General features: G+C 37.3%; 6 protein-coding genes, 1 non-coding gene and 2 pseudogenes across 7 annotated transcripts in view; 6 read left to right on the forward strand and 3 right to left on the reverse strand.

The window, feature by feature from the left end:
- The first annotated feature begins 372 nt into the window (after positions 1–372).
- On the forward strand, positions 373–1,430 carry LOC103445677 (endoglucanase 8-like; annotated as a pseudogene).
- Positions 1,431–11,119: 9,689 nt separating this feature from the next.
- On the forward strand, positions 11,120–12,061 carry LOC103445679 (1-aminocyclopropane-1-carboxylate oxidase homolog 10-like; annotated as a pseudogene).
- A 658-nt stretch (positions 12,062–12,719) lies between these two features.
- Positions 12,720–13,391, reverse strand: LOC103445680 (pentatricopeptide repeat-containing protein At1g06143-like). The gene has a single exon (XM_070806332.1). The coding sequence runs from the start codon at positions 13,389–13,391 to the stop codon at positions 12,720–12,722; it is 672 nt and encodes a 223-aa protein (XP_070662433.1).
- Positions 13,392–16,342: 2,951 nt separating this feature from the next.
- On the forward strand, positions 16,343–17,284 carry LOC103445681 (uncharacterized). The gene is made up of 2 exons (XM_008384694.4): positions 16,343–16,563; positions 16,800–17,284. Exons 1-2 carry the CDS (start codon positions 16,389–16,391, stop codon positions 17,057–17,059), a joined length of 435 nt encoding a protein of 144 aa, XP_008382916.1. The 5' UTR covers positions 16,343–16,388; the 3' UTR covers positions 17,060–17,284.
- Positions 17,285–24,282: 6,998 nt separating this feature from the next.
- Positions 24,283–26,125, reverse strand: LOC103445646 (1-aminocyclopropane-1-carboxylate oxidase homolog 1-like). Its single transcript, XM_008384662.4, has 3 exons — positions 25,341–26,125; positions 24,908–25,226; positions 24,283–24,758 (listed from the first exon to the last, which is right to left on the reverse strand). The coding sequence occupies exons 1-3, from the start codon at positions 25,850–25,852 to the stop codon at positions 24,549–24,551; spliced, it is 1,041 nt and encodes a 346-aa protein (XP_008382884.1). The 5' UTR covers positions 25,853–26,125; the 3' UTR covers positions 24,283–24,548.
- Positions 26,126–63,361: 37,236 nt separating this feature from the next.
- Positions 63,362–63,457, reverse strand: LOC114819366 (small nucleolar RNA Z102/R77). Its single transcript, XR_003766422.1, has one exon. It is a non-coding gene; the product is annotated as a small nucleolar RNA Z102/R77 (small nucleolar RNA).
- A 3,883-nt stretch (positions 63,458–67,340) lies between these two features.
- LOC139188673 (uncharacterized) lies at positions 67,341–68,327 on the forward strand. Its single transcript, XM_070806334.1, has 2 exons — positions 67,341–67,986; positions 68,125–68,327. The coding sequence occupies exons 1-2, from the start codon at positions 67,341–67,343 to the stop codon at positions 68,325–68,327; spliced, it is 849 nt and encodes a 282-aa protein (XP_070662435.1).
- A 1,835-nt stretch (positions 68,328–70,162) lies between these two features.
- Positions 70,163–71,023, forward strand: LOC114827443 (uncharacterized mitochondrial protein AtMg00810-like). Its single transcript, XM_029109250.1, has one exon. The coding sequence runs from the start codon at positions 70,163–70,165 to the stop codon at positions 71,021–71,023; it is 861 nt and encodes a 286-aa protein (XP_028965083.1).
- Positions 71,024–71,340: 317 nt separating this feature from the next.
- Positions 71,341–72,089, forward strand: part of LOC114827690 (uncharacterized) — a 2,805-nt gene continuing 2,056 nt past the window's right edge. The window contains exons 1-2 of the mRNA XM_070806335.1: positions 71,341–71,344; positions 71,699–72,012. Of these exons, the coding sequence (XP_070662436.1) occupies positions 71,341–71,344; positions 71,699–72,012 (318 nt within the window). The remainder of the gene's footprint in view (positions 71,345–71,698; positions 72,013–72,089) is intronic.

Below are 72,089 nucleotides of genomic sequence, written 5' to 3' on the forward strand. Positions count from 1 at the left end.
AAAATCTGCAGATGCACATGAGACGCCACCAAGCCACCTCAACCTAACGTCAAGCCCTGGATCATCTCTTTCTCTCTCTCTCTCTCTCTCTCTCTCCAGAAACCTAGAAATGGGTAAGCAGAAAATCCTACAAGTTCTCATTCTTGCTCTCTCTCTCCTTTTCCTGGTCGGCACCACCCCTACCGCCGCTGATGACTCCGACGTCATGTCAAATCTCGCAGCAGGCCTCAGCCCCGCACCCAAAGGCTGGTCAACAAGCATCGCCTACTACAGCTAGGACGGTGTCAACTGCGACACTTCAAAGAGAGTCATCTCCATCAACTTAGCCTCTAAAGGTCTCTCTGGCTCCGCTCCCCTCCACCACCAACAAAAATGGTGCGAAACCTCCTCTGCCTCCCTGGGAATGTTTCCGCATTTCGCGCCCCTTTCGTAGCCTTCTTCCTCATTTCTCTCCTTTTCCATTCAAGCAGCGCCGCCACCCACGACTACCACGACGCTCTCCGCAAGAGCATCATTTTCTTCGTAGGCCAACACTCTGGCAAGCTCCCCCTAGATCAACGCCTAAAATGGCGCCACAACTCCACATTGCACGACGGGTCCGCCGTTAGAGTGGACTTATCGGGCGGCTACTAAGACGCTGGGGACAACGTAAAGTTCAGATTTCCAATGGCATTCACGACGACGTTGCTGGCGTGGAACGTCATCGATTTTGGGAGAACTATGGGTCCGGAGCTGAAGAATGAGGTTCGGGCTGTGAAATGGGGCTCCAACTACTTCCTCAAGGTGACGGCGGTGCCCGACGTCGTTTTTGTCCAGGTCGACGACCCGTACTCAGACCACAATTGCTAGGAGCGGCCGGAGGATATGGGCACGTCACGCACCGTGTACAAGATCGATAAGAACCATCCGGGGTCTGACGTGGCAGGCGAAACAGCCACTGCTCTCGCCGTTGCTTCTATCGTGTTCAGATCACTTGACCCAGCTTACTTTAGATTCCTCCTCAATCGAGCCGTTAGGGTGTTCGAGTTTGCTGACAGGCACCGGGGTGCGTACAGCGTCAGCCTGCACCATGTCGTGTGCCCTTTTTACTGCGACGTGAACGGCTTCCAGCATGAGTTACTGTGGGGAGCAGTGTGGCTGCACAAGGCATCGAAGAGGCGTGTATACAGAAAATATATAGTGAAGAACGAGGTGGTGTTGCGAGCAGGTGATACGATTAATGAGTTTGGTTGGGACAACAAACATGCTTGGATTAACGTCCTCATTTCCACGGGCCTCCGTATTTGGGAGCGGTGGGGGTCAGAGTTCTTTGAACTATCTTTTTAGGAGTGGAGAGGCTCCGAAATCGGCTGCCAATAATGCTCAAGCTGCGCCAGTTCCAAATGAAGTGAGGGCTGCGAGCAATGAGCCTGCTTCCAAGCCTACTGCTCATGCTCTTCCTCCTGACCCAGCTGACCTTACCCGACTCCGACGTCCTCCTCCTGCCCATTCTCAACCATGCATTTATTCTCCAGGTTGTCGCACTTATCCAACAAAAGAAAAAGAAAGGCCCTCAAACAGCTCAACCACTCCCACAAAAGAAAAGGAAAAAGGGAAGAAAACGAATACAGAAAGGAAAAAGCCAGGATTGTACTTTTGCTTTTGTTGACCACCAAAGAAGATGCCCACATTTTCATCATGCATGTTCCCATTTTGAAAAACCCACCCGGAGAACATGCAAAAGCATCAAAGTATGAGAGACCATGCCTGCTGACCAAACCTTGACCATGTGATTTATTTCTCTTATCTTTTGGAGACATCTGTATAACCCCACCAGAGGGTAATAAAAAAATTAAAAAATTAAAAAAAATGTCGGCAAACCCATAATAGTGGGCTGGAATGTTATGTGGGCTTCAAACTCCAACCTCCATCCTTCCACTTAAAGTTCACCCTCTATTATCACCAACCAGGTGATCAAAAGTACGTCCAATACTCAAAAATTATTCGACAGCCTGCCGCTATTATCACCAACCAGGTGATCAAAAGTACGTCCAGTACTCCAAAAAATCATACTCTAAAATTATTCGGCAGCCTGCCGTTATTATCACTAACCAGGTGATCAAAAGTACGTCCAGTACTCCAAAAAATCATACATGAGCATCACTCATGTCAATCATACATAAACATTCATGAGTATCACTCATGTCAATCATACATAAACATTTATGAGCATCCCTCTTCACAACATTCACGAGCATCACTCATGTCAACATCCATGAGCATCACTCATGTCAATCAACATAAACATTCATGAGCATCACTCATGTCAATCAGCTTCGAAAGCTTCATTTACAAAGCTTTAGCTTTGAAAGCTTCATTTACAAAAACTCCGACTTCAAAACTTCATTTACAAAAGCTCCAGATTCAAAGCTTCACTTACAAAAGCTCCAGCTTCAAAGCTTCACCTACAAAGCTTCAGTGCATGGTATACAAAGACCGCATTCGATCAACTGCCACTTCGGCCCATACATGGATTGGATTTGAAGTCTTCAGCCAACATACTCTATTGACTGAAGACTTAAGGGACTACACTATGTACCATATATTGGGCTTCCGCAACTGGGCCTCATGAAAAATATTTGGGGGACTTAGCCCATTATTTATGTACAGAGGAGCGAACCTTTATTCTATAAAAGGGACTCCCTCACTTTCATTAGAGAGCGCCATTTTGAGAAGCGAACCCTTATTTTATAAAAAGGACTCCCTCATCTTCATTAGAGAGAGACGCTTAACCCATCACTTATGTATTGAGGAGCGAGCCCTTATTCTATAACAGGGACTTCCTCATCATCATTAAAGATCATCGCTGCCTACTGAGCAACCGCCTCGCCGCGAGCATCAACTCTAGCCCATCACTTATGTATTGAGGAACGAGCCCTTATTTTATAAAAGGGACTCTCTCACCATCATTAGAGAGCATCGCTGCCAGCTGAGCAACCACCTCGTCGCAAGCATCGCTGTTAGCCCATCACTTATGTATTGAGGAGCGAGCCCTTATTCTATAAAAGGGACTCCCTCACCATCATTAGAGAGCATCGCCGCGTGCTAAGCAACCACGCATATCGAGTATTAGTTCTAGACAACATCTAGTTACTTCGGCCCCCACATGGACTGAATTTCAAGTCTCCAGCCAAAAGACTCTCTTGACTGAAGACTTGGGGGACTACTGTTTGTACCATACTTAGGGCCTCCGTATTTAGACCTCGTATAAATACTTGGGGGACTCAAATGTAATTATGTAATAAATTAAGGGGCAAATATGTAATAAGTGAGGAGCCCTTATTTTATAAAAGGACTCCTCACTCTCCTCATTAGGGGAGGTCAAGTTTGAGGCCATGGGAAGAGAGCACACAGAAAATAGGCTAGAGAGCACACTGCCTCTAGCCTTCTTGTATATTCACCATTCAGAGTGAAACAATATCAACATCAGTGTGGACGTAGCCCAAACATTGGGGTGAACCACGATACATCTTGTGTTCTTTACTTTCTTGCAGATTCATGGTCGGATTTACGTTGTTCCAAGACCTTCAGTTTTGTGCATCAACACAGATCAAATCTAAACATGCATGATTTATTAAGTTTTGTGAAACCTTTTGAAAAACCATACAACCCTTAAGATGTGGTATTCATCTTAAGTGAACTTGCACATATTAACCACAAGAAGCCTTCGTCAATTTCAGGGACCGACCTCCGACCAAAATTGCATCAATTTACTTTTCTAAAGATCCTAATGGTAGCTAAGCATTAAGACAATTGGATAGTTTAAACCGGTGATTAATAATTCAAACATGCAAGCATAATATCATAAGCAAATTGAAAAGAAACTACATATTCTTGCTAGGGTAATTTTATTTGAACCCATATAACCTCTTTCTACACCCAACTTACTCTTTACACCCATATTATTTTTAATGAAATTGTTAATATCTCTTTAAACCCAAATTTACTACCTAAACCACCCCCACAAGCTTAGTTCAACAGGTTTACATTTATCTTTACACCCATTCAAAAAAAAAATTATAAATTAAAAACCACATAAATTCATTAAACTTTTAAACTTAGCAAGCTAACAATATGTAATTGCCGACAAAGATTCATCTGCCAAATAGATTAAAAGAACAAAACTAGAAAGTACATGAAATTTCATGCCAAGAGTGAACAATTTCATTAAAATGAAAACAGAACTATTTCAAGAAAAAAAAAAATTGATTATGTCAGCCTATCCCCAAACTTTGACAAATGCTTTCTCCATCACTTTGGAATCGTCGATATGATTCTTGAGCACACATCAAGAACTTTCTACAATCACAAGATGCCACCACAGCTACCTTGAGGACTTTAAATCTTGCATCATGCATTGCGGCTCTCAGACTGAAAAAAATGAGAGTTCTTGCAAAATGTATCACGAGTTTGTCCAACTCCCTTGTGAATATGAGCTTGGGAAGGGAGATTGAATAAGTCAATTCTTACTGCATTAAATTTGTTATCTTTCACCACAAAATATGTGTTATGGGATAGAGTTCATAACAGCTCGACTGTTGAGATCGAACTAAAGTTATCTGCATTTGCTGGTAACCAGCTTACGTCGAATGACATAAAAAAAAGTCTATGTTGCTACTTACCTTTCCCTTCAATTCTTCATCTATTCTTTTGGTACCTTTCCCTTCAGTTCTTCAGCTGTTCTTTTGGTCTTGATACAGGAATATAGGCAACCATTGCAATTCCAAGTTTGTTGGGTATGTTGGTGGAGAGGGGTGCGGACAATACCTTTATTTATGAGAGCGTCTTAGGGTTTAGCCGTCATGAATACCCTTAGCGTCTTAGAATTCTATACATCCATCTTTTCTCAAGGCATTTCTTTAGACAAAGACCTCGTTTTTTCCTCTTTTCGGATAGTAAATATTTCTCAAAACATGGAGTGTGAATCAAACTCATGTGCCTAGGATAAGGATTGTGTGATGGGTGTGAGTTTATTGATAAATTTTAGATTTATTATTAATTTCATCTTGTACTTGGTGGTAATTATGCAATGGGGTAAAAAAGACAATTCATATTTAAAGTTTAAGTTGGGTGTAGAGAGAGGTTATATGGGTTCAAATAAAATTTCCCTTCTTGCTAAGGCTCATGGTCTCGCCCTAGCAAACGGAGATTAGTTATTAACAATCATAAACAAAATATTATTAAAAACAAAGATAGAAAACACCTTGAAAATAAACTTCAAAACTCTCTAAAGTGTGCGTGCGTGACCTCTCCCCCTGTCTTCTCTCCCTAATGGCTAAAAATCATTATTTATACTACCAGAAAATAAAACCCTACTTAGAAAAGGTCTTAGAATAATAGTAGGAAATCAAATAAATTAAAATAAATTAGGAAACATAATCCTAAATTGACTATATAAATTCGCCCAAAATCTGCACAGCCTCAAAACAGCCATGTTTCTGGATCTTGAGGGCTCTAAAACAGGCCCAAAACAGCTAGAATTGAAGCTTGAGATGTTCCGAACATAATTGCAGAAGGTCTAGAACCCAAAAGACATCATCTTGGACGCCAAAAAGCCCAAAGAAGCCCAAAACGTCAGTTTGACAGCACTGCATGCTGCTCCTTTATTTCTTCACCATAAATAAACCACTAGGTATAAAAGTATGAAACTTTGATACGATCAAGTCAACAGACTTACGAACATCTTCCAATTGGAATCACTCCAAAATTCATCCATTTGGCTACTTTTCACTCTAGAGGAAGTTGAATGTCCTACATTGAAATTACATAACAAGGTATCAAATTTCTGCCAAAATAACCAATAAACTAATACTAAGATTAAGGTAAAATATATAGTATATTATGGATTCATCAATCACATTGCTCGAGAAATTACAAGCTAGACTAATTGGTCCTTATTAATTTCCTTTACGATTACAATTAATTAGTGGACATTTTTACGAAGTCTTTGGAAAGAGATAATTTTAGTTCTTTCAAGAGCAAGTTGGGATTTCATGACGCTTACTCTCGATCTTGAAAGAGAGTGATGGAGATTAACACAATCAAATCCCATGATACTAGCCAACAAAATTAAAAGCCATGATTCTCAAGCTGCTTCTACCAAGTTGATAATTTTAAGGGCCAGGGCCAGTCAAACTCGATCCACCACTACTCTTACGTGGTCTTGCCACGATTGAGAATCGATTGGTCACAAAATCAAGTTTTAATTTTGAATTTCAAATAAAAATTAAAATAAAATAAGGAGTAAATATTTGTTAAGGATTTGCAGATTAGCCAGTAAGTAGATGCTTTGTTTGGATAAGGAATATAGAAAGAGGCAAGCTGTTTTCTTTTTAACAGGTTCGTTTAGTGTGTTAAATTGTTAAATGGTAAGGAGGAAATTTTTTTGGGGGTGATGGGAACACACACCTCAGCAAGGCAGGTGATGTTCCCAACCGATTAAATTTTGACAGCTAGATTTTGTCATTTGCTCACTTAATTATACCTGAAGAAGCTAAAAAGTCAAAAACAAAAGGATGCCCTTTTAATTCTATTACATTCTCCGTTATACCGTTGTCCATATCTCGAAAATTGAGGGAAGTTGCACAGACTCAAGTAAGTCCCTCTTTTCTTTCTTTGAAAAATAAAAAGAATTCCCTCATTTTCTTTGTTTCTTAAAGTAAAAACATTAAAAGTTGAAGTTGTTTTCTCACACTTCTTTGCCGTTAGCCTCATCGGAACAGAGCTATTGCCATTTTCTTCCCTCAAATTATGGATGAAGATTCAAATTTAGACCAAGGTATTATGGATGGAGACTCAAAATCAGACCAAGGTATTTGATTTTCCTTTTAATAAGTTGTATCTGTGAACTCTTAAACATTTTGCATGATTATAGGACACTGCTTTTTTGCTCTTGGCCATGATATTATTTTTTATAAAATTTGATTATTGTTGGTCGATGTTCTATGAAATTTTTGGTTTATAGTATAGTAAAAATGATTTCTCAATGAATAATGCAGTCATTGATGTCGAAAGCAATAAAGAAAATATTGAAAGCAATGCTCGAGAAAAAAACTCCGCCTATCGTAAACCCCACCAAACTTTACCTTCACCAGTACGCTTCAAAGACAAAATTGTATGACACATTTGAATCAGGTATTGTGTTTTCCCTTCTACCCTTTGCTTTGAATTAGGTATCTGATTACATTCATTGTTGAAGTTAAATTATATGTAATGCAGGGTGCCTTTACTTGTGGCTTTGAGGAACATTAAGATGCTTGTAACTCCTAATTCTGATTATTTTAGACTTCACATCAAGATTCCAGTGGCTTTGACAAGCATCAAGTTCATGAGAGAATGTTTTCTTGTTGTACTATGTCATAATGTAGTCATAAATCTGAAGCTCCATAATTTGACATTAGAATATGTAGATTGGAAGTTTGGAATTTGACATTAGAATACATGTGACTTGAAAATGGTTAAATTTGATTTTGGATTAAAATGTGATGGTACAAGGAAGTTTGGATTAAAAATGTGATTGAGATGTTTATCCAAATACCAACAGTGCACTAGTTTTTTTCTTTTTCCTTTAATTTTGCAACTGAAATTTAGACCAAATTTATATAACCTGCAGCTCTATAGCATATATCATTTAGCAAGCAACCAATGTTTTCTTTGAACCAAATTTATATATGCTTAAGAACTCCATTACCTCGCACAAACTCAATTAAAGACCAAGATAATGACAACTCCCAAACAAAACATTTTAACAAAAAAAAAAACTTTTCAAATCATCCGGAAGAGAAATTACTTCATCAATGGAATCTATATATTGCACGGCTCCTCCATATAGGGATAATAAAAAACAACTGAAATTTTCAATTAAAACCCAAATTCTACATCTAGACAAGGAAATTGAAAACCCCAAAACCTAAAACTAAAGTAATCAAGGTACAAAGGCTTCCATGGGTTAAGGAGCGAAGAAGAATATGAAATTGTGAAAAGCCTCGAGCTTTGGTTTTCCTGACGAAAATTGTTCTGATGGGTCAAGCTTTGCTTTCGCCATGGCACCACCGGTCCTTGGGGTTGTGGGTTGCGGGAGCACTGTGATTCAGCAGATGAGATGGAAGGGCTATTTTTCCCTTTCTTTTTTTCCCTTCTTTTTTTCCCTTTTCCAGCAAAGCAATTTTCCTTTCTTTTTCTCTCCTCCATACGATAAGGATGAGGAAGAAGATGAACTTCAGATTGGCAGCCCTATGGTTAGGCATGTCAATTCATGATACGACTCGATAATCCGACACGACACGACATGAAATTAACAGGTGTTCGGGTCGACACGATAACGAATCGGGTTGTTATCGGGTAAACCGATAAGCACCTGTTAAGATAACGGGTTGATTCGGGTATACACATGGATAACACGATATACGATAAGCAGAATATTAATTTAATAATTTTATAACCCTAAAAAATACTATAATTATATATATATTAAATTAATTATAATAATTATACCCCCAAAATATTAACTAAAACAATTATATATATAATTTTAAATTAAATTTTATACCCCTAAAAACTATAATAATTATACGTACAAAATAAATAGATTTAAATCTACTTAATAAATATATATATACCATTGAACTTGATGCGATACGAATTATACGAAACTAATTTCAACGATCAAACTATCAAACTTATTTGTATATGCTTCGAGATCGCATCATTAAAAAATCACAAAAACAAACATTCAGATATCAAGTAACCGAACAAAACTTTTCGACGGTTATAAAACTAAAAATCATGATTTAACGGTTATTTTAACTCCGATTTTTATGATTTTTTACAGCTACTCTCCTTGACCCTATATGAATACAATGAATGAATTTGATCTTCAATTTAAAATATTTACACTAGTGGATTTTATGTTATACTTAATGAAAATATGAATAAACTTTTAAGCGTTAGTGAATCTATTGTTTTGATGGGATACGCATTTTACGAAACTAGTTTCAACGATCCAACCGTCAAACATGTTTGTATATACTTCGAGATCGCATACGCCAAAAATTGTAAAAAATAAATATTCAGAGATTAAGTAACTGAACAAAACTTTTCGACGGTTACAAAACGAAAAATCACTATTTAACGGTTATTTTAACTCCGATTTTGATGATTTTTTTACAGCTATAGTCCTTGACCCTATATGAATACAATGAAAGAATTCGATCTTCAATTTAAAATATTTACACTAGTGGATACTACAAAATCTTATGTTATACTTAATGAAAGTATGAATAAACTCTTAAGCGTTAGTGAATTGTTTTGATGGGATAAGCATTCTATGAAACTAGTTTCAACGATCCAACCGTCAAACATGTTTTTATATACTTCGAGATCGCATATGCCAAAAATTGCAAAAAACAAACATATAAAGATCAAGTAATAGGACAAAACCTTTCGACGGTTATAAAAACAAAAATCATGATTTAACGGTTGTTTTAACTCCGATTTTGATGATTTTTTACAACTACACTCCTTAACCCCATATGAATACAATGAATAAATTCGATCTTCAATTTAAAATATTTACACTGGTGGATACCACAAAATCTTATGTTATACTTAATGAAAGTATGAATAAACTCTTAAGTGTTAGTGAATTTATTGTTTTGATGAGATACGTATTCTACGAAACTAGTTTCAATGATCCAACCGTCAAATATGTTTGTATATACTTCAAGATCGCATACGCCAAAAATTGTAAAAAATAAACATTCAGAGATTAAGTAAAGAGACAAAACTTTTCGACGGTTATAAAACGAAAATCACGATTTAACGGTTATTTTAACTCCGATTTTGATGATTTTTTACGGCTACACTCCTTGACCTTATATGAATACAATGAATGAATTCGATCTTCAATTTAAAAAATTACGCTAGTGGATAGCACAAAATCTTATGTTATACTTAATGAAAGTATGAATAAACTATAATAATTATATATATTAATTTAACAATTTTATACCCCTAAAAACTAAAATATATATATATATATATATGTATATTAAATTATGTGTTTGAATGTTTTGAAGTAATATTTATGTGGCAAAGTGTGGTATGTGCAAATTTAAGAAAAAAATATATTTTTCTTAACGGGTCATAATGGGTCGGGTCACTTTACCCGTCGGGTAAAGTGACCCGACCTGTTAAGGACCTGTTAAGATAACATGTGTGATACGACACGACCCGTTAAGATAACAGGTGTTACACGAAAACGACACGAACACGACAGACACGACCCGTTTGCCAGGCCTACCTATGGTGATGAGGCTAAGTTTCCATCCAAAATTTGGAAAAACAAAAAAAATTGGCAGTAGCCTTGTGTGATCGTCCGACGACAAGCAAAGTGTGAAAAAGCTTTCAATTGTTTGAGACTTCTCCAAAATGTGCCTAAGCGAAGGAAAAGGCGCAAGAGCTTTTCAATTGGGTGGAAGGAAAAGGTGTGATTAATTAGTGGAATAGTGGCGAAAAATGGTAGTATAACGGAAGTTGGAAGATATAACAGAGTTAAAAGGACATCCTTTTGTTTTTGAATTTCAACTTCTCCAAGTGTGATTAAGTGAGCAAATGATAAAATCTAACTGTCAAAATTTAATAGGTTGGGAACACCACTTGCCTTGCTGAGGTATATGTTTTTATCACTCCCAAAAATTTCTCATAAGGGAGGGGGAATCGGACCCGCACTAGGATACATAAGCACTTTTGCTTTCCCCCACTACGGTAAAATGCCATTTGCAAAGAGCAAAACGGTTTAATTAGTATTATTCTACATAGGGAGACCCTCCCTCCATTTTATATATGAATTTTTGCCAATGATTTAGTCCAATAATTTGCTTCTTTAAAATACAGGACATCACAACCCTTTAACCAGCAAACTAAGTTCAGATGGCAGCTCGGGATTACAATGCCGAAAAGGAGTTGTACGCGTTCGATGACCTGAAAATCGGCGTCAAAGGGCTCGCGGACTCTGGGGTGACCAAGATTCCCAGGATCTTCTTCCACCCACCGGAGAGCCCGAAGAACTCTCAGCCAGAAAATGGCGTTCACCTTCGAATCCCGGTCATTTGTCTCAAAGGCTTTAATGAATGCTATTAAAGATGCGTGTGAAACGTGGGTTTTCTTTCAGATAGTTAACCATGGCGTTCCACTTGCTGTAATGGAGGAGATGCTGGAAGGTATAAGAAAATTTCACGGGCAGCCCCCCGAGGCCAAGAGGGAGTTGTTACTTGTACTCACGTGACTATATGCGGCATGTGAAGTATTATTGCAGTGGAGATCTGAAAGCGCGTGCGAAATCAGCAGCAGTCCGGAGAGACACTTTGCCCTTCAAAGCCGTAGATGATCACTGGGACTTTGAAGCACTTCCTCAAGTCTGCTGGTACTTCAGTTTCCGCAGCAGCTCTAAGAATATTTTGTCCCCGTTTGGAAATGCTTCTAAAATTGTTAAAAGCATTTTCTGACAGCCTAAAGCGCGCTTTCTGGAGAAGCACCTGCCATATGCTTCTTCAGGAATTGCTTATAGGCAGAGGTGCTTTCTAGAGAAGCAATTCCAAACAGGCGCCATTTCCTATTCATCAGTCATATATATGTACATACATGTAACATATTATAAACTTGACCTTTATCAAATTCAGCACTTTCTGTGTTGCAGAAATGAAGTGAGTGAGTACGTCAAAAACTTGATTAAACTGCAGGATGTGCTATCTGAACTACTGTCAGAAGCGTTAGGGCTCACCGCAGATCACCTAGCGCAGATGGGTGCTTGAAATCTTTCTCGTTATCATGCCACTACTACCCTGTTTGCCCGGAGCCCGATTTGACTCTTGGCACAATCAAACACTCAGACCCCTCCTTTCTCACCTTACTCCTGCAAGATAAGATTGGGGGCCTCCAAGTTCTCCATAAAAACCAATGGGTCGATGTGCCGCCAGTGGATGGAACTTTAGTAGCAAACCTCGGTGACTTTATGCAGGCATGATAATCTGTTGTTAAACATTTTCTTCAATACCCTATTATATTATAAGACAAAGAAATAGATACAGATCTCTAATATTTCATGTGATTGTATGTATCTGCAGCTCGTTACTAATGACAAGTTCAAGAGTGTGGAGCACAGAGTACTCGCCACTCCGCTTGTCAAGCCTCGAATATCAGTTTCATCTTTTCTCGTTCCTAGTGCCAAGGACAAACTCAACCCCTACAAGCCAATCAAGGAGCTTCTGTCTGAAACCAATCCACCCAAATACAGAGATACGCTTCACGGAGAATATACTGCGTATTACAGAGTCAATGGACAAAATGGTGGCTCTGCCCTGCCTCATTTTCAACTGCATTGAGTTGAGCCTAGTGACCGTGCAGAGGAAAACACGCCGTTCTGTTCCAAATATCACTTTTGGAATTATGAAAAATGGAACTCCCACAATACAATGCACCAATTACCAAGTTAATAACATGTTATTCCAGCTGCAATGTTTGCCGGAAGAGCATTTTACGCTCATTTCCTACACAAGTTTAATGTTCTAGCAATGTGTATGTGTGACTTAATAAAGATTTGAAATTGAAATAAAAAAAGATGAAAAGGACCCGAGTATTACATATTTGAATTACCATATTTTCCTGTGGATGTCAATTTCGTTTTAAAAACTGCACCACCATAACTCAGAGTCAAGTTCAGGAACATAAACGTCAAGTTTCAGCTGCACATATAATTCCACCAGCAATAAGTAAATTACATCAGAAGCTGAATGAGATTCATCAGACGCTGCAAGCTGATGAACTTTCCTCTCCATTTCAATCCAACTGGACACAGGACATCCCTTTTCAACTCCAAGTTCCTTCATGGTTGCTCGAATATCCGCAACTTCTCCCCATCGTTTTGCATCCACACACATGTTCACCAAAAGGTTGAAACACCCACAATTATTTGGCTCCAACAACATCAATTCCTTGACACAAACTTGAGCAATCTTCAAGTTTTTACGAAGCTCGCAGCCACCTAACAATGCACCCCATATACCAGAGTTCGGTTCAAACTCCATGCTTCTTATCAACCCTAGAGCATTTTCAAGCAGGCCGGCTTTGCTCAACAGATCCACCATGCATCCATATTGCTCAACTTTGGGGCGGATGGAATAGTCCAGGATCGTGCTTGAAAATCTCTTGCGGCCTTCTTCTACAAATCCTGCATGAGTGCAGGCACTTAAAACACTTTCAAAAGTAACCCCATTTGGCTTGATCTTCTCTCTCTCCATCTTGCAGACCATTGCTGTTGCTTCATTTGCATATCCGTGAACTCCGAGCACTTCCATTGCTGCATTCCAGCAGAAAAGGTTCTTATCCCGCAATATTAAGAAAACCAAAAGAGGCCTCTCCAATGTGCCACAATTAGCTTACATGTCAATCAGTGCGGATCCAATATAAACATCGAGATCAAATCCGTTCTCCATTGCGTAAAGATGCCTCTCTTTTCCCAATCCGAAGTCAAGAGCTCCGACATGGGCACAAGCCGAAACAACAGTTGACATGGCGTAGACGAAGAGGTGCAGGGTTGAGAGGTGCAGTCCTTGATCAACAGCGAAAACGTGTAACTGCTAGGCACAACCATGATATTAATGTAACAATTCAAAGCCTAAAATGGGTGGTCGGAATGAACAAAGCCTCTGATCATCGCATTGAAGACAAAAACGTTCAGATTTTCCATGTGGCTGAAGGCTAAAACTGCATAATCTAGGCGGGACAATGTTGAAAAGGCGGGGATGAGTTGGTTCGTAAAGAAAGAGTCTTGGATGGCATTGGTCCTGATCATTGAGGCACATACACTTTCTAGCTCTGTTGGAGTCGAACATTCCTTCAAATTTTCAACTATGGACGGTAACATGTGAGAGGCTATTATGCGGGTAACCCAACGAAGGGAGAGACTATTATGTGGCGAAGCCGGACTAGTAACATGTGAAAGGGGTGTGGACCAGTCGTCCGATTTTTGGACCACAGAAAATCTCGAACAAAGGTGAAATTTTAGGGTTTGACAACGGGATCACGTGTTCGTGTGGATTCAAACACAATAAAATTCCTACCCCGCCCCTTGATTTGTCATGATAACTCAGACCTAATGTTTCCCGCTTTTCCTCTCTCTTCGCTCTTAGATTGTAAAATGTTATGCCAAATTTTAAACATAAAATTTGAATTTGACAACCTATGTGGCATTTTGACAATCTCTCAAAAATTTTCTCTCCACCCTCTATGTCAAATTAAATATTATTTTATTACATTATTTTCTTTGGATTCGAACTTAATCGAATCGGTGGCTATAATGTATTGCTTCGTCGGCCCTTGCGGCTGCCTCTTCATCCCGTACAACACCTCCGCAACCTCTATTTCTATCTCGTCTTGATTAGAAGACGCAAATCTGATAGAAAAATTAATAAAAAAATATATTTGATCGCTACTGTCAAATTTGACAGGAGAGAGTTGCTATTCCATGTCATATCACATCAGATTTGGATTTTCGGTTGGAAAACATTACAGTTATCTTTTTTTACTGTTATTGCTGATTTGGACATTTTGACATCTCCTTTAGAGATGCTGTTAAGGTTGAAATATTACTAGTTATCCAAATCCTGCATGTGGGGGGAAATAATTTCGTTGGTTGACCGTTGAATCCTCCTCCCAAAACGCACCCACACTTGCCTTCCGTTGTCTTAGGCTGACCTCTAAACTGCTAATGCGCCACTAATCATAGCAATTACATGAAATTCTTGCTCTTAATGGATAATCACCTAACTTCCGATGACCAGAGTCACTTGTCAGCCAATCGATTTTACTCTTTTACCCCTCCAGTTAACCAGAAAAACTTAGAGCATCCCCAATGAGTGTTTTATTCATGAGGCATCTATATTTTAAACCTTAGTGAGAAATTTCATCTCCAATATAAGCCGGAAAATGAGGCTAAATCTACTACTTGGGTTAGCAACTTCTTTTCTTGGATAACATAAAATTGAGCTACATCTAGCCCCGGAAAACAGTGGATCCCACGAGAAAAGTAGCAACCTATTTGAACCAAATTCTATCACTCTCCCTCCACTTGTAAATACACTTATCCTCTTATTTTATTTTATTACATATTTTGTTCCAAAGGTCCTCCTACATTTTGTTTGTATGTTTAATGCTTAAGACATAAAATGAAATAGCTATCCTCCTGACCTAAACCCGTTTATTGGGGTTTAACAAAGAAAATTTCATTAAATTTGCTTTATGACTCAGATTACAAAATTTTATAGTCCTAAAATGCCTCTTATTATGTGATGAAACATTTGGTTTTGTTTGTTTGTAATTTATTGCAATTTGGCTAATTGATTGTTTTAAATTTCATAAAAATTAAATTTTCAAATTGATTTAACGTTAATGGGAATTGGTGGGTGAAATTTTCAAATAAATTTTTCAAAATTGTATGATACTAATTTACCAATTGGTGCTAGGTAAATTGTTGTGTTGTACATGAAAATCAAATTATTTCAAAGAGCAAAGTGAGGGTTTGTATCTCTCAACGGATGAGAATGAGATAAGAGAATCTAATTTAACGAACGGTTCATAAGTGATGAAATCTAACTTCGTCACAATTTAAACTTTTTTAGGTTGAAAGGTTCATTAAGAAAATTTAAGATAACACAACCAAAAATCAACTTAAGAAAAGTTTACACAAAAAATTTTATCACATAATCAAATTACTACATAAATAAATATATATAGCCCATATAGAGCTCAAAAGAAATAGCCTCTCATTGGAAGAGATTCTTTTATAAAGCCCAAAGATTTATCGGAGCTCTAAAATGGACTATATCCACCATTTTTTCAGCCCCATATAGAGCCCCTCACTGTGGATGCTCTTATGATGTAGGATTGTGCAATCCACACACACCTTTTTTTACCTTCCACATACATCTTTTAACTTTTGATTGTCAGATCGAATGAATAAAAGTAGATCAAGGGATAAAATTAACCATGGGTGTGTAGGAGGTAAAAATAAGTGTGTGGATAGCACCACCCATGATGGAATCTGAAAGTTGGCAATTTTGTAATTTTCCAAATGGTTTTTCAAATTCAGCTTGCGGAATCTGGAAATGTGAAAATTTTGAAATAATTGTATCAAAAGTCTTCACAATATTGCCAACCAAAGAGAAAGAAGCAGTACTAGTCACTTTCACTTTTGATTTCCTATATAAACCCCATAGCCCTCTCATGTTTCTCATCACCTTCCCACACATTCAAGTTTATATACCGTTCATAAGAACATTACTGAAGGTGTAACAATGGCTTTGAGTTCTAATACACAAGGGTTCATCCTCCTCCTTGCTGCAGCCTCTCTATTGGCAGTGAGTGAGAGCAGAACCATCGTCGTTGGAGGGTCTGAAGGCTGGCGTTTCGGGTTCAACTACACTGATTGGGCTCTCAAAAACAGCCCCTTTTACATAAATGACCAATTAGGTCAGCAGTCTCTAACAACTTATGTGCATCAGAACTCTTTCTGCATGACTTGCATGCATTCTTTCATTACAACAGTCAGTACACATGCATTAATACTGTATCGATAACGTGTCAGTTTCAACGTATTATCCATGGCATATCCACAATCAGTTTCTTAAGTAAAGAACAGACGTACATACATCATAGCTCCGTTAGTACGTACATGCATGTGTCAATTGTTGTTGTTTATTTTGCAGTGTTCAAGTATGATCCACCGAGCGAGGGAAACTCCGGCTACAGCGTATACCAACTACCGAACCTTTGGAGCTACATAACCTGCGGCTTCAGCAAAGCCAAACTGCTGGCGAGTCCGACACAGGGAGGTGGCGACGGCTTCAAGGTCGCGCTAACTCAGTGGAGGCCTTACTACTTTGCCAGTGGTGAAAACGATGGCAAGAACTGCAAGGATGGGATGATGAAGTTTTTTGCTATCCCACTGCCACGTTGGAATAATTAAACAGAGTCTGAAAACACAAAAATAAAAACGTCCGGGAAGAAGAAACGGTATACAAATTCATATATGCTCACATACACCAGATTGGTTATGTATTTTTAATAATTTGAAGGGTTTTGAGTCAAATAATTTCCCATGACACTGTACAAGTTATAGGGGAAATGTGTCTAAATAATTTGTCTTTGTTTCTTGATTTTCACATACATAATAAAGATGATTTTATTATAAGTTTGAAATTTCTTTTACATTCCAGTAAAAGAAACCAAAAAAGAAGTTTGGCTCATGAAGAAACAAAGATTGTATGAATAATTTAAAACGTTTATATTGTGAGACTGTAAATCTTAATCATTGATTAGCTATAGGTTGTTTAATTCTTATATGAACGGTTAGTTCATATCCAATATAAATTTAGTAATAAAACATGAAATTCTTGATTCAGCTATGTTATTTGTACTTTAACCTTCTAATTAAGGAGAAAACAAATTGCCAGTATTCCTTGACATAATTTTTCCGTTAGTAACAGTATAAATAGCCACCATGTATTGCTTTCTTTTATAGTGTCTTGATCCTGAATCAATCGTTTCTACTTTTTTTGGAGAGGATAATTAATGGGTTTAGTAATCCCAACAACTGACCTCGCAGTACTGTAAGCTGTCTTCTCACTACTACTAAATACTTCACCAAACTTTAAGAATCAAAGGTTACTCAAAACTTTAAAAGGGTAAAATAATAGAACACAAAAACATGGTTGAATTTCGATTATTAAATACGTATGTAAATGTTTTCAAATATTTAAATAGTTATATAGAAAACATTTGCATCCTGTGATACTCTATACTATATCTCCAAAAACAAACAAGGGAAATAATATTAAACTCGGAATTTCGTTCTTGGTAGTACTTGTCTATAATGTATAATATGTGGCCCTCTATTACAATTGAGAGAGGAAGTGATCAGAAGATCATCCATACCGAACTTCAGAAAAAAGCAAATTACAATATTACTACTACCATAACACTTCCAAGTTTCATGACATAACTAGCATCGTCTCATAGCAACTCTCAAGTGAGGAAGCACAAAGTTACCATCTTATCCCTTCAGACCTATAGTTTTAACATTTCACGTATTCTCCAAAAAGGACGTCTTCGTAAATTGGCGGATTGTCGGATATATGCTCCTTTAACGTCCCGTATGGTTTTTGGAGGTCGCCTGTGCCAATGAAACATGCAATTGATGTAAGGGGCTCCAGTGTCGGTGTCATCAGTACTCTGTGCTCTTCACTCTTGAACTTGCCATTAGTAATGATCTGTACAGTAAAATTTCGATGGATTGATTAGGAACTTAGTACTCTATCACGTACACGGACTATATGCTACATGATGAACCAAAAGCGCTTTACCGTGTGTAAAAAGATATGGTGAAAGTTAAAACTAGCTTAGCTATATGAGTTACAGTACCTGCAGCATGTCAGATATATTGGCAAGCAAAGCTCCCTCCACCCGGTGAACATCAATCCAAAATTTTTGATGAAGTATTGTAGGCCTTCACTAAGCAAGGTGATGAAGCCCGAGGTCGGAGTGCTTGTGTCTGCCAAGAGTCAAATGGGGCTCCGTATATGAAGTAAATGTTATTTGACAAGCAAGCACAACCGATACACTCTAATATAAATGGGTTTACATATAACGATATTTTTCATCCCTATTAGGTAGTGTGTCGGTAAGCGTGTTAATTCAATAATTTTATAACCGGAAGAAGCCTAAATATATTCTATTATAGGACTAAGAAAATTAATCCTAATAAGTTGATTAATTAAACATACCTTGTACCATGTTCAGCCGATATGGGATTTGTGTACCTCTCTCGAACTATTAATAGTTGATGAACCACGACTAAGTAGGTGGCATGGCATGTTGGTTATGGCAGTACACACACTTGGTAGGAGTTACGTTATCCAATTTTCAAACAATAATATTTGTCTCCATTATCACTTTCTCAATCAAAGATAAAAAAGGAGATTCAAACTTGAAATTTTAGAGGTAGAAGTAAAACGTTCTTGTAAATGTCACATAATTTAGGAAAAGATTAGAAGATCATACACCAAACTTCAGACAAGGAGAATTACAATACTATTTGTTGATGCACAAAACCGGAGGTGCTCTCTAATGAAAGTGAGGGAGTCCCTTTTATAGAATAAGGGTTCGTCCCTCAGTACATAAGTGATGGGCTAAGTCCCCCAAGTATTTTCATGAGGCCCAATATATGGTATTGGGCCTCATGAAAAATACTGGGGGACTTAGCCCATCACTTATGTACTGAGGGACGAACCCTTATTCTATAAAAGGGACTCCCTCACTTTCATTAGAGAGCACCCATTATTCATGTATTGAGAAGCGAACCCTTAATTTATAAAAAGGACTCCCTCACCTTCATTAGAGAGAGACTCCTAACCCATCACTTATGTATTGAGGAGCGAACCCTTATTTTATAAAAGGGACTCCCTCACAAGTATTAGAGAGTATCGCCGCCAGTTGAGCAATCGCCTTGCCGCTAGCATCACTCATAACCCATCACTTATGTATTGAGGAGCGAGCTCTTATTTTATAAAAGGGACTCCCTCACCATCATTAAAGAGTATCGCCGCCTGTTGAGCAACCGCCTCGTCGCAAGCATCACTCTAGCCCATCATTTATGTATTGAGGAGGGAGCCCTTATTCTATAAAAGAGACTCCCTCATCTTCAACGCCATAAGCCGAGCCAATCAAGACAACATAAGCCACAAGCCGAGCAGCCTCGCAATGTGTGCTACTTCTAGTTGAGCATCATTTCACATTGAGCACCGCCTCATATCGAGTATTCAGTTCTAGACGACATCTAGTTACTTCGGCCCACACATGGGCTGAATTTCAAGTCTCCAGCCAAAAGACTCTCTTAACTGAAGACTTGGAGGACTACTATTTGTACCATACTTAGGGCCTCCATATTTAGATCTCGTATAAATACTCGGGGAACTCAAATGTAATTATGTAATAAATGAAGGGGCAAATATGTAATAAGTGAGGAGCCCTTAGTCTATAAAAGGGACTCCTCACCCTCACAATCCTCAAGCCTCACATCCCCTAAATAGGGCTCTCATCCTCACATACACAGGCTCTCTAACCCTCACAATCCCCTCACTTTCATCAAAGAGCTCTCTCAAACTCTCTCTTTCTCTGGGGGACTCCCCTCACACTTGTAATCCATACATACAGTTAGAGAGAAATACAATATTAGTATGGACGTAGCCCAGACATTGGGGTGAACCACGATACATCTTGTATTCTTTACTTTCTTGCAGATTCACGGTCGGATTTACGTTGTTCCAAGACCTCTCCAGTTTTGTGCATCAACACTATTAAGAACCAAAGTGAATACCAGCATAGCAACATAATTATAACTCTTCCAAGTTGCTATGTGCAACTTTGAAAGTTACCATATCTCTTCTCCCTTCAAAGTTCAAACCTACAGTTCGAAACGGTGCATGTATTCTCCAAAATAGACTTCTTCGCACTTTGGCGGATTGTTTTCGGATATAAGCTCCTTCAGTAGCCCGTATGGTTTTTAGAGGTAGTCGGTGCAAATAAAACATGCAGTTGACGTGCGGGGGCTCGACGGTCAATGGCAATACTCTGTGCTCAACACTCTTAAATTTTCCATTAGTAGGAATCTATATATATAGTGAATATACCGTGTTATAATTTGAATCAACTGATTGTTTAGTCACATGCATGGATATATGTAACATGTTCAAAGCACTTTATCGCAAATAAAAGTGTAAAAAGATAAGGTAAAAGTTAAAACTAGCTACTAGTTACTGCACCTGCAACATATCAGCAAAATTGATAATCAGATATCCTTCCACTGGGGTCAAATAGGGTTCCTGGCAGGAGGTAGATTGTCTGCGCTCCTATTTGGGTGCCCCTTCTCATCTCTTTCTATTTGTGAGGTCACGGTTAAGACATGTCAACATTTTATATTCCTATTGCTTTTTGTTTTATTATCTCTATAAAAAATCAATATAAAATATTGACATAACTTAACCGTGACTGTACAAAATAGGAAGGGATAGGAAGAGCACCTAAACAAGAGGGCAGACAATCTGCCTCCTTCATGGCAAACCAGGTAGTAGTGGCATGCCAATGACCAAGATTCGAAGCGCCTCAGGTTTTCAAGGTAATCACTGGTAAAGCCTAAAGCTTCTGAAAATGAGGGGGTTTGCATAGAGAAGAGAGACTCACACTTGAGTAGGTCCCACGGCACACCACTCAAACATAAATAATATTAAAATAATTTAAATGCACAAATCCATAATTATGCCTATGTAATGCTATTCATACCATGTTTTTGTACCATATTTTCATACCACCTTAGGTGATATTTGATGTGAACAGCCACATCATTTGAATTAATCAGATTTTTAAATTTAGTTCATTATTTAATAAACTAATAATTAAGAAAAAATAGTTAATTAAATTATGATTATGGTATACAATAAGTCTTTCTCCTTCTTTTCCTTGGGTTTTGCAAATTTTTCAAATGGTGTGGCTGTCCACATCAGATGTCACCAAAGGTGGTATAAAAATATAATATAAAAACATGGTATGAATAACATTACTCATTGTGTCAACATGAGAGATGCAGACTTTGAGCATGGGGGATGGGGATGGCAAAAAGAGAGTAAGGGGAAAGTGAGGGGGTTGGCACGGGGAAGAGTGACTCACACGTGGGTGGGTCCCATGGCACACCACTCAAACATAAACAATTTTATAATAATTCAAATCCACAAATCCATAATTATGCCAATATATTATTTTGCTGTATGGGAAGTGGAATGATTTATTATTTATTATTATTTACTGGACATAATTTTTAAAATTTATGTCACAAAAAGGAAATTTATAATTATTAATATTCAATAGGCATTTATTTTTAAATTGTGTCGTTTGTCTATTTGAAGACCCATACCATTATTTACCACAATTTTATAATTTATTTTATAATCTAATTTTTTTTTTTGTGTGCTAAATGTAAAGACAAAAAAAAAAACACATAAAGTGGTGCTAACAGACAAATTTTCGTTGGTTTGTAGACTCTTATTCAAATAAATTTCGACTCTGTAATTTTTTCAAGAACTTATCCAGTTGGTAAAGCCTTGTAATTTGACAGCATAAAGTATCGAATAAGAAAATAAATTTAGAAAACATCTGCTTGATCCAAACAGTGGATCTGCCAGGTGATGGTGATGAAACATGTGTGTGTGGGGCACCTTGATCAACAAAAACTAGTACTAAAATATGATTTGTGTTCATACTGGTGAAGGAAGACACGAATATTGTGCCTATAAAATCAAATGATTTAAATATATTAAATTAGAGGGCACCAAAATGTTGTTTGAGTTTTTGTAAATTAATAAAAAAATTAGTATTACAGATATCCATAAATAGTGACACAAACTTTTGTGTTCAAATTTTAATAGACTAACTAATGTGCCTTTTTGTTCAGAAAGCACATTTGTGATAGTTTTGTGTTCATTGACATCTAAGAGCACCAATATATATTTGTGCTCAATGAAATTAAAAGGGCACAAATCACTTGTGTTAGACCATATTTTTTGTAGTGCGTTGTCTTGCCAAGACCGATAGCATACACCAAACTTGCAATTCACATTCAATAGTGCAACTACTATGAATAAAAAAATCAATTAATATTAAGAGCAGGGTTGAGCACACATGATTACTTGTTCTAGCATCGCTAGGTCTGTACTTTGTTGGAGGTCTCAAGTTTAACTCACAAGGCTGCAGGAACGGACATATATGTGAAGTAAGTTTGATGCTAAGTCATGGTGAATTAACAGCCCGTTTATGAAAGTGTTGCCTATAAAAAAAAGACTTTTGTCACAGTTTACCAAAACAAAACGAAATTATTTAACATGGTAAATGATAGAACACAAAAACATGTTTAAATTATTATATAACAAGTGTAAATGTGTTGATCCTAAAAACTACTAAACCTACGTGGCGCGCATGCCGAGTAATTAGTAAGCTAATTACATCCTTCGGTTGTATGCGGGGCGTGCCAACTCGTCGGCTGAGCTCGACCGAGGAGTAAAATTTGTTGATGTTGCGTTGAGCGCTCGGCTAACTTCTCGATCTTGTGACTGCGGCCGAGGAAGGAACACTCTCAGCCTTCGAGTTCTAGAGCCTAAAGACAAGGCTGCTAGTTTTGCGAAGTTCACAAATCGTCGGCGCCAAATTCGGTCACGGTGATTATGTTCGTGAGAGTATAAGCACGCCGAATCAACACCAAAGTATGGGGACACAAATACTTAAAACAAATGTACGTCTTGATTGTGAAAGTGGTTCGGCCGTCAGAATGTCGAACTCTAAAACCTACTTGCGAATACCCAATCATAAACAACTCGACATTCGATATGCCAAGCCCTAGTAACACCTCACTTCGCCAAAAAGGCTGATGAGATGACCTCTGTCAATAAAGATCTGAAAATCCTTCTCGACCGAGACTTGGATAGATAACCAGTCGACCCTGTTACAGTGCTGTTTATCCAAACTAAAGGTGCTTCACGGTCGGCTGATTCTACGACAAGAGTGCTGTTTATCCAAACTGAAGATGTTCACTGGTTACCTCCACATTGCTGTTTATCCAAACTAAAGGTATGTCGGCGGAAAAAGAAAGTAAAAATCTCAAAGTTGTTGAGAGGTTTCGCGTAGAGCGAGAGTTTGCACATGGCAGTTTGTGTGTTGAATTTGAGGGGCTTTGTTCGATGTCCTCCCTCCCTATTTATAGTAGCCAACCTGTATTGAATCCCAATCATTCTCGGATTAGAACTCCTTTCCCCGATCCAACCTTAGCTCGGCCAGTCTTACTCCTACTAGGACTTTGAACTTAACTCGTTATCAGGCCGCATTCAATCTCAAACTCCACCATCCTTATCCTGTCGAAACTCCTTCTTGTAATAGGACTCACCCACATCCCACAGGTTCCCAACAGGATATGGCCAGCTTCGACTGCGCAGCCCATGAGTTGGATAACCCTCAACGACACCTAAACACGGCCTCTGGGCCGAGAACAATTCTAAACTCGGCCCAAGCCAATATTTTTGGGCCCAAACAAAATGATATCAATTGTTTGGACGATTATGCAGATCGCTTTTTGTATCAAAGAAAGAAAAGGGGATCCAAACTCGGAATGTTCTTATTAGGAATTGTCGACATACATATGTAACGCTTTATTACATCTGAACAGAGGAAATGATCACCAGATCCAACTCCAAACTTCAGAAAAGGTGAATCACATTAATACCAAAAGAGCCCAATAAAAGTGAAATCAAGCATACAAACATAACCACAACTCTTCCAAGTTTCAACATAACTAGCAATTAGGCTCAGTGCAATTCTGAAACAAGGAAGCACAAAGTTACCATCTTATCCCTTCAAACCTAAAGTTTGTAACGTTTCATGTATTCTCCAAAACAGACATCTTCGTATTTTGCCGGATTGTTTTTGGAGACGAGCTCCTTTAACGGACCGTAAGGTTTTTGGAGGTCGTCCGTGCCAACAAAACATGCAATTGACGTACGGGGCTCGAGGGTCGACAGTGGCATCAGTACTCTGTGCTGTACACTCTTGAACTTGCCATTAGTAATAAACTGTACAGTGAATATACACACGTGATGATTTGGATGAATTAATTAGTCTGTCATGTATACAATTATATATGTGAATTGCTGAACTAAAAGCACTTTATATCGAGTAAAAAACTATGGTTGAAGTTAAAATTAGCTAGTAGTTACAGTACCTGCAGCATGTCGGCAAGATTGATGAGCAAAGCTCCCTCCACTGGGGGAACATCAATCCAAATATTTTGATGAAGAACTTGTAGGCCAGCACTATCTTGCAAGAGCAAGGTTAGAAAGCCGAGATCGGAGTGTTTGGTTCCTCCTAGGGTTAAATGGGGCTCCGGGCATACCGGGTAGTAGTGGCATGCCAATGACCTAGATTTGAAGCACCTTAGATTTTCAAGGTAATCCCTGCTTAGGCCTAAAGCTTCCGAAAATAATCCGGATAGCTTCTCCTTCACTTGAACGATGTATTTCATATACTCACGTATTTCCGTTCTGCAAAATAAGCATTTAAACAGCTTTCAGATTGAGCTCAAATTTCAATATAATATTAGTTAGTAAAGAAAATTTTAGTAACCAAATTTTGTGAGTGTAGTATTACTCATTTACCTGCAGACTTCAGGGATTTCTTCAAAGTTTCGTTCATCTTCGAGGACTTTGCACGACAAGGTGTCTCTCCAGTCAGCTGGAGTGTCTACCTTCAATTCTCCATTGCTGAAGAAGTTGACCTTCTTCGTGAAATCACGCGAATACCACTCCTCCTTGGCTTCCTGGGGCTGCTCATGAAACCGCCGAACACCTTTCAGCACATCATCCATGACGTCAAGTGGAATGGGATGATTCACAATTTGAAAGAAACCCCATTCTTCAGCTGCTTTGCGGAGGTTACTGATGATTTCGCTTCTCCTTTCATTGTTCTCCGCATCTTTCAGATCAATGACAGGAACTTGCAGGTCGTGAATTCCATTGTTTTGGTTCGGGGATGGTAGACACTCCGGAGGGTGTTTGAACATTCTTGGGAGCTTGGTCACCCCAGAATCTACAAGCCCTTTCACACCAGCTTTGGTTTCGTCGAACTGTTTCAGTTCCTCCTCCAGCTCATGATCCAACACGTCCACCATCTTGAATTTTTATGATTAGTGAAATACAAGTTTAACTGACAACTTGTGTAGGATTTGCTACTTATATAGCCGATTAGCCAGGGAGACAATTTTCTTTGTTTAATTTTGTAATTATGGAGATAATAGTGATGGAGGCAGCGTGCTTAATTAGAAGAGTCGTGAGTCTTACAGAAGCAACGAGAATTTGTTTTGCTTAATTAGACAGTATGTAGCTAAGCACCAACCATATGCTATCTCTTACACCCACTTCTACTTTTGGTGGAAACGATTCCCTGTAGTGGGTTGGTGGTGGGTTCTTATTAAATAATATAGATTATATGAGGCTCAATTAAAAGGATAATATTAAGTAGATTAAAATTTTAAATTAAATTTACAAATAAAATTACGTGTCATAAATAAAAAATAAATACGTTAATCATCTAAAATTAAATAATAATTTAATCATCAACATCTATATTATTTGTTTTACAAAATTTGATTTAACAATTTAATCTTTTTAACATTACTCTAATTGAATCTTTACAAGTGGAAGAAAAGGAGAAATTTTTCGGTGTTCCTTGAACTCCAACTCACTTATACCAGCTGGTGTTGCCCACCAATGCGAATTAGACACTAGGATATTCTTTTCTTTATTTTTTAATTAAAATTAATTTTTGAAAGCTGAAGTGCAACCGTCAAACATAAACTAACGAAGGTTTACTTTGAAACCCCAATGGCGCCGCCGGCAACATTGTTCTCAAGGGCTTTTGCAAATTGCTTTCAAGCTGCCATCTGAAAAAGAGGAAAGAGAAGATAGGATTGAGCCAACGTAGATGATGTGAACGGTGATCACGGATTCACGATCCTCTCTCTCTCTCCATGGGAACCAACCTAAGCAAGCAAAGCTTGCAGGATGAATAACGACTAATGATGGTGGACAACAAGTGGGGTAAATAGTGTGGCCGTGCATTCTCTCCAACGCCTGCGTCTCACCTCTTTCGACCACTGGCTTCGCCCTCGCAATGGTCGAAATGAAAATAACCTCCGCACCCGCATCTTGGGGCGGCTACTCTGGGGTCGAACCCTCTGCTCCCACGACTCCGCCGGCTAATCTCTTGCCTCACCGGTGATTGCGGCTCTGGAAAACTAGAATGCTCCGGCATAACTCCGTTAAATTGTTTTTGATTTTCCGTTGGACGATTCAGCATCTCAGTTTAAAAATTAAAAAAGCAAAAAGAAGATCCAGGTGTCTAATTCGCATTGGTGGGGAACACCAGCTGGTATTAGTGAGTTGGAGTTCCGAAAATACCGAAATTTTTCTCGAAAAGAAGAAACAGGAAATTCCAAAAAAAATGTAAAAGAAATCAGAGCAAGGCCGCCCTCCTTCTCTCTCTCTCTCTCTATAAAGATTGACAAGTGGGAATATATAGACATTAATTAAGATTGTCCGTCTACCTTAGTTGACTGGGATTTGCCGATGCATACAAAAGCTATATTTCAATGAGATGTTTCTCATTCATTCATATAGACATTAATTAAGATTGTCCGTCTACCTTCGTTGACTGTAGGGATTTGCCGATGCATACAAAAGCTATATTTCAAGGGAACTTTAATAAAAAAAATTTGGTACTGTTCACTTTAACGAAAAACCACATAATAACTGATATAACAGAAAAGGGTATTATTGTAATTAGATTATATGGCTATATAAGGGATTGTTTAGCTATCATTTCTTTAAGTTCATTTGTATTCATTTTCTCCATTCAATCAATACAATCTTTCTGTTTTCTTTCTATCATCTTCCTCTTCCTTTGTACCAACTTCATCTTTTACAATGTAGTTAATATGGTATCAGAGCCACCAAGGCTCACGCCATGGATCTTGGTGGTTGATTTCCGCTTCTATCTTTCTTCATTACTTTCTTTCATTTCCGCGTATTCATAGTTCTTATCTTTTGTTTGGTCTCTGGATTTTTGTTCTGGGTTTTCTTAAATGGGTTTTCTTCTGGGGTCTCTGGCTGCTCGATGGTTCTTTATTCCCTATATCCATGGAGTGGATTCGCGGTAAAGAAATCGGCCGGGGAAGCCTCACCATCTACACAGCAAAACCCACCAACCCATATTCTCATCTTCAGCCGTTGGTGGCCGTGAAGGTGTCTACTCTGATTCGCTCAAGAACGAGAAGCAAGTCCTCGACCAAATCGGCTCCTGCCCACAAATCATCCGCTGCTTCGGCGCCGATCACTCAGTCGAGAACGGCGAGAAGTTCTACAACTTGGTTCTTGGTTCTGGAGTACGCCAGCGGTGGCACTCTGGCGGACGCTTGCCAGAATCTGATTCGTATCAGGTGATATTGTTCATATTTTCTGCATCTGGGTTCTTTTCTCGAATTGGATTTGGGGATTTTGGTTATGTGTTCTTCTGAATTGGTAAATGAATGCTGGTATATGGGTTGTGAGATAGATAATCGAAGTGTTGATAGCAGTCATTTGGAATTGTATTGTATCTCATACGCTCTTCGAAATATACAAAGTCCTCTTCTTCTTCTCTGCTGATCTTTCTACCATTGTTCTCTGCTTTTTGCTAAATTCTCAAGATGTTGAAGTGGGATATTTCTGATTGATCTGGGATATATGTGTTGATTTGGGTGTTTGTGTTCATCTGCATCTATTGTATTGGATATGTTGATGTGTAGAAATACGAAGTTTTGTAGTCAAGAAAGTGTCAATCTTTCAAGACAGTGTTATTCTTTCTGCATCAACAATGTGTGGGAGTTTCTGTGATTCTGTTGATCTGGTGAAGACATTGGGTGTTTGTTGAAGCTGTGGCCTTCGATGTACTTTCGAGGTTTAATTGAAGTGAAGCTATGGTCTTGATGTGTTGATCTCTGCAAGTATTAGTTTTCTTGTCAATTTAAAGAAGAAAGTGTCATTCTTTCTATGAATCTTGGAGTTTCATTCTCCTAAGTTGCAGTATGATTTGGAGTTTCATTCTCTAAAGTTGCAGTATGATTTGTGTTCATGGAGTGTCAGTCTCCTTATTTGGTATTTTTAGTAGAAGTGTGAGATTTGTGTTGTGCTTTGGAGTGTCATTCTCCTTGGCTGATTTGGTTTCTTGGAGTGTCATTCTCCTTGGTAGATTTAGTTTCTTGGAGTGTCATTCTCCTTCGTAGATTTAGTTTCTTGGAGTGTCATTCTCCGTGGTAGTTTAGTTTCTTGGGAGTGTCATTCTCCTTGGTAGATTTAGTTTCTTGGCAGTGTCAACTATGGATTCTCAGTTCACCATCAAAAACTTGTTGGATATGTTCAGACCAAGACCAGATTTAATTGTTTTGCTAAGCTCATTCACAATCAGGAAAGCCTTGCAATCTTGCAGATTCACGTATATTTGAGAAGAGTTCTTCTGTCGCCATTATTTTTCGAATTCTGTACATTAAATGGGTCAGTTGATATGATGGAGGAAGATGCTATTTTGGGCCTTTATGTACGTGTGAAGATTAATATGACAGTTTGGGACTTCATTCTTCCTGCACTTTCTGCTGTTTTTGGCATATCTGATACTGTAATTAAAGATCGTTGTGGTGTTGACCATGGCACTGATGAGTGGTATGAGGCACTGGATTAGCATTTTAAGTGGCTTCTTCAATACAAAATCAGTCCATATTTTGGCAAATTTTAGAGATGCTCACGGAAGAACAGGGCTTCACTGGGCGTCCTATTTTGGAAGTGAGGAAACTGTCATTACGTTACTTCGATTGGGCGCCGTTGCATCTTTCCCAGATCTCTTGGCTCGTTCAAACTTCACTTGGATACTCCAGAGTTCAGTTTGAGGGGGGAGTAATAACTGATATAACAGAAAAGGGTATTATTGTAATTAGGTTATATGGCTATATAAGGGATTGTTTAGCTATCATTTCTTTAAGTTCATTTGTATTCATTTTCTTCATTCAATCAATACAATCTTTCTGTTTTCTCTCTATCATCTTCCTCTTCCTTTGTACCAACTTCATCTTTTACAATGTAGTTAATAATTCATACACTAAAAAATCAATACTGGTACTATTCACTTTACCCTTTATTTTGTCCTTATCGTTAAAACTCAAAGTTTTCAAGCCTTTTTCGTTAATTTTCCTATATTTTTTCAATGAGAAGTTTCTCATTCATATAGACATTAATTAAGATTGTCCGTCTACCTTAGTTGACTGTAGGGATTTGCCGATGCATACAAAAGCTATATTTCAATGAGAAGTTTCTCATTCATGTTATGTTGTAGGTGACTAGGTATATAACGTATTAATTTGTATTATAACATGTAAAAATTAATAATATCACACAATAATTATAATAAGAAATTTATCATGTGTTAATTATGGTGATTAAATAACTGTTACACCAAAAATTTATCAGTTATATGAATGTATAGTAGTGTTTTATTTCAATTAAAGTTTAGAAGCAATGATGAAGGGTGATGATAAGATATCATTGTGGTTGGTTGAGAAGCCATCGAAAAATTCATATCTTTAGCCTATGCGGTGGATTGTCAAGATGCTCAATTTGAAACTAATTGATAGTTGTAAAAAATGATAAAGTTTAAAATCTCACCTTATTTTTAATAGAGAGATACAAATTTAAGATGTAAAAACTCTATTTACAACACATTTTACATTTTTGAGAAAAGTAAAATGTAATTTCTACTCTGTAAATTTGAAATCTCACTTAATTTTTTCTCTTTTAAGCGGTGAGACTCACCTCCTAGAGATGTTAGTGCAAATTTACACTTTTGTTTACTATCCATTACACTGTGTTTGGATAAGAAAATTTAAGATTATAATACTTTGTTTGGATAAAGAAATTTTTTAGATTACTAAGAAATTTTAAAATGACAGAATTTGAAATGATATAATTTTATATTCTAGAATTTATGAATTTTTTTGTTTGGGTTTGGTAACCTAAAAGAACAATGGAATTTGAATACGAAATTTTTTTATTTTTAAACTCTCACTAATAGAAATTTGCAATTGACAACTATTTACATGAAATTTAAACTTGTGAATTGGACTTCCCAAATTCCAGGTTTTTTCCCCTGCGGAAAATCTAAATTTTTATGTTCATGAATCCAAACAAAAGAATTGGTGCATGTCAATTTATAAATTCTGACTTTTGTCAAAATTTCAAGTTGATTTCCCTCATCCAAGTAGAGTACTATGTCAAAATTTCAATTATAAAGTTTGAATTTTGTCAACATTTCAAGTTTGGTAACATAAAAGAACAAATGGAATTGAATACGAAATTTGTTATTTTTAAACTCTCAATCACAGAAATTGGGAAATAACACATATTTACATAAAATTTAAACTTGGGAATTGGAGGTCCCAAATTCCAAGTTTTTTCCAAGTGGAAATTCTAAATTTCTATGTTTATGAATTCAAACAAGGAAATTGACATATGTCAATCTATAAATTCTGACTTTTATCCAAATCTCAAGTTTATTTACTTCATCCAAACATAGTGTAAAGGAATTTCAAAATGACGAATTTTATTTTCTAGAAATTTTAGACTTTCTAGTTTAGTTAACCTAAAACAACAATGATATTTATGTGCATAACTTTTTATTTTTAAACTCTCACTCATAGAAAATTGGAAATGACACTTATTTACTTGGAATTTAAACATGAGAATTGGAAGTCCCAAATTCCTTTTTTATGCGGAATTCTAAATTTCTATGTTATGAATTCAAACACAGGAATTGATGCATGACAATTTATATATTCTGACTTTAGTTAAAATTTCAAATTTGTTTCCCTTTTCCAAACATAGTGTTAGAGAATTTTCTAGAAAATAAACATACAACACATTTTGCATAATAAGGGGCTACATCTATTAACGATATGGAAAGAGCAGTCTTTAACAATTGCAGAAAGCTTAAGAAAACAAGAAAGCTATGGAGGAAGGAGAGAGAAAACGGAGGAAATGTAATTTTGTATTGAATATGTGAAAACTTAATAGAATTATTACAGAGTGTACCAGCTATATAGCTACAGTGCCGTTACAAGCTAAACAATTATCCTAACTGTCTAAATAGTTGTAGCACCATATTACAACAAACTATGTTGAGTTGGCACTCTTAACAAACTATGCTGAGTTGGCATTTGGTCAATGATAGTCAACATCCCCCATCAATTTTAACCGGGGTTCCCCAGCTTAAGATTGAAGCAATGTATAAGAAATGAGGGACTGTGTAGGCCTTTGGTTAAAACATCTGCAGTTTGATCTTCAGTAGGTATGTAGAGCACCTCCAAATCACCCTTTTGCACTCTTTCCCTTACAATGTGGTAGGTAGTATCTAAACGATTTATCCTTGAGTGAAAACAACATGAAACTGTACATCTTTCAAAATCTATCTCACCCAAGCAACGTCAGCTACAGTGTGAGCAAGTGCTTTATACTTTGCTTCAATTGAACTCCTTGAAATTGAGGATTGTTCCTTTGATTGCCAAGACACATAATTGTTCCCAATAAATACTACATATCTTGTCATAGACCTTTAGGTGTTCAAATCAGCAACCCAGTCTAAATCAAAGAATGTTGTTAAGTTGGATTCTGACTTTGCTGAATACATTATACCATGATTTAATGTTCCTTAAAGGTATCTCAAGATCCTCTTTGCTGCCCCCAAAGTGTAAATCTGTTAGTGCTATCATGAATTGGCAAATTGAGTTGACAACAAAAACAATATCAGGCCTAGTAAATGTCAAATATTACAGTGATCCTACAATACTTCTGTACATACTTGGATCTGTAAGTATTGTTCCTTCTGAGACAAGTAATTGACTGTGGAGTTTGCAAGGAGTTGTTGCTGGTTTACAAGAGTTCATGCCTGCCTTATGAATCAAATCCCTAACATACTTAGCTTGATTAACAAAAGTGTCACAATTTGTCTTATATTGTATCTATAAACCTAGAAAATATGTAAGCTTTCCCAAATCTTTCAAGTTAAATACTGCAGAGAGTTCTTCAACGGTTTTCGAGACTTTGATAGAATTGGATCCAGTGAGAATTATATCATCTACATGTAAATGTAGTATGATAGTCTCACCATCTTCTGTTTTCATGAATAAACTTGAATCTGAGAGTGATGCAGAAAATCATATTACTAGAAGATAACTTGTAAATTTCGAATTCCAAGCTCTTGGAGCTTGTTTCAAACCATAAAGTGATTTTAACAATCTGCAGACATGTGTTGGATGGGAACTACTAACAAAGCGCTGAGGTTGTTTCATATATACCTCCTCTTGCAAATCTCCATGCAAAAGGACATTCTTTATGTCTAATTATCTCAACTCCCAATGATTCATTGCAGCAATAACAAGCATAATTTTTAATGTTGTGTGTCTTACTACTGGACTGAAGGTTTCAGTGTAATCAATCCCATGCTCTTAAGAATTGTGCAACCAATTTGACCTTGTACCTTGACGCACTACCATCTGGGTTCTTTTTAACCTTGTAGACCCACTTACTACCAACAATAAATCTATCTTCAGGGGCTGGAACTAAAGTCCATGTACCTTGAGCTCTAAATGAGTCATATTCCTCTTGCATTGCACTTTGCCACTGAGGAATTGAGGCATCTTTCTTGAAACATGAAGGCTCAATTGCATCTGTAATTTCTAAGATAAAGGAATATCCTCTATGAAATGAATCCTCATCACTCAATTTTAGTGTTTGAAGTTCAGGAAAACTAGCTAGCAAAGCAGCATAATGTTTCCTTTCTTAATCTTGCCACCATTGGATTAACTAATGTAATAATTTTATTCTTAATAGAATTCGTAGATAAGGAATGAGATAATGGGGACATAGGAGGAAAAATTACCTTAAGTTGAGAGCTTTGATGGACAGGGAACAAAGGTGATTGTGATATAGCTTTTATACTCAAGTGATGGTGATGATGATGGGGACTTTGACTTGCAATACCAGAGTTCACTGAATTTACATAATTGCTTGTTACAGAAACTAATCCATTTTGTTCTAAGAAAACAGGACTTGTAGATCTCATTTGACTTGTATTGCCAGAATTCAATGAGTTAATTGCAGAAATTGTGTCATTGTGTCCTGAAAAATCATGACTAAACTATTTTAAGGAATTTGAGTCTGCATACTGTGACATGTTCTCAGTATTTAATAATGAATCTGTATTTTCGATTGTAGAACCAATTTGAGGCAACTATATCACAATTAGAACTTGAGAAACATTACAAGACTTTTGTTGATTTGTAGCAATTGAAAACACATTATGTTTACATGGAAATATCTCCTCATCGTGTATAACATGTCTGGGCAATATCAGTTTCCTTGTATTCATATTATAGCATACTACACCTTTGTATCCCATTACATAACCAAGAAACACACATTGAATTGATCTCTGTTGCAACTTGTTCTCATTATAGGGCCTTAAAAATGGATATACAGTTGATCCAAATACTTTTAGATGTACTTCTGGATTCTAGCCAAATAGGACTTGATATGGTGATTTCATTTGCAGTGTTCTACATAGCATTCTGTTAATTAAAAATGCAACATGTGAACATGCATGATACCAGAATGTAGAATTCAAATTTGCATCAGACATCAAAGTTATAGTAGTCTCAACCATATGCTTGTACTTTCCTTCAGCAAGTCCATTTTGCTGAGGAATATATGGACATAACACCATATGAACAATTCCTTTATTCTCAAGAAAACTCATAAACAATTTACTCAGATTCTCCCCCTCTATCAGTCTATAAGCACTTGATAGACACATTGAACTAGTTTAAAACAAAGGAATAAAACTTGACAAATATATAAAATGCCTCTGATGTATTATTTATTGTGTTTATACCATACTTAGGGTCTCCGTATTTAGATCTCGTATAAAACTCGGGAGACTTAAATGTAATTATGTAATAAAGGAAATGGAAAATATGTAATAAGTGAGGAGCCCTTATTCTATAAAAGGACTCCTCACCCTCACAATTAGGGGAGGCCAATTCCTAGGCTATCAGAGACCTCACTTTCTCCCTCAGAGGCTCTGAATCTCTCTCCCTCATTTCTCAGATAAATACATAATCAATGTGGACGTAGCCCAAACCTTGGGGTGAACCACGATACATCTTATGTTATTTACATTACTTGCAGATTCACGATCGGATTTACGTTGTACCAAGACCTTCGGTTTTATGCATCAACATATTGGAAAAATCCATTTTTCCATGAATACAAGATACACAGAGAGAAAGACAAGAATATGTACTAACTGAAATCTGTGAATTCTTCAACATAAGTGCCAACACTATTACATTTTATTATTTGGGCGACGAACCAAAGTTGGTTGCACAAAGTGTATTTCCATCACACAAACTTCAACATAGCAGAAACTTCGTTGTACAGAATCCGTCGCGCAAAGATCTCGAAGAAAAACTTTGCGCAACGAAAAACATCATTGGTCACAAAAACGCTGTGCGATGGTTTACCCTTTGTCGCACAAAATTTTTAGGAACGAATGTTTTCGTCGCACAAAATACTAGGATACATACGTGGGATGACTATTATTCGTTTCTCTAAACTTTGTGCGATGACAATTTATTATTGTGCGACGAAACCCAGTTTGTCACTTGAATTTTGCTAGACGAAGGTTTTCGTCGCGCAAAAATAAAAATAATTTTTTAATACAATTTTACGTTATGTTTTTCTTAATTTTGTGATAAAAATAAATTGCATTTTTTTGCTAATAAAATTAAATTGCAATTAAAAAATGTAATGAAGAGAAAAATAGTATATTTAAATTAATATAAATGTACATACTATGTACAAGAAAAATGTTTAAAAAGTAAGGAAGTAAAAACTAAGAAAATAATGCAGCGTAATCTATGCGGTCGTCATGCGGAGGCGGCTGGAAGGTCTCGAGGTTGTTGACAGGCTCAGATGTCGAAGGAGTAGAGGTGTGGCCATTCTCGGGTTGGAAGGGCTCGGAGGTCGATGAGGGACTAAGATCTGAGAGACGAATGCCGGACTAACTGAGGGCCTATACAATCTGTGACATCTGGCTCCTATACGAGGCAAGCTTGGTCCTAAGGTCGGTCACCTTTGCTGTCAAAGCTGTCACTTGACTCTTTGACTACGATGATGAAAGGGCTCTAGGTTCCCGCAGTCGGGCATTCCCTATCCCCCTACAATATGTCCCCGGCCTTCGCCCGAGAGTCTGATCCAAGGTCTCCGTAAGGATCTGAAACCCTGCATCCTCTAAGGTATCCACAAAGTCAAGCGGAGTCTTGAGAGGAAGCTGGGAGGCGGACTCTTGAAAAACCAACTGCCTCTTCTCCATCATCGTTGCCTATGTAATATAACATCAAATATTAATTATAACATTCATATAATAACCATGAAACTTGAATGTGTAAGATAATAATTAATATTGAAGAATACTTACATGAAGGGAATTTTGAATCCCCCTGAATAGAACAAGAGAAGAAAAATGTTAGTATGAAAAAAAAATATTAATGACATATTAAAAATTGAATATGAAAAACTTTATTATTACCCGTCGCGACGCCTCCATCCTATATGAGAAGGGTCTTGAACCGGAATGGTAGAGAAGAGTCTTCTTGTCCCTATTGCTATTTTTGGCTATCACCTTCTTCTGTTATACAAAAAATAAATGTATTAGTTCAAATGTAAATGAAATATAAAAAAATCAATAAACATTAGTAAGAAACGTATATTAATTTTAAACTAAATATAAAAAATACCATATAGCTAGGCTCTTAAAAATGACTGCAGAGCCACGCTCAATCTCAAACTCCTTCGGGCAACCTTTCTCAAAAGCGACCTACGGATCATCAAATGTCTCAAAATATTGGTTTAGGTCGCTCTTCCACTGCTTGTACCGTTCAAAGAAGAGTTTGTTGATGTACGCTAACATATCGTCGTTGATGTCCTCGAAATTGTAGTTTGTCTGTAATGTAACAAATTAATTACATACATTAAGTAATATAAATATATAAAATTTGAAGGAAAAACAATTAAAAGGTAGGATACTTACCAACAACTATGCACGCACCTTCGTCCTCACCTCGTCTGGCATCACCTTCCAAGACTTCCATTACATAGGGCAATAGGTCTGAACGATGTGACCAATGTCGTGGGTCAATGCGCTATGCTGCTCCGCCATTGGTGCAGCCCAATGCCGCTTGTTGTATTCGATAGTGATACGTCCGTTGGTCACTCGGGTGATCTTCGCCATCTTCAACTGGCAACAAGGTCCTCGGGTGTTTTTCTTGGCTGCAAAGAAATATGAAATTAATGTTAACCCAAAACTAATAACAAATCCTACTAAAATTTCGACATAACGTTCCTATAATTAAAACATTTCCCAAAGACCTGAAAATAACGTAAACAATATATGTATCCAACAGAATGATCACAACTGTTTAATAATAGGTTCAGAACGATGACAACAATAAACAATATATATAATAACTGTTTAATCCTTAAATGACATAACAAACTGAACGTAAAATAACAAAACTAAGTTAACCAAATTCTTATCATATTTCATATTTGGTATTCCTTATAAGGTTTGTACTTTTGCTAACCTTGTATGCACTATTACAAAATGTAAATACAATCCAACTCCACAATTTGCATAAATAAACAACAATTACTTTCAGTTCAAGGAAGCATATGCATTTGAAAAGCACAATGATATGTCCGCTTTACACATTTTCTTTCTACTTACCTAAATAACTAAAGATCGAACTTAGAGCAACTGGTGCTCAAATTTTTGAACAAAATTAAATAGTAAAACTCAGAATTAAGCAGAAAAATTGAACAAAATTTTTTAGAGACACGTTGTTCTCTACAAAAAAAATAATGACCACCCTCCTAGCATCATTAAGCACTCCATTATCACATACAACAATCTATATGGACAAATCACCAAGGCACTATAGGAAAAAAAAAGCTATCAACGTGCGGGGCGCTATTAAACTTTACCTTGTTGTGACCCTGAGGCATCAGTAGTGGATACCGATGGTGTGTCAGGCGTACGAGGACAGCAGTTACCACGCTTGGCGCTAACAGGTAGCGCTATTGATGAGGTTGATGAAGCCATCGCCTAGGAAACCCCGGGACCAACCGGGAAGTGGTCCATTTGTGCTGGAGCAGTGGCAGCTGACGGATGAGCAGGGGGAGGCGAACGGGGTGCAGTCGTCATCGCCTTACGACTTCTAATAAGGTTTGACATCTGCACAATTACAAAAAGAAAAAAAAATCAGTAAGTATACATAAATCCCACCACAAGCCAAATTATGTGGCATATCACTCACACCAACCCCACGCATAACTAAATCAAGCATATGAACCATATATATACCGTTAAACATAAAACATACAATTAAACCATAAAAGCATCTGGACCTACTTACCTATATGCATTTCATTCAAGGAGAAACCAAAAACCAATCCACTTACCTATATGCATTTCATTAAAGGAGAAACAAAAAACGAATCCACTTACCTATATGCATTTCCCCATTCAATTAAACAACAAGAAAACAAAAATATATGCGGTACTTAGAGCCAATTGATTTGGGCAACAACTGCCTTATGTAGGCCTTGAAACATAAACACAAACATATCCTTCAACATGCCTAATTTTGTGGCATACCATTCACACCAACCCCATAAAAGCATCTTGACCTATATGCATTTCATTAAAAGAGAAACAAAAAACCAATCCACTTACCTATATGCATTTCCCCATTCAATTAATTGACTCAATGTATAATCACGTTCTTATCATGTTTATCGTAGGAACGGAGCAAATGTCAAAGGATACTTTTGCTGGGCTCTATTCGATGACTATGAATGGGGTATAGGTTGTCTCAACAAGTTGGACTCTATTACGTTGATTTCGATGACAACTACAAGCGCTACCCCAAGCAATTAGCCAAGTGGTTCAGTGATTTCAACCACAACAGTGCTTCAATTAGTAGATTGACTTAGTTACATAATCTCTCATTCCGGTTTTATGTAGTACGTACTTCATATTTTTCTATAATCAAGAGTCTCGCATGTGTGACTTTAAACAATTTATGTATGCTATTAAGAATTTTCTGTTCAATTTGTGGTATCCATCTGTTATATCGTGGTAAGACTACTTGTGTATGACAGTTTAGGTTAGGTTACACTTCATAAAATATAAAAATACAAATAAATCCAAACTGATTTTTCAATTTTGATTCACAATTTAATTAGTATTGCAAAGAGGTCACACTGAGTTTTCAATGTTTTCAAACCTTAGTTCAAACTAGAAAGAGCTTAGATGTTCACTAATTTACTTATGGAAATATAAGGCTCGAAAAATTCAATTGACTACTAGGATGAAAACTGAACCTAAAAATAGCCTTTAATACACGAAAACACAAGATCTAACACTAACTGAATGAAAGAGAACAAGAAAAACTGACAAATGTGCATGCAGATATTGCATTATTGCAATCTGCATTCCACGTAATATAAGAAACCAACATAGATTTACAAAAATATACAAAAAACTGTCATGGCATACATACATTCAATTATACACAGAGGTTTAGTCACACACACACACACACACACACACGCACACACACACACACACACACACATATATATATATAGAGAGAGAGAGAGAGAGTTAAAGGTGCTGACCTTCTGAGAGGGGAGACACCCGAATTGAGGATTTTGAATTGAGGGTTTCCTGAAGTTAGGGTTTTATGACTCAAATTGAGAATTTTTAATTTTTTTTCTTTCGATATTGGAGTTTTAAACTTCACTTTGTGTTTGCATGTGCGTTATAGATGTGAATTTTAAAACTCATTCTTCTTGGTCAGATTAGAACCCTAATTCAAAGCAATCATCAAATCAAAGCAATTAATCAAAACATTAGAACCCTAATTCCTAATTTGACTAGAGTTAAGTAAATTGAAATTTACCTCTTAGGGAGAGCACTATCGGGGGAGGAAGAGATAGGGTTGTCGGAGGTGGAAGAGAAAAGGTTGTTGGAGGAGGAAAAGATAAGAGGGTGCTGAAGGAAGAAGAGATAAGGCTGCCGAAGGAGGAAGAGAGAGTGAGGGAGAGCTGAGGGAGATGGCCATCAGAAGGAGAGTTTACAAAGAGGAGAGGTGAAGGGAAAGTGGGAAAGTGTTTGCGATTTCAGTTTAATCCCGAGGTTATTGCGTGACGAACATAAGATATTCGTTGTGCAATAAATTCAAATTTTCACGAAATTATTTTTGTGCGTGCCCAATTTTTAGCTCATTGCGCGATGAAGAGTAATTAATTGTCGCGCAAATCCCATTCGCGCGACAAATAATATTTTGTTCGTCACGCAACGAGCTGAAAATTTAATTTACTCGGGTAAATTTTTTTAAATTTATATTTATTCAAATAAAACCAATTTATTTATGACATAAGATAATTGAATTATAAAAAAATTCATTTCCTATGTTTTACATGGCAAGTTGCAAATAAATTGAATTATTCATCATCTGAACTATAATAACTTTCGCTATTGTCGCTATCATCACTTTCGGTCTCCCAATCCACCTCTTTGATAACCACATCACCGTCGTCGTTCGGGCCCACTGCAACATCGTATCTCGGAAGATCACCAAGGTCAATTGTAATTGACTGAATCGGTATTTTGATTGAAGACACTCCTTGTATCTGAAACAGTTCTTGGATATGATTTGTATCTCGAAGTGTTTCCGCATCATTTTCCGTTGAAGATTCTAAACATTGGTCAGCGACGTTGTCAACATCGCAGTCAGTTGGGTGTTGTTCTGGTATAGCATACACATTCCTCTTATCCATCTTCTAAACAACTTTCCAACCTTTCCCGGCTTTAGGGTCATCTAGATACACAATTTGTTTTGCCATGTTTGCCAAAATGTAAGGGTTGTCATCGTACCAAGTTCTGTTAATGTTCACAAATAGTAAGTCATGGTCTATTTTAACACTTCCCTACCTATTTGGGTTTGTATTAAACCATCGACACTTAAACATGATCACTTGGTATTGGTCTGTTTAAATCAATTACACGACAATTGTTAGTTTGCCATAGAAATCAATGTTCGTACTTTTGCCTCCACCTGGGACATGGACACCACTATTTTGCATACACAACTTGTCATCTCATACAGTCCCCAAAAACTTGACTCCGTTAACAAGGCAACCTGAGAACAATTCAGTGCGAATCGAGCCGAATGCCAAGTTATATAACTCTTCATTGTAAGTGGGGGAATTCGATGCTTTCAATTTAATCACATAATATTGTACAAAAACATACACATGTTAGTTTGAGAAAATTAAATACTACAATATATATGTCAAATACAAAACACTTATAACTGACATATTCGAGAAACCATTGTGGAAACAATTCTCGATGTTTCTTGGCATACAAATGTGATGGATGTTCTTGCTTCATCATTTCTTCATGCTAATCTAAGTATGCCATTATCTCATCACAATTGTTCAGTACGAACCAATGTGCTACCTCTATGTCATTTCTGGAAAACGACTCTCCTCGTACAGGATCTCCAAAGTGTGGTGCGCTTTGGGAAAAAACAGAAAGTTTCTCCTTTCTCACACCCCCGTCATTATTGCGCTAAGGATGATTAAAAGTCATCTCCCCATCTTTTAAATACATTCCACAAAAAGTAAGCGACTCATACCTTAATACTTTCGCATCCATGCACGAAATCCAATTAATACTTTTACACTAATGACAAAAAACAATTACCAGACACATCAAGATAGCTCGATCAACCTAGAGAAGAAGATGGAGGGAGTATTAGATGATGAAATTGAGAGAAAAAGGAAATGACGGATACCGGATTGAGCAAAATCAAAGGGATGAGTTCAGAGGCACAATATGCAATTTTTTTTTTTGCAGTTTGCCTCTGCACATGGCTGAATCAAGATTAAAAAGTTCACTTTTGGACAAATGACTTTGCGCGATGAACAAGGTCTTCGTCGCGCAAATATCCTTTGAGTGATTACCATGGTCTTCGTCGCACAAATGTCATTTGCGTGACAAAAAATAAAAAGAAACATTCGTCGAGCAAGTTTACCATTTTTTTATTTTATTTCTTTTACAATTTATTCTTTTCACAAATTGAGCGAAGAAAACATTTATCGTCACGCAATGCATATTTTTTATTTTTTATTTTTGATGTTTTTTTGTTTTATTTGTATGTATTTTAAATTTTTATTTTATTATAAATCAAAAACTCAAACCTAATTAAACATTAAATTAATTAACAAAACTAATTTACTATCCCAAATAGAAATTATAATTAATGTAAATATTAATACTCATCCACATAACATATATTTATTAATTAAATTAAATATAAAGTCCACAAAATCTTATTTAAAAAAAAAACAAAATAAAAAACAACCGTCATCAACTTCATTCATCCCTCGCCCGCAACACATCAAACTTCCACTGTCGGAAACTCTGCTTGAAAAGCCCATCCACATAAATCCGTTGCTTCTCATCGGTTTCATTAACATCCCAATGAACCTACATTAATGCCAATAACAATAAATTAGTAATTTAAAAAATATTACGTTTTAACAAAAATTATTGTTCATTATTTACTACAAACTTACTGATAACTCTCCCAACATGGACTTCTTCAACTCCTAAAAAACCCTTTTTCCAAGACTCAAACTCGGCAGAACAATCCCTCCGCACCAAATTCTCAATGTCATACCTAAATTTGGCATACGCGTCAGCCATATTTTTTCCTTCAAAGTACGACACTTGCTTTCGTCAATACCTCTCTAAATGCACAAGTTTCTTTTTGCCAGAACCTTTTCCAGAATTGGCCATTCTTTTTAAACAAAAAAAATTTGAAAACTAGGGTTCTGAAAATGTGTTTATTTAGCACTAGGACACCTTTGCGTGATGAACCCATTCGTCTTGCAAATCTCCATGTTCGTCACGCAAAATGCGTCATAAATGCTCAATAAATGGGAAGGTTTGAACGCAGTCTAACTGTGGTTTGAGTGACAAACATATGATATTCGTCGCGCAAAGCTGTCTTACGCGACGAAAGTAGCGTCGCGTAATATATTGCGTGACGAATGAAATAATTGTAATTATAAAGTTTATGTAAACATAGATACCTATGTTTACATAAACTTTATAATTACAAACAAATATTCAGAAAATATTTATTCTAAAAATAATTAATACTTTAAATATTTATTCTATAAATAATTAATACCTGAAATATTATGCTATAAATAATTAATACCTTAAATATTTATTGGGTAAATTACATTTTCATACCTTAGGTTTGTGGCCTATTTCAATTACTTACAACATCAACATCTTCGAAACATTTCACTTTCATACCTTAAGTACTATTTTATTTCAAAATAATACATGCGTTACATTTTCCATCCATAGATCTGTTAAGTGCTGATGTGGTTGCCACATATATGCCACGTGGCTACTAAAAGTGTGCCACATGGCAAAAAAAATAATATTTTTTAAAAACCTAAATATTCAAAAAAAATAAAAAAACCATCCCCGACCCACCCCTTTTCCCATCCATCATCACCCACCCAAAAAATCCCACCCGAGCCAACCCTCTCTCCCACCCCTCTCTCCCATCCATCATCACCCACCCCAAAAATCCCACCCGAGCCACCCGTTTCTCCCATCCTCCATCACCCATCGGAGATTAGGTGGATCTATCACAAAACCAGTCCAAAAATCATCTCAAACTCAAAATCCCCAAGATGAATCTACCACAAAACCACCCAAGATTAGGTGTGATTCGGGGTCTCTGTGCAAGGGAGGTGGGTCCCGGGGTCCCCGGGGGGGATGAACTGGGTTGCAATTTTTTTTTTCTTCCTCTTCCTCTTCTTCTTCTTGTTGTTGTTGTAGGTGGGGAACTGGGGGAGGGGTAGGGGACGAACTGGGTTGCAATTTTTTTTTCTTCTTCTTCCTCTTGCTGTTGTTGTTGTTGCAGGTGGGGAACTTGGGGGGGGGTTGCAATTTGTTTTTTTTTTCTTCTTCTTCTTGCAGGTGGGGAAATGGGTTTCGGTTTTTTTTTTTCCTCCCTCTTCCTCTTCTTCTTCTTCTTCTTCTTGCAGGTGGGGAACTGGGGGGGGGGGGGAGGGGACGAAATGGGTTGCAGTTTCTTTTTTTTTTCTCTTCTTCTTCTTCTTGCAGGTAGGGAACTGGATTTGGGTTTCTTTTTCCTCCCTCTTCCTCTTCCTCTTCCCTCTTTTTCTTATCCTTCTTCTTCTTGTTGCAGATTTTTTGGTTCTTCAGGGATATGGGTCGCTAGGGGAAGGGATAATGGGTTTTTTTTTTTTTTTTTTTTTGAGAAAATTCAGGTTTTAATTTAGCAGCCACGTGGCATATATGTGGCAGCCACATCAGCACTTAACGGATCCATGATGGAAAATGTAACGGATGTATTATTTTGAAATAAAATAGTACTTAAGGTATGAAAGTGAAATGTTTTGAAGATGTTGTAAGGAATTGAAATAGACTCCAAACCTGAGGTATGAAAATGTAATTTACCCATATTTATTCTATAAATAATTAATGTCTTAATCCATACAATTATTTTCAGTATAAGTACGATATTCATTGAAGATTGAAAACACATATAAACTGAGGATATGGTGCTTACATGAGGTCTCAATAAAAAAAAATTGTATAATAGAAAGTAAATTCACAGTAATTCTAAGAACATATAATACATTCTTTAGTAACAAAGGATGCTTAAAAGTAGACAATGTATTGGAACCAATATGAGAAACTTTTAATCTTTCACCATTACCAACAGTTATCTGTTCATCACCAAAATAAGAAATGGCTTGATTGAGATTATTGATATTGGCTGTCATATGATGTGTTGCACCTGTGTCAATTATCCACTGATCATTTGCATCGAAACTATGACCATTATCAACTGGAATACCTTCATTCTAGGCCAATTTGTGTTTGTCCAATCATTATAGCAAGTGATTGTGGTGGTGGACTCCCTTGATATGCATAATTGTTCCTATGGTAGCATTCCAGAGCAATATGCCCTCTTTTGCAATAGATTTGACGCCTTGTACACTACTACAAAAGTACCCAATAGTGTCATTTTAAAAAGCGACAAGAAAAACCCATTCTTGTCGGATATTAAGGAAAAATCTAACAGAAACTCATGTAATGGCAGATAGAAGAACCGACAACATTGCTAGCGTCACGAAAAGGCTTTTGTTGTTGGTTAGTTCCCTTAATCTACCAAGAAAAAGGAAAGCGTTTAAAAAATAAATAAATAAAATAAATAAGAAACAGTAATGTCGGATAAAAGTGACATTAAAACTCATGTTGGATAATTAAAAAAAGCAGATTTGTGTCGCTCATAACATTCTTGTCGGATATTAAGGAAAAATCTAACAGAAACTCATGTAATGGCGGATAGAAGAACCGACAACATTGCTAGCGTCACGAAAAGGCTTTTGTTGTTGGTTAGTTCCCTTAATCTACCAAGAAAAAGGAAAGCGTTTAAAAAATAAATAAATAAAATAAATAAGAAACAGTAATGTCGGATAAAAGTGACATTAAAACTCATGTTGGATAATTAAAAAAAGCAGATTTGTGTCGCTCATAATCGACACCACTAACCATTAATAATATATATATATATATATATATAACCTATTCCAGTTTTTTGTTAAATAAAATAAATAATTAATGGAATCTAAAAACACAAACCAATTTAACAGAGTTCAAATTTTTAGTAAATCATAGAATATAAACTGAAAACCAACTAACAAAGTCCAGCTTCGCAATAAATTATGGATTCTAATACAAAAACCAACTAAGAAAATTCAAGACTAGTTAAATGAATTTGCAAAAAACTAAGGATTTTCATATATATAAAAAATCACTTTTGCATTAATTTTCAAATCAAAACAAAACACAATAGAAAAAAAAAATTCACTTATGCATTGACTCTAAATCAAAATCTAATCTAAAGGGAAAAAACAAAGAAAAACAAAAACTCAACTCTCAAATTTACCTGATAAAGACAAAGAAGGTAGAGATTGGCATTAAACCCAAGTATCAATTTGTGAAGAAACATAAAACAACCAAATTACCAGTCATTCAATCAAAATTAATCAAACCCAAGTATCGATTTCCATCAATAAAAAGACAGAGATACATACCTGCTCGGAAAAGATGTCAGAGTTGTAAGGATTTTTGTTGAGCAGCTGCTCCACTGTGACGCCACCTATTGCAGCTAGGGATGGCAAATTAATTCATCAAATCCGATACCCGCTGGTAACCGACCCGAACAGTTTGGTTTCGGGGTGCAAATTTCGGGTTTTTTACGGTTATGGGTAATCGTTGGGTAAAATTTTTCGTTTCGGGTTCGGTTATGGTTATAGGGGTATCTGCTCCGAACCCATACTCGAACCTGCCCCGTTTTCATTTTTTAATAAAAAAATATAAATATTTATTATATTTAAAACCTTTGAGTTCGTTAATACTACATGGGAGACTACAAAAGTCTTAAGCATCACACACACGTATACCCACACATGCAAAAGTCTTGAGATTACAAAAGTCCTATTTTTGTGCTCTGTGCTTCTCCCTTCCCCAAGCACCTTTCTCTTATTCCTGTGTTCTGTCCCTCACCTCACTTCTCTGCAAGTCTTTCTCTTTCTCTATGTCTTTCTCTCATTCTCTTCATTACACACCACACCACCATCTTTTCTCCCTCACCCCTCACCTTACTTCTCTGCAAGTCTCTCTCTCTCTGTGTCTTTCTCTCCTTATCCTCATTACACTCTCCTCACCTCTCCCGAGCTACGCATACACAGCACCACCACCCACACCACCCCACTGTCTCTGGTGAGCCTTCGAACCACACCGTCCAGACCCCCACCATTTCTGCAACCTCTCACTCTCTTTCATCGTCCCTCTCTCATCATCACCTCAAACTCCCCCGAGAACCAACCACAAAAACACCACCGGCCTCCTTATCCCTCTAACTGTTTAATCAGTTAAATTTTACGGTTACAGGAAAACCGTTACCCGATGGGGAATCTGTTACCCGACAAATTCGGTTATGGAGAATACCCGTTCGGGTTTTTTACGGTTTCAGGTATGGGGAAAAAAAACGGGTTTGGTTATGGGGATGGCACATCATAACCCAATCCGTCCCGTTGCCATCCCTAATTGCAACTGTAGAACCAATATCCACCTCCTTTGAAAGCCAAAACCTTTTTAAATTTGCGACCTGATGACCAAACCTAGAAAGAAAATTTTAGGGGTGGGCAAGAATTCCAAAGAAAAATTTAAACATATTCTGCAAAGATGTTTTTTTTTAATTCTGAAAAATAAATAGAGAAAAAAGAGATTGAACGTTTTGAGGAGTAGTGGAAAGAGAGACACGAGGATGCTTCGAAGCTAGGGTGAAGGGAGATGAAGGGAGAACGATGCTGTTTTGAAGGTAGTTGAAGGAGAAAGAAACAAGGAGGGAGGGCACAAGAAGGAAATGGGGGAGGAGAAGGTTTTTATTTAGAGTAGAAAACTAGCGTCGGTCAAAACCGACAGCATATATTAATTCCGTCGGTTAAAATTGACACCACCCTGCTCCCACTGACATCACTTTGCCAAATTCCAGGTGCAAAACTAGTGGGAAAATTCCTACCCAAATATTTCACGCCAATTCCGTCGGATAAAACCGACATTACACTATCCGACGCAAGTTTGAAAATATTTACAAAAAAAAAAACAGCAAGTCTTGTCGATTATAAGCGACAGTATTGCCAAGTTTGAAAATATTTAAAAACAAAAAGCAAGTCTTATCGGTTATAAGCGACAGTAATGCTGACGTTAAGTTATTCGACGCAAGTTTGAAAATATTTAAAAAAAACAAAAAGCAAGTCATGTCGGTTATAAGCGACATTACTACTTTGTTATCCGACATCATCTAAATAGGTTGTCGAAAATGTCTTATCTAGCAGTACATTGTATAAAACTGACACCAGTCTTCGACATAATAAGCCACTTTTGTAGTAGTGGTAATTCAAGATGACTAAGCCCCAGTTTGGGGTTGAGGTGATTTTAAAAAAAGCTCCTATGAAAAAAAGCTGGGAGTGTTTTTGGTGTTTGGTAAACTAAAAAAAAAAAGGCTTATTTTGGAAGCTGCTGTGAGAATAAGCTGAAATCAAAGGAAAAAGCTGAAGCTACCATTTGTAGCTTTGGAAAATTGGCTTTTTTTCAAAGCACACATAACTACAGTACTCCTTTAATGAAAAGACTCACTATCAGACTGCTTTTTTTTCCAAAAACACTTTTACAAAAAAGTTTACCAAACACTCTGCTGATTTATTTCACAGCCGCTTATTCTCACAGCACAGCCGCTTATTCTCACAGCAGCTTTTTTTCAAAGCACAGCAATACCAAACCAGCCCTAAGAACTTCCACTTTCAGACCTATCGTAACAGTTAGGAGTTGTATGCCCTCTCCTAAAGCAAATAAGACATTTAGGAGAAATACCAAACTTGAAATTAGTGTTGTAATTCTATGTACCCTTGTTTGAACCATTACCAGAGAATGAATTCCTATTGTTTCCACCAAAAAAATTACCTTCACTAGAGTAATTGTTATTTCCAGAGAAATTTCCTTCATTTCCTCTATTTCTGTTTCCCAAATTGTTACCACTATAGTCAGATTTGGAGTTATTACCCCCACCAGAGAAGTTATTTCCACCAACAAACTTCATGTTATTATAGTTGTTAGCTCTTTGTTGAGGATGAAAACCTCTATTCCCATTTCCCATAAAACCAGATCCTCCTTTAAACCCATTATTGAATTGATATAATTGAAATCTTTGAGGAACTTTCTCCCTATTCAAAACCACCTTGAAACCTTTGAGTATCAGAATTTTCACTATTGACATACATTGCAGACATAAAAAATGTTACATATTGAATCCTAGAATCAATTGTTCCTTTTGCACTTAACAGTTGAGCCCTAAAATCTTCCATAGAGATTGAAGCTTCCCTTGCAAGAATTATTGTTTTGATCATTTCAAATTCAGCTGGTAAACCAGTCAATACTGCAATGATATAATCATTATCTGTAATTTTCTCCCATGCATATACCAATTGCTCCCTTATGCTTTTCAACCTTAACAAGAACTTATCCACAGTTTCACCAACTTTATGTGCAGTGTGGAACTCAATTTTCAACTGATTAATTCGAACTCTTACAGAAGCATATCTTTCTTGCAGAACAGTCCAAGCCTCATGAGGTGTCTTGCAACCAATCACATTATCCATAACATCATCAGTTAAAGTAGCAATCAATAAGCTAAGCAAAACTAAGTCCTTTTTAATCCATTCTTTATATGCTAGAGTTATCTCTTTTGTAATCCATGTATCTGTTCTGTATTAATCACAAATTTCGATGGACAAACAGATTTACTGTGACATTAACATAAACAGTTGATATGCTAAAAAACCAGTAATCGAAACAGAACTTGAAGACTTGAATCTTGAAACCCAGAAAACACACTCGAACATCCAAGCTTGTACTAAGAGAACTTGTTCACCCACAACAGAAGATGGTCACCAAAGATCGATCCATGGAGATGATACTGTGTTAATGATTTAGAGAGCGCAGTCTTTAACTATTGCAGAAAGCTTAAGAAAGCTATGGAGGAAGGAGAGAGAAAACTAGGGAAATGTAATTTTGTATTGAATGTATGAAAACTTAACAGAATTATTACAGAGTGCAGCAGCTTATATAGCTGCAGTGCCTTTCCTTACAAGCTAAATAATTATCCTAACTGTCTAAACAGTTGTAGAACCATATTACAACAAACTGTGATGAGTCCAACATGATTCTCTTCAGATCCCTTTGGTGAGGATCCTAGGGAACCGTAAATCATGTTTGTTCATCATATATTGTGCAGTCAGTTTTTGTCAGGTACTGTTTGTATTTAATTTTAAATAAAAATATTTAAAATGATTTATGACCGCATAATGTACATGAACGGACACGTTTCACGAATCCTCGGGATCCTTACAAAAAGGATCTAGCGAGGATCCAAATTCGTGATGAGTTGGCACTCTTAACAAACTATGCTGAGTTGGCATTTAGTCAATGATAGTCAACGCACCAGGATCCTCGCCGGATCCATTCCCTAGGGATCCTGCAATTCTATCTGTTCATTGTATATCGTGCGGTCAGTTTTCGTTAGGTACTATTTACTTTTGAATTTTAAAATTTAAAATTTAAATGATTTCTGACCGCACGATATACGATGAACGGACAGGATTGTGGGATTCCTAGGATCCCTAGGGAATGGATCCGGCGAGGATCCTGGTCCATAGTCAACAACATCCAGGTTTTTTTTGGATGATGAGGCTGAAGTAGTAGAGACTAGAGACAATTATTATAGCGTGATATTAGTCCTATTAGAGGAAGGAAAAACGAGACTAATTAGGTTTTCAACATCCTTTCTACCGAAGAATTGCTTGACACGAATTATACGTGACGTGCTAATTAACACAAATAATATTAATAAATAATTCAAATTAGTGTGACGAAATATGTGGAATGGAAGGGAAAATGGGACTTAGGTTTTCAACGTTCTTTCTTCTAGAATGATAAGTCATTTAAATGATATTTTTTAGCATCCTCGACCTAGTTTTAAGCTTTTAATTAGCATAATTAATTAAACAATCAACGTTTGTATTGACTAATCTCGACAAATTGACACCCCTAGATTTTAAAATAGAGTCACTCCCCAAATATTATATAGAACACATACATTAGTTTGATTATATTATTCTCAACCTACGTTTTTGTATTAGGGTTAATTAAACCTGACTTGGATGCACCGCATTTGCCGCAACTGCTTGGATTCTTGCCCTTTGGGATCTTGCCCAATGGACAACTCGACTCTGCTGGTTTCCATTTAACTATAAACAACTAAACATTGTTTGGTGACGGCAAACAGAAAATAACTTATTGTTTAGTGACGACAAATTTAGTTTAACTCCTTGTTTGGTGACGATTATGAAAACAACTCATTGTTTGGACGGCAAAGTAAAGAAACACACCTCTCAATTTTTTGTTTAGACTTTCTGTGCTTGTGATGAGAGTCAATATTCAATTCTTTTTAACAGCAGCAGTACAAGGAAGAAACTATCCATTTTACCCCTCATAAAATTAAAAGGAAAAATTAAAAAAAAAAAGAAAAAACACATAAATTAAAGGAAGTTTTAACAAAACACTCTCAGTACTGTTCACATTTAACGAAAAATCACATTTATACATTTCCCTGTTACTATTCACTATACCTTTTAAAAAAAGCTTTTCATTAAAAGGGAAGTTTGTTTAGACTTTTCGTTAATTTTCCTTAAATTTTAAACTCATCCCACCCTCTGCTTGCGACTCTGCGTAAGCAACGAATTAGAAAATATTTTGTAAAACATGAAGGCCAGAAATTAATATAACATGAAGGCAAAAAATCTACAAAGATGGAATGGGGCAGCAATTGAGGCAATTGTGGAAAGGGAGGAGGTGCTGTTGCGGATGCAACGGCTGGCGAAGGAGCCGAGGCTAGGGATGGGTAAATACCTATCGGTTATTGGTAACCGCGGTTACCCCCCATTTAAATTTCACGGTTACGATTATGGGTAACCGTTTAGATAAATAAACGGTTATGAGTATAACCGTTTACCCGCGAAATTTAAATAGGCGGTTATGGATATTAACCGCGATTATAAACGGGTAACCATTTACCCATTTATTTTATATATGTAAAATTAACACAAAACCATATTCCCTATCGGGCAAAACTTAGATCAATGCTATTGACTATAATGCATGATTTCTATAGCTAATATAATATAGTTTTCCTTAACCACTTTAAATTTCATGGTCCATTATATATATTATGTTAATATTTTACATTCCGAGTCAAATAACCCAAGAATATTGTCTTTTAACAGTTTTCGTAACCCAAGAATACTTAGCAAATTTTATATTACCTTCATTGCTAACAGTTAAAAATATCGTCTGTAAACTATTTCAATTATTGGAATGGTATACGGACTTAAAAAATTAAAATGCGGAAATGTATGATGAATGTACCTATAACCGTGTTTAATTGTTAGAAAAACAAAATTATGACAAATTTTTCTTTTTAAATTTTCAAGTTGTTATAAAAACACGTAGACAGGTGAAAAATGAGTAAATGGTAAAAAAGAAAGGAAAAATGGGTTTAAAAATGATAAATGGGTAAACAGGTACTAAGCGGTTACGGTTAAATTTGTACATGGTTATGGGTATGGTTAACCGTTTATAAACGGTTATGAGTATGGGTATAACCATTTAGACAATTACCCAATGGGTAAACGGTTGTGCGAGTATGAGAATAAACGATTATCAATAAATAACCGCGGTTACTCGCCCATCATAACTGTTGCCCATCCCTAGCCGAGGCACGTAATGGGGGCGAAGCACGCCTTAGGACAAGAGATAGTGAAGGAAGCCATTGGAATGTGATGTAAAGCAAAGCTCGATTTTGGGTTGGCGGAGGAGACTAGTCGAGATGAGAGAGAGATAGGGACAGAGTGAGGTGACTCAAGTGAGATCAAGAGAGTCAGGGTAATGACTGAACGGTTGAGATTAATTCTCAACCAAATCTAACGATCGATATAATTCTTAACCCAATTTAAAATTAAGTATATTTTGTAAAATATGTTTTGTTTTGGTTTGGTTCAGATCGAATGAAGGCATATGAGACCCCGAATCCCTTACCAAACTTTTCGAGGTCTAAACGGTTACGGTTAAATGGGTACATGGTTATGGGTATGGTTAACCGTTTATAAACGGTTATGGGTATGGGTATAACCGTTTAGACAATTACCCAACGGGTAAACGGTTATACGAGTATGAGAATAAACAATTATGAATAAATAACCGCGGTTACCCGCCCATCATAACCGTTGCCCATCCCTAGCCGAGGCACGTAAAGGGGGCGGAGCACGCCTTAGGACAAGGGATAGTGAAGGAAGCCATTGGAATGTGCTGTAAAGTAAAGCTCGATTTTGGGTTGGCGGAGGAGACTAGTCGAGATGAGAGAGAGAGAGGGACAGAGTGAGGTGACTTAAGTGAGGTCAAGAGAGTCAGGGTAATGACTGAACAGTTAAGATTAAATCTCAACCAAATCTAACGATCGATATAATTCTTAACCCAATTTAAAATTAAGTATATTTTGTAAAATATGTTTTGTTTAGGTTCGGTTCATATCGAATGAAGGCATATGAGACCCCGAATCCCTTACCAAACTTTTCGGGGTTAGTTCAGTTTCGAGTATCGAACAGTTCAGGATTTTTGATTTGGGAAGTTTCGGTTAGGTTTAGGGATGTTTTCAGCTTAATTCGGGATTATCTGTATTTTTTTCCACCCCTAGGTATAGCCACTAGAAAGAGGGTGGGTGTGGTGTGAGATTGGATTGAAATTCACGTAGTTGTTATTGTTGATGCACAAAATCAGTGAGGACTTTGATACAACAGAAAGTGTTGAGTTTGTGACCTTCGCTAGATTGCTCCGATCACTAGTGTGGATAAGTATGTAAAAAGATAGGGACAGAGAAGCAAACAAGATGTACATGGTTCACCCAGATTGGCTACGTCCACGGAGTAAAGAAGTTCTCATTAATTGTGAAGGGTTTACACAAGTATATAGGTTCAAGCTCTCCTTTAGTGAGTACTAGTGAATGATTTAGTACAAATGACATTAGGAAATATTGTGAGAGAATGGTCTCTATTTATAAAAGAGAGTTTCTAGTTTCATTCTGACATTAACACGTGTCATGCTGTGATTGACCTCTGATGTCGACACGTGTTGCGTTATGATTGGTTTCTGATGTTGACATGTGTCGCATTGTGATTGGCCTCCTGGTTGGAGGGAGACTCTTGTGGGTCCTTGGCGGTATAATGTTGACCGGTGCTTAGTAGTTTCGAAGTTGGTCAAGTATGGTACAAACAGTTATATTCTTTCATTTTTTTATATATTAGCCTCTTGCGACATGCGTGATTATTTTCTCTTTTGTATTTTGTTTTATTATTTAAGAAACTGATTTTACATGTGTTTAGAAGAATAAAATAAAAATAGATATGTCAGTAAATACTCCCTTCTATAAGTAAGGTAGTTTTATTTTGTACTTTAACAATTTTTTCTTTTTAGTTAAATTGCATTATTTAAACATTAATAAATAGAGGGGCATTCCAGGTATTTTGAAAACTTCACATTTTTGGCTTCTCTCTTGATATATATAAGGGTAAACTTGAAATTTCATAAAAAAATATTTTGAGATTGGGAGTAGGAAGAGATTAAAGATGTGTTTGTTTGGTGTACTAGCTTTCACTAGACTCTATCGGACTAAGTGTTATTGTACTTCCGTGTTTGTTACCCACATAGACTAACTTTAATGAAACTACGAGGGACTCGCCTCGATTAAACGCATTCCTAGTCGGTCTTAACAAGGCCCTCGAAATCGAGTAGATTGCTAAGACCATCTTTGATCCCTTTCGCCCCTACCTTATCCTTCTTCTTCCTCGCTTCACCCTTCTCTAGTTTGTCGTCTTTCCCCTCCTAGAAATCCTAATAATTAGGCTTTACCGTAGTTCCCCTCCTAGAAAAGTTAGCAACTTCGATCAACAAAGAGAGACAAAGGAGAGAGAGAGCAATGAAGTCGCCATTCAAGGCGGAGACACTGAGGGGAAAGGTGGCTTTGTTGACGGGAGGAGCATTAGGAATCGGGCACGAGATTTTAGTTCAGTTGGGCAAATATGGAGCTTCAATTATCGTCATGGTCCATTGTAAGCATGTCATTGACTTTGTTGTCGATGCCCCATGTTCCCAAGGCATTTATGTAATTTTCTCACTCTTAAATAACCCATTTTTTAACCGTAATTTGCTCCATTTGTCATATGATCATCTGGAGTATCATGTGTTTGTATTGTTTTCTTTGTTGTTGATTTTGTTTTATGGGTTTTGTTCAATAACGCTTGTTTTATGAATTTTGTTTTATGTGTGCAAAAACATGTATATCAGATTGTTGTATTTGTTGCATGATATCGGATTTGAGGGTGATATGCGAAGTTTTGTATATGTTTTTCATGATTTGAAAATTATGAATGCAACAATGCTAGAAATTGCACATTGCATTTGAAGATTTTGATTTACAGACAATGGTTTTTTCGTATTTCTCACTCGTATGGAGACATGATCTTATTCAGTTGTGGGAAAATTATTATCATATTTGGATTTTGAGAACTTGTTTGGTTTTTATTTGAATTGTGCAATGTGTAAATCTTTGGTTTTGATTTAAACAATGAGGGACAGAAATAAGGAATAAGAGAAAATTGTAGTAATAGTCTCTCAACTTTAACTCAATTGGAGCAATGGTCAATCAATTAAAATTCATGATCATTGGTCCCTTAATTCATCGAAGTTGAGGAACCATTGCTATCAAGAGTCATTGCAATATGACTCATTTTGACTCATTTGCCCCATGATTTAGCCTCACGTGCGTTCCACGTGACTCATTTTGATAAAAGTTTTAACGGAGTCGACAAAATGGACTATAAATGAATGTTTTGATGAGTTAAAGTATCAATGATCATGAATTTTTAGTTAAAAGGTCATTACTCCAATTGAGTTAAAATTGAGGGACCATTGCTACAATTTCCTCTAAGAAACAATGAACGAAAACTATTGAATCGAAAATTGTTAGTGTTTTCTGTTTTCAGTTTGTATGAATTTCCTAGTACATTCCTTTGGTATAACTCCCTCCATTCTTTTATCCGCTTTTCATGCCTCGGATTGTAAACTTTTCTACCAAATGTTGATACTTTTAGCCATATCAATGCCAAGACAACGGATTTGGATCCCATGAGGATCCAAATTTTTAGCTATTTATTGTGTATTGTATGATTAGAAATTATTTGATTTTTTTATTTAAAATTAAATATAAATAATACTTAATAAAAACTGACTGCATAATATATAATAAACGGATAGAATATAAAAATTTCTAAGATATCCATGACCGCTCGTCAACCTCAGAACATTTGTTCAGTTGAAGATTTCGCGCCTACCAATGAAAAAGACCCATAACACATGTTCTTAGACCCCACTTGCAATTAGCCCGACAACAACCAAATTATTCGCATATGCATACGATTTAGACGCAAAGTAAAGATGTCGGGCAATTTCATTCTTGAGTCACATCCCATAAAATCGTAAAACCTTTATCTTTAATTCAATTCCACTCCATCCCGGTCCCATCCACAACCAATTGAATTAATCAAATTACAGACCCTTTAAGAAAAACGGTTACCATTTTTATTAAAAAAAAAAAAAAAGAATTAGTTGTATCCAAATCATTTTTTTATTTTTTATGTTGGCACTTTATTTTTAAATAAAAAAAATCATAATAATTTCTCATTAAATAATTGATTTGTTGCAGTTATATTTAGAATAGGAATGTGATTGTGTAAATCCTAGGAAATCTGGGAATGTATCTTATATTCCTATTAGGATTAGATTACCTATTAAATGTTGTAATCCTAAAAGGAAAGGTTTTACCATTCCTACTACTATAAATAAAGGCACAATGAGGTGGAATAATACACACCTCACAATTACACATCTCTCTCTTTCTCTCTATCCATGCCGCACCCCTCTCTCTCTATGACCTCCATAATTGTTCAGTAAATTATGCATACAACACGTTATCAGTACGTTCTTGACGCTGCGCTGACAAGAGAGTTTGATTTTCAATCTGGGGAGTATTACGTCTTTAATCATTCTTTTCATGATTAATTTAATTATTTTATTGAATTGATCTACATACTATTGATTCAATTTAATTTTTCTATGTTGCACGTGATACAACGAATTGGAGATGCAATTTCGACTTTCGGAGAAGGATCTTCTACAAATTCAAAGGCTTATTCGTTTTCTGCTACTCAGGTACGCTTCAAATAAAGAAAGATATTTGAAACGACCCATGAAGCATGAAAACATTCCCCATGATGCATGAACCCTCTACATTTATATTTACCTTCCAATATATATATATTGTATATGTTTCATATATTTGTCAATATATATATTTGTTTCATGCATTACGCAATAATTGCTATGTGGAATTTGTGAGTTAAAGAATCGAAAGAAATTAGAAGCATATTAGGGTTTTCCTAAACCCTAAAGGATTTGAAAAAAAAAATTGGGGGAATCAGGACATGGTGCGCCACACCACCGCACCATCATTGTGCAAATAATCACCAGGCCTAGGCCTGGATTTTACCTCGGTAGGGCCTGTAGCCCTGAGCCTATGCACACTGGCCTTGGCCTGTAGCCCTAAGCCTATGCACACTGGCCTTGGCCCGCAGTCATCCAACCTGCCCAATTGTCTGGGCTGTCCTCCCATACACACGTTGCAACCTTTTTGGTTGCTGGGTTTTGTTGCTCTGGCCCGCATACATATAGCCAGCATATGCTGGGCTTGTCCCTGCGCCACCCATACCCAAGCCTGTGACCTGCAGTCACTATGGGGTTGCTTTCACGCAGCCAGCCTTCGTTGGGATTCCCGTGACAACCCACAGGCCAGCATGAGCTGGACCTGCCCGTGAACTCCCTACAGCCCAAAACCGACACCCAGCTACGGCTGGGGTTTCTTTCCTTCCCCGGTGGCCTGCAGCCATACCCCGAGGCCCTTTTGGGCCTTGCCGTTTTTACTCAAGGCACCCCGTGCCTTCCTTTTTTTTTTCACGGCACCCATGCCCAAATTATTTTGGGGCATTTTTCAACCCACAAGCTATTATTCTAGCATTCTAAAATAATTTAACCCGTATGTTAATATTATTTAGCTTCTACAATCGACCATGTACGGCCCGATTTATTGAATTAATTAAAAGTGACCTGCAGTCCATTAATCTGATAATGAACCCAAAATTAATAACCTGAAGATCACTTTTGGACATTAATGATTCAATAATTTATTTCTCTTCTTTGAACCGTCATATACTTTCGTAGTAATGAAGCTCTCACACTTGAGTTCCCGAAGACAACTCAAATCCACTACACTAAGTTAGTATATTACATTCTGAGTTTCTTGGAGGAACCTCTCTTTTATGAACTAAATGTTCATAAACTAAATCGAACCTGTAGTTTCGAATTTCGTGCCTTTGAAACCAGAAGTTTTCATAAAAGAATACACCCATGAAAACCCGACGTTTTTCATGAAAACCATGTCTTAGAACTTGAATGTTCTAACTTTGATGCTTATGGATGATTTATTCCCATAGCACCAATCACAATCTTGTTCCCTCAAATTCAGTGAATTGTCGAACCGTCACAAGTTTGATTTTCCTGATTTGAACGTTTCTAATAGAAACCACTTTATGTGCGGTACAAGATGTGAATCTCCACATGACTATTAAGAAGCTGAGAAATCATTGAAGCCAACAATGGCATGGAAGAGCTGAATAAGCCTCTGCCATGATCTTCATTCGAAGACTTATGCTCAAAGCATTACAAATGGAAGTACCTCCCGAACGAGGATTCCATGGCTCTTTGGCTCGCTTCTACAGACCGTCTAATCATGAAAGATATTGCCCAAAGCAAACCATGATTACGTCCATGAATGAGTATAATTCTGAAGTTTATAAATCCGATCGAATTTTGACTGGAGAATACTTTTCTCGTCCTTCCTTGTTTCTAACTCACCCCTGAAGCAACAGTGTAGATAGCGGAAGTTTATCCAATTCTCAGATCTGATTACTACCACAAACGTGAGAGAAAGGTATGGACCCAGTTTGGTCAAAGCCTACCAAATGGTGGTGTACTGCTTCGGCAAGGATACACTGAATGGCATACTCTCTCACAATCCAACTTTGAGTTTGTTTTGACAAACATATGGTAGAATCAGGGCCTGCCAAGGTGTGGCATCATGCCCGACGCGTGATCCTTGTCACCTATGACCTAAAACTTCAAGAATACGGGATAATATTCCCAAACCTTAACCCTGCAGAATCTACTTCCGTCTTGATGGAATAGACCATTGGTTATGCACCTGTTCGTGCCCCTACCAATGTTGTTGAGGAGTACCATTCTAGTAGTCAATATGTGAGATTGATTTTGCTCCACCGAATATCGTTGGAATAGCAAAATTGTGACATGAATGGCCTTGTTGGCCGAATCCACCAAAGTAACTTTGATTTACTTTGTGAACATTTTTCCATGTTCTTGGATTCAAGTTTGGTGTATGTTTTACTTATGGATAATCTTATTGATATTGTCCTCGAATATGAGTTAATTGAATCATGTTTCTTGAATACATGTGACCAATTCAATTGACCACATGATTAGGTGGGAATGTGGGAAAGTTAGTTGTCTGGATGAATGCGTACTACGCACACTAACTTTACACCTAAATCACATCTCTAACAATGACTTCAGGTATATCCAACCTGATTAAGAGCATTTGGCACGCTCCTCGTTGTATGAATGATACTGCATCACCATTTAAGGGACCTTAAATTTTCCCTGACGTTGAGTTTTTAAGGATATTCGAGATGATAATGATCATAAATGAAACCACTGAAGAAAATAGAGTGAAATATCTTTGCACCACCTCCAAAAAAAAAAACACTGAGCCTGAAGCTTTCATTTGGAGCCAATGGGTTGTCTCCAAACTGGGAATACACCATATGTGGCCCGCCTAGAGCTGGGTGATTGAGCAGTTTACTTGCTTTGGCACGACTTTTTGGGACACTTAGGTCGAACAATGATGCTACAACGCATCTCCTTACCCGAAGTAAGGATCTTGTGCCTACAAGCACACTTTGCCAAGCATGCTCATTAGGGAAATTGATTTTCTAAATCATTCCTAGCAAAGATACGAAACAACTCCATTTTCGTAGTGGATTCAAGGGAATATATGTGGACTAATCCAACCAAAACGCGGACCATATAAATACTTATGGTTTTGGTTGATGAATCGACAAACTGGTCACATGTTTGTCCACACACATTGCTGCTAAACCTCCTGGCCGATTATGGGTTAACCACCCTACTTATCCCTTAAGGTCCTGGAGACTGGATAATGCCGGAGTGTTTACATCGACGGTTTTCGATAAAGTATTGCATGTATTTTGGGTTTCTAATTGAATATCGAATTCCTATGTTCACCCCAAATAGCCTCACATAGTGATCATAAAGCGCAATTTAAATGATCGCCCGAATTTTGGTAAACGTACTAAGTTTTCAGTTTCTGCCTAGGGCTATGCAATCCTTGTACGCAGTTATGTTGGTCCGCCTTGAGGCCTTTTACCACCCAACCTATATGACGTTACAGTTGGTTACTGGGTACGAACTTGACGATTTTCGTATTTACGCATTTGGGTGTGCATTCCATGTGCCAAGTTACGTCGCCGCAGCATACCACCTTGGGTCCTCAAAGAAGGATGGGAATCTTTTGTCGATCATGATTCTCTTTCACACTAGCTCTATTCGAGCCCTTGCACGCGATCTCTTTACCGCTCATTTACGGGTTGTTACTTTAATGTGACCGTCTTCCCACAGTTAGGGGGAGATAAGAACGTCAACGTTCCTATAGAACGACGTGAATTTGCGTGGACGTTGCCCATTATGTCTCATCTCGATCCCCATACCGCACAAGTGTGATAAGCAAGTGCGATGAATTCTAGATTTCAGAATGTTGCTCCAGACGCATTCATTTGATCTAGCTAAAGTGACGAGATCATATACCAGCTGCAAACATGCCTACAAGGATAGACGTACTTAACGGACATCAAGTCAACATTCTTGAAGGGTGTGCCGCCCCTGTTGGACGGTTTGGACACTCCTGTTGGACGGTTCGGTACACCGGCGAATAGCCAATCAATCTGTCTTGGACTGGAGCACGACAGATCATTCGGTTCGTAGGATTCACTTCCCTATAAGAGTTCCTTAGAACAAGAAAACACGGCACAATAATGAATCTAAACTCGATCGTTGTCTCAAATCATTTCCATTTCATGAGATTAATCCAGATTACTCCTGAGACTGGAAGTTCTTGGTCCAGTATACTAGTTTGGATGAGAAAATGGAATTGAAATGAGATTATCATCGATGATGTTTTCACTTATATGGTAGCTACCGACATAAATGAAAAGCGACGATATCGAACCGTGTTCCGTTGATTAAGTGACAACATAGAACTGATTGAACAACTAAAGTTACAATCCAGGTCAAATTCCTTACCAAAGTGTGTATTAGACCTGTCGTTCCTACACTGCCCAAGGTAACTCCATTGTGTTACAAATGGGAAATGAAGCGTTATGAGATGAATGAAATAGTGCGATATGATGCACACCTTACGGCGCAAGGTTTCTCTCAAACGTCATGTGATTGATAGCTGCATTATGAAATGTGGTTAGTGTTTCTCCATGGGGATATTGATACGAAGAATTACATGTAAGTTCTCGAAGAATTACATGGATTGGTTCAAATAGTTCCAAAACCACGAAACACCCTCTTAACTTGTTTGAGGCGTTCACTTACAATCCGACAGATATGGTATACCCGTCTTAAGTGATTATTTGATCAGTCAGGGATGAATTATGCCCTTGCGGGTTAAACTATGAAGTCTTATTCCAAATTGCTAGAGTTATAGTTTATGTCGTTAAACACGAATCTCACTAAGACTCTGGATGAGCTTGAAAAACTGACTCGCACCTGAAGATGGAATTTGAGATGAAGGATCTTGGGAAAACTCACTTATGCCTTGACCTAAAGTTAAAGCATTGTTCTGACGGTATTTTGGTTTACCAGTCGAACTACACCCTGAATGTGTCACCTTTGAGTATACCTTTGATCGTCCATACGTTATATGCAAATGAGACCCTTGAAGAGGTTATGGAATCCGAAATTCCTTATCTAAGTTCAACTTTGCGCTTCGTTGTACTTAGCTCATTGTATTTAGACAGGACATCTCCTTCGCTGTTGATCTTGGTAAAGATGCAGCACCGCGCCTACACGCAACAACTGAATTGGTATTAAAGACATACCCTAAAGGTATTACATGGGCAAATCCCAACGCATCTCAGCGGATCCAAACCCCCTGATCCTCATAATGATGCTTGCCTTGTTTGTTATGCTGACGCTGGTTACTTATCAAACCCGCACAAGGCAAAATCCCCAAATGGTTATGTCTTTACCATTAGGGATATCGCAATATCTTGGAGGTCCACGATATGACCTTAGTTGCGAAATCTTCGAATCGTTCCAAGATTCACCTCACTTCACTACGCCACAAGTGAGACATGGTTAGGAGTTCTTGTTGAGCATATCTGAAGTACTTACTATTTTTCATCTATCATTGAGTCCCAACAACGATCCATGAAGATTATGCCACATGTATCAACCCGACCAAACCATGATACATCAACGAAGTCAACACCAAGACATATTGCGTCTACATCTACATCAGCAAAGCATCAAGAGATTGAAGTCATGCAAACCAATCCCAGACAACCTTGCCGACCTCTACACGACGTCATTGCCGAAGTTAACCTTCTAGAAGCTTGTCCGAGGAATTGGTATGCCTAATTATCTGAGTTGAATCACTTGTAGTTCTCTTATTTAGAAGTTATGTCTAACTCAGGGGAGTATCTAGAAGTATACTCACATGATCTTAATGTACTCTTTTTCCCTACGATTATGAGCATTTTTCCCACTGGGTTTTTGCTACCTAACTAGGTTTTAATGAGGCACCCATCCTGGGATGATCATACTCCGTTGAGTTCACTACCTTCGTCCAGTTTGACGATTGTTTTAGACATTATGCATATTTTCTTACTTTTCTCCTTAGTCTATGGGTTTTTCTCATTCCTTGGGTTTTACCATAGCGAGGTTTTTGTGAGTTTTTAAAAATGCATACTTCAAATTAAATTTGAGACTCGCGATCACCCGTTGTGCCGATGACTTCATCAACTATTCTACCTTATCTGCTGAAGATCTGATGCGATGGTTTGTTGAGTATTTACACACTCAAGGGGGAGTGTTGCAGTCATATTTAGAATAGGAATGTGATTGTGTAATTCCTAGGAAATCTGGGAATGTATCTTATATTCTTATTAGGATTAGATTACCTATTAAATGTTGTAATCCTAAAGGGAAATGTTTTACCCTTCCTACTACTATAAATAAAGGCACAATGGGGTGGAATAACACACACCTCACATTACACATCTCTCTCTTTCTCTCTATCCATGCCGCACCCCTCTCTCTATAACCTCCATAATTGTTCAGTAAATTATGCTTACAACATGATTTAGTTTTAGTTGGGTATCTAATTTCTTAGATAAGTTGGAAGGAGTGAGATACAGCTAATACATACATATAGATGCCATCATTGCGGCAAATCAAACTAACCAATAGGGAACACAAAGTTCAAATCATCACCTCATTCTCGATTCCTCAAATTTCCCTTCACTTCCTTCTAAAAATATACTAAAATTAATGGTGGCACGTTTTATATTTTAAAACTGAAATTTGAAAGAAAAAAAAAACCACAAAAAAAGATGAACAAAATCAAATAGAAAATTTAGGGTTTTGTAGTTGTACATAGTTTCGCCATCATCAAGGCGTTCAAACCAATAGGGATACGAACCTATTCCTCATCTCAAATCTGCCCCCACACACAATTTCAAATAAAAAACTACACACAAAAAAAAGATTTCTAGGGTTCTAAGCAGAAACAAAGATTAGGGTTTTTCACCAGCACCAGGAGAAAAAAGAAAACTACAGAAAAAGAATATATCTAGGGTTTAAGCAGGAAGAGAGACTAGGGCTTTCCAGCAGCAGAACGGCTCCCGCCACTGCTATCCCAGAGTGTGAAATTGTGATGCAACAGAAACCCTAATGATTGGGTATTTATCATGAAAACTTGGGCCTTTAGGGCAGCATCTGGCAGAAGAGTCTCAAGTCTCGAGTCGCGAGTCTCTATATGGGCTTGACCCGTTTTCTCAATCCAGCCCAACCCACATTGATTTACCGGGAAAAAACTGAGACGACTAGGGATGGGCAACGGTTATGGCGAGCGGGTAACCGTAATTATTTACTCATAACCGTTTATACTCATACCCGTATAACCGTTTACCCATTGGGTAATTGCCTAAACGGTTATACTCATACCCATAACCGTTTATAAATGGTTAACCATACCCATAACCGCATACCCATTTAACCGTAACCGTTTAATACACGTTTACCCATTTACCCTTTTTAACCAATTTATATTTATTTTTTTTTTACCATTACCCCTTTTTCACCCGTCTACATGTTTTTTAACAACTTGAAAATTAAAAAAAATTGTCATAATTTTTTTTTTTTACAATTAAACACCGTTATAGGTATATTCATCATACATTTTCGTATTTTAATTTTTTAAGTCCTTATACCATTCCAATAATTGAAATAATAGTTTACAGACGATATTTTTAACTGATACCAATGAAGGTAAATATAATATTTGCTAAGTATTATTGGGTTACAAAAATTGTTTAGAAGACATTTCTGCCAAAGCATTTCTGTCAATTTCACGGTTACCCGCAAGGAATTTAAATTAATTTGGCGAATTCCATGATGATGAGAATCATCATTCCTATAGCAGTGTTATTGAGAGAATGACCGATGAATTCCTTGCTACTTTATTGGGTGCTAAGTATTATTGGATCGAGAATATGTTTTATGTTAGTTTTACATATATAAAATAAATGGGTAAACGGTTACCCGTTTATAACCGCGGTTAATACCCATAACTGCCCATTTAAATTTTGCAGGTAAACGGTTATACCCATAATCGTTTATTTATCTAAACGGTCATCCATAACCGTAATCGTTTAATTTAAATGGACGGGTAACCGCGGTTACCCATAACCAATGGGAATTTGCCCATCCTTAGAGACGACTCGTCCTCTTTCTCACCGTGCCGTATAGGCTTTGCTCTTTCCAGATTTTAAGTTTGTGAGGTGGGTTAGCCTTTGATTTCTTCTTTTTGTCACCATAGGGTTTTGTTGAAATTCTTTTAGATTTTGTGGTAATTTTTGTTTTTTTTTTAACAAACGATATTATCTACAAGAAAATAGTGAGAGAGTAGGTTAAGCCTCACAATGAGCTAACAATAATTTGGTTTACATTCACCTTTGACGAGAATCGAACCTAAGACCTTTCATGTACAATTGAAGAGGAACGCCACTAGACCGTAGTACTAAGTGACGTGATAATTGTAGTATTGACTTCGTAGGTTATGATGAGTCAATGAAGGCCGAAGGCTGAGGATGCAGTGGTGGTGGTGGAACTCAAATGAGCTGTAGAAAAATATTGGGAAATTTTATTTGAACATATATAACCTTATTCTATACTTAACTTAAGTTTAAAATATGATTTTTTTTTATCATATTGCATAATTACCATCAAATACAAGATAAAATAAACAAAAAAAAAATATCAAAAAATGCACACACAAAAAGTTCTATTTTTGTTTGTTTAAGTTGGTTTTTTTTTATGCATACTAGTATATGCGCACACAAAGTGTGTATTTTTTATTTTTTATTTTAATTGAAAGAGAGAGGAAGAGACATAATTAATATTGAATGAGTTGCAGAACATTCATGAATATTGATTTTGGGTTTTTATGTTCTAAATAAGTATATCGATATATTTACTATTGAATTGAATTACTAAGACTAGTTTAGACAATAAATTTAAGTTTAAATAGATATTAACGGTTTAATTAAAAACAAAAGAGTAAATTGGATGTAGAAGATAAAGAAATTATACGAATTCAAATAATTTAAACAAAATCTTTTTGGAAGTTTAGTAAAATTACTTTTGGTATCCAAATAGATGTGAGAGTAAATTTGTCCATACCGTCCAGTACAAATATGAAATAACCACTCGATCTTCTGCTTCCGTACATTGTGCCTCGGAGGCCACCCCACCGCCATTGCCAACTGATTTAAATCTCCGAGCCGTCTCCCTCTCTCTCTCTCTTTCTCTCTTTCTCTTTCTCTTTTTCTCTCAGTTATGGAATTGGCCAAGCATTTCTCCAAGCAGCTCTTCGACAGCTTGCGTAAGCACTTTTAGCCCAAAAGCACTGTTGCTCTGTTCTTCAATTCTTTTCAAACTGCAAGAATGAATTTTTCGTTTTGTTTTGTTTTGGGTCACGAAATGTGTAGATTTTACGCAAAGCTTTGTGAAGAGGAAGGAATTTTACCGGCGGTTTGTATACAGCTACGTGAATCTGTTTAAATCGCAGCACTCGAAAGCCGAAAAAGGAGGAGAATCGGACGCACCGAAAAAGCCGAAAGCTGTTGGTCCTCAGCAAGCTGCTTTGGGGCCAGAAGCTGCTGGTGGCATTAGCAGCTCTTCGAGTGAGGATGAAGATTTAGTCGATAGCAAGAGGAAAAGGTTCGAGCTTGCTTGGCTCCCCAAAGTTCTCGAGCCAGCTTTTCAATTGTGCAGATGGGCTCTGCCAACCTCTGTAGGTACCCCAATTTAAATCCCTTTCGCGTAAATTAGAGTAGTTTAGAGTATCGCTTTTGCTAAAAAGGATAAAAACTTGTCATGTCGGGGCAATTTATTGAAACTGATGGGTGGCCATCACTTTGTGTTAAAGTGTTATTCCTTAATTTTAGGGTTTATGTCTTCTAGGAGATTTCTTGTGAGTTGTATCTAGGGCTAGCCTTTTATTCCTTAATTTTAGGGTTTATGTCTTCTATGAGATTTCTTGTGAGTTGTATCTAAGGCTAGCCTTTTTCTCTCTAGCTACTACTTTGTAGCTGTTTGCATTTGTTTATTGGGTAGGTTTTTCCTTCCTTGCTTCGTCTCCTTTTTATGAGACCTCTCCCTTGTAATTCTTTTTCATGAATACATACACACTTTGTTGAACTTAAATCTCAACATGGTATCAGAGCAGGAACCATAGGGTCCTGCCTCTGTTGTTCAATCCATTCCATTCAAAAAAAAATTCTTTCTTTCTTGGTGTCTTTTGCTCTTCGTTCACTATCATGGCAGAAGACCAGAATTTAAGCCGAGAGGCAGCAAGCTCGTCAAACACTTTATCTTCCAGTGTGATTCATGGTGAAATCAATCCAAATTTGTGCATGTGCTCAGTGTTATTAAACGAGTTTAATTACCTACCATGGTCTCGCGCCATCTTTCTTGCCCTAGGTGGAAGATCGAAGCTAGGGTATGCCAATGGAAGCATTAAAGCACCTGAACCATCTTCTACATCGTATGGTGCATGGCATGCAAGCGATTAGCTTGTTATGTCCTAGATACTTAACTCTATGGAACCTAAGCTGTCCGAACTCTTCAGTTACTCAAAATCCTCTCATGTTTTGTGGGAATCTATCAAAGAGATGTATGGCAGCCAAAACAATGCTGCTCGTATATTTCAACTCAAGAAGGATCTCACTGGGCTAAGGCAAGGTGATCAATCCTTCATGCAACACCTTGGGAGCATGAAGTCCATGTGGAACGAACTTGACATGTATCGTCCACATACAACATATTCCGCTGCACTCCTAAAAAAAGACGATGAAGACAAAGTGTTTCAACTTCTGGCAAGTCTTGGAGCAGAATATGAAGATCTTCGAAGTCACTTGCTGATGACTGCAGATCTGCCCTCGTTTAATAGTGTTTGTCAAGTTGTCCAACGGGAGGAAACTCGAAGAAAAGTTATGCACATTGAACCCAAGTCCAACTCTGAGGCAAGGGTTTTCACCAGCAATCATAAACACACTGGTGAAAAAAAATTTACTAGAAAGAAGGCAGATTGGAAATGTACTTACTGTAACATGAAATGGCATATAAGGGAAAAATGCTGGATCCTACATTTGGAGTTAAAGCCAAAGTTTGATAAGGAAGGAAGAATGATCAAAGAAGGCAAGGGAATTTTTCCAAAGGCTCTCCATTCAACTAGCTCGTTGACTGGTGGTTTACCAAACTTCAATGCAAATCCCATAGATTTGATAAATGAATTTGCAAGCTTTCTTCAAATGAGATGAGGCACCAATGAGGAAAAGGAAGTGATCTCTAAGAATCCTACTGCCATGCTTGGAAAATTTGCAGGCTTCTTGAATGAGACCACAACCCAAGACAATGTTTCAGGTATTATCTCTGCCCTCTCCACTGCTCTCAATGAAATTACGCATGATTGTTGGATCATAGACTCAGGTGCCACAGATCATATAACAAATAAGTCCTCTTGCTTAGATAAGTTTCAAAATATGCCTGAGTCTTCACTTGTGTCTGTAGCAAATGGGAAAGGATAACCTATTATGGGAAAAGGTAAACTTAAACTGTTAAGTGATGAGATTAAGTCAACAGCTTTGTATGTGCCTTCATTTCCCTTCCAGCTTTTGTCCATAGGAAAACTCACAAACACACTAAATTGCCTTGCCATATTCTCTTCTCACAATGTTGTATTTCAAGATCGAGTCACCCAGAAGAAGATTGGTGAAGGGTTCTATTGAATGGACTCTACTTTCTTTCAAAGAAGCTCAAGCCTGTTAAGCATCCTTTTGCCAGCCTAAGTCTTCCTCAAGAGTACCAACTTTGGCACATTCGATTGGCCCATCCCTCATAACCTGTGATGAACAAAACTATTTTCAAATTTTTGTAAAGCCACACATGAATGTGAAGTCTGTCAAATGTCAAAAGCTACTAGGCTTCCTTTTGTTTCTTTCAAGTCTAGAACCAGTAAACTGTTTGAGGTTGTTCATTCAGATATTTGGGGTCCTTCCGGTGTAAAATCATTTGATGGATATAAATATTATGCCACCTTTATTGATGACTATTCTCGTTGCACTTGGATTTACCTCTTGAAATTCAAAAGTGAATTCTTTGATGCTTTCAAAGACTTTCATCAATTAATCTTAAACCAATTCTCCTCTAAGTTAAACATTTTACAGTCGGATAATGGTACTGAGTATACATCCAACAATATGTCTAATTATTTGAGCAATCATGGGATTTTACATCAAACCAGCTGTGTTGGTACACCACAATAGAATGGTGTAGTCAATAGAAAAAACCGTGACTTATAAGAGAAATCCATATCTCTTATGCTTCAAATGCATGCTCCTAGAAGGTTTTGGTCTCAGGCTCTCCTCACTGCATCCTACATCATCAACAGGTTACCTACCCGTGTATTGAATTCAAAATCACCTGTTGAAGTAATGAAGGGAAGAACTATTGACATCTCACACCTGAGAACTTTTGGATGCACATGTTATGTCCATATTCAAGCTGCACATCGAGACAAGCTCGATCCCAGAGCTGTCAATAGTGCCTTCATGGGATACTCGAGCACTCAAAAAGGATACAAATATTACAATCCTCTTAATGGAAAGATTGGTGTCTCAAGGGATGTTCGATTTAATGAGAATGCTCCATTCTTTCACAAAAATAGCAGTGAAGAACCTCAGGGGGAGAACCTACTGGACATTTTTCCTCTGCCCACTCCAGCAAATCTACATGAATTCAATGTTTATCTCGACCGCCACTCAGAACAACATGATGATGAAGAAACATCTCATGATCAAGGAAGCTCCGGCACTACTCCTCAACCTGTCTTGGCACCACGAAGAAACCCTACTCGTGACAGGCATCATCCTCTAAGGCTGCAAGAGTATGTTACGTACACGGCAAGACATCCCATCTCCAAAGCCTTAACCTATCAAAAACTGCCACCATCCCATGTAGCCTTTCTACATCAGCTGTCCACTAATGATGAACCAAGAATTTTAATGAAGCTACTCACATTCCAGTATGGCAGAAAGCTATGAAAGAAGAGCTTCAAGCACTGAACAACAACCAAACATGGAGTGTGGTTTATCTTCCAAAAGGAAAAAGAGCAGTAGAGAGTAGGTGGATATAGAAGACCAAGTTTCATTCAAATGGCAATATTGAAAGATATAAGGCTCGTTTAGTAGCCCGTGGCTTTACTCAAACTTATGGCATTGACTATAATGAGACATTTGTTCCCGTAGCCAAAATGAGTATTGTACGAGTGTTGTTATTTGTGGCAGTCAATCTCGATTGGTCCCTATTTCAAATGGATGTGAAGAATGCATTTCTTCATGGTGACCTCGAATAGGAGGTGTACATGAAGCTTCCTCTCGGAACTCCACAAGAGCATGAAACTAACAAAGTTTGCAAGCTCCATAAGGCCATATATGGATTGAAGCAATCTCCCCGAGCCTGGTACTCGAAGTTAAGTTCAGTCCTTGAAGCTACAGGATTCACAACGAGCCATGCCGATTCCTCGTTATTTGTTCGCACTGGTATAAGTGGCAACCTAGTTGTTCTTATATATGTTGATGATCTTATTATAACAAGTGATAACATAGAAGAAATCAATGCCCTCAAATCCTCTCTTCATCAACAATTTGCCATTAAGGATTTGGGAATTTTAAAGTACTTTCTTGGCATTAAAATGGCTACTTCCTCCAAGGGTTTGTTCTTCAATCAAATGAGGTATGTTCTTGATCTATTGGATGAAGTTGGCATGTTGAATTGCAAGCCCGCTTCTACTCCTCTAGTGAGTAGACTTCAAGTAGATGCACCCAGTGAACCACTACCAAACCTTAGGGTTTATCAACGTGTGGTAGGAAAACTAATCGACCTCACTATCACCAGACCTGATATTGCTTATTCTGTAAGTTTTGTCAGTCAATTTATTCACTCTCCCTCGATGATTCACTGGGAGAGTGTCAAAAGGATACTTAGATACTTGAAGGGATCCATTGGCAGAGGCTTACTCATGCAAAAACATGGTTCAAATCATATCATGGCATACACTGATGCTGACTGGACGGGTAATGCCCTCGATCGCAAGTCTACCACTGGTTTCTGTACTTTTGTTGGTGGCAATCTTATGACATGGAAGAGTAAAAAACAAACCGTGGCTGCAAGATCAAGTGCTAAGGCTGAATACAGAGCCATGGCAGCCACGACTTGTGATTAATTTGGTTAAAAAGTCTCCTAATAGATCTTGGCTGCGTCAACAAGGAACCTATGTCCTTGTTTTGTGACAACCAAGCTGCCATGCATATAGCTTCAAATCCAGTATTCCACGAAAGAACAAAGCATATTGAAGTTGATTGCCATTACATCCGAGCACAAGTCCAATCCAAAGTCATCAACACCGTGTACACTTAAAGTTATGATCAACTTGATGACTTGTTTACAAAAGCTCTCGACTCTACTCATTTCCAAAGATTGCTGAGCAAGCTTGGATCAATCAACCCCCTTGATCCAGCTTGAGGGGGAGTATTGAAACTGATGGGTGGCCATCACTTTGTGTTAAAGTGTTATTCCTTAATTTTAGGGTTTATGTCTTCTAGGAGATTTGTTTTGAGTTGTATCTAGGGCTAGCCTTTTTCTCTCTAGCTACTACTTTGTAGCTGTTTGCATTTTTTATTAGGTAGGTTTTTCCTTCCTTGCTTCGTCTCCTTTTTATGAGACCTCTCCCTTGTAATTCTTTTTCATGAATACATACACACTTTGTTGAACTTAAATCTGAACACAATTGGGTAGTCATTGGTCTTGAATGATTTTGTGTAATTTGGAACTTGCAATATTAGCTGTGCATGAAAAAAAAAATGTAGTTTGGAAGTTGTGGTTTCGCTTGGTTGAAAAGAATTAAAATTTGTCATTTGGAACTTGGGTGGTCATTGGTTTTGGAGGAAATTGTTTAATTTGGAAGTTGCAGTTGGAGTTGTGAGTGAAGATTGTTCAGTTTTGAAAGTTGAAGGAAATGGAGTGGGAAACCAAACCCCACCCACTACTCGATCAGTCTCAGAGATCATTGCAAGCATCCAACGCAGTAAGATAGGAATTGAGGATTGGAGTTTGAGTGATCTCACCATTGGTTTGTTTCTCATTTATCTTCGTCAAGCGTCTGTAAATCCGTTTGAGGATGTTAATGGTGTCCAGGTCTCCTCAGATTCCATGGTAATACGAATTACATGATCTTTTTAATTCTGAAAATGTTTCTTGCTTCTGCAATTAGTTTGTACAAACACATAATA

The sequence above is a fragment of the Malus domestica genome, chromosome 10 (genome assembly GCF_042453785.1).
Source record: "Malus domestica chromosome 10, GDT2T_hap1".
Lineage (NCBI taxonomy): Eukaryota > Viridiplantae > Streptophyta > Magnoliopsida > Rosales > Rosaceae > Malus > Malus domestica.

What these genes read in the sequence shown, in the direction of transcription:
- LOC139188673 (XM_070806334.1), top strand. Translation starts at nt 67,341, where the DNA reads ATGGAACCTAAGCTGTCCGAACTCTTCAGTTACTCAAAATCCTCTCAT. An exon ending in TTCAACTAGCTCGTTGACTG is followed by an intron (nt 67,987 to 68,124) that starts GTGGTTTACCAA and finishes GAAAATTTGCAG; the next exon opens with GCTTCTTGAATGAGACCACA.
- LOC103445646 (XM_008384662.4), bottom strand. Translation starts at nt 25,852, where the DNA reads ATGGTGGACGTGTTGGATCATGAGCTGGAGGAGGAACTGAAACAGTTC. An exon ending in GAAATCCCTGAAGTCTGCAG is followed by an intron (nt 25,227 to 25,340) that starts GTAAATGAGTAA and finishes CTTATTTTGCAG; the next exon opens with AACGGAAATACGTGAGTATA. An exon ending in ATCTTGCCGACATGCTGCAG is followed by an intron (nt 24,759 to 24,907) that starts GTACTGTAACTA and finishes TTCACTGTACAG; the next exon opens with TTTATTACTAATGGCAAGTT.
- LOC103445680 (XM_070806332.1), bottom strand. Translation starts at nt 13,391, where the DNA reads ATGGAAGTGCTCGGAGTTCACGGATATGCAAATGAAGCAACAGCAATG.
- LOC114827443 (XM_029109250.1), top strand. Translation starts at nt 70,163, where the DNA reads ATGAAGCTTCCTCTCGGAACTCCACAAGAGCATGAAACTAACAAAGTT.
- LOC103445681 (XM_008384694.4), top strand. Translation starts at nt 16,389, where the DNA reads ATGGCTTTGAGTTCTAATACACAAGGGTTCATCCTCCTCCTTGCTGCA. An exon ending in TTACATAAATGACCAATTAG is followed by an intron (nt 16,564 to 16,799) that starts GTCAGCAGTCTC and finishes TTTATTTTGCAG; the next exon opens with TGTTCAAGTATGATCCACCG.